Source organism: Sycon ciliatum, chromosome 5 (genome assembly GCF_964019385.1).
Source record: "Sycon ciliatum chromosome 5, ocSycCili1.1, whole genome shotgun sequence".
Classification (NCBI taxonomy): Eukaryota; Metazoa; Porifera; class Calcarea; order Leucosolenida; family Sycettidae; genus Sycon; species Sycon ciliatum.
In genome coordinates, this window is record NC_088647.1 from 26,324,606 (window position 1) to 26,389,159 (window position 64,554).

General features: G+C 45.4%; 1 protein-coding gene across 1 annotated transcript; it reads right to left on the minus strand.

Moving 5' to 3' along the window:
• Positions 1 to 4,406: 4,406 nt before the first annotated feature.
• Positions 4,407 to 60,637, minus strand: LOC135816697 (sushi, von Willebrand factor type A, EGF and pentraxin domain-containing protein 1-like; the record flags this gene model as incomplete). Its single annotated transcript, XM_065329824.1, is given in 20 exon segments — positions 4,407 to 4,541; positions 8,229 to 8,504; positions 10,134 to 10,310; positions 10,927 to 11,103; positions 12,834 to 13,016; positions 14,980 to 15,162; positions 15,668 to 15,844; positions 17,502 to 17,684; positions 20,619 to 20,801; positions 22,395 to 22,577; positions 24,544 to 24,726; positions 26,684 to 26,866; positions 31,848 to 32,030; positions 32,417 to 32,599; positions 40,199 to 40,366; positions 46,760 to 46,879; positions 49,665 to 49,964; positions 54,865 to 55,035; positions 58,054 to 58,190; positions 60,400 to 60,637. Coding segments are annotated over 19 exon segments (3,460 nt in total), but the record flags the coding sequence as incomplete, so codon positions are not given.
• Between the last annotated feature and the right edge of the window lie 3,917 nt (positions 60,638 to 64,554).

The window sequence follows — 64,554 nt, forward strand, 5'->3', positions numbered from 1 at the left end:
CGGGTGGGACGCAGCCCTCACTGTACCCACACACTTCACGTACACTCTAGCACGCGGGGAGCCCCAAGTCATAAAATCTTCACTAGTTTGAGGGAAAGAGACAAACGGGAAAAGTCTGAAGAAGAAATTGACTGTCACCACCAGGACTCGAACCAGGGACCTTCGCTTGTAGCCAGCGATGCTTTAACCACTGAGCTATGGTGTAGTCGTCATCCCAGCAGAGGCCGTTCAACATTTTCTTCAGACTTCGTAACTCACACTTCCTGTGAATCCACACAGGCGGGTGGGACGCAGCCCTCACTGTAACCCACACACTTCACGTACAAACTAGCACGTGGGGAGCCCCAAGTCATAATAATAATAATAATAATAATATTGACTGGTAATAATAATAATAAATGGTTTGCTCCCCACACCGGAGCTCGCGCTATTCCGCCGACTTTACTTGACACTTGACTGACTCACGACTGCCATTCAGAGCACACGAGAAGTCCATCGAACCTTCGACTCGGCAAACCTGCAAGAAAGCACCACTCCCTGCTCAATACACAGTGTTTCGGGGAATTCACCCCTCATCAGTTGAGCTTGAGTAGGCTGAGGAAGATTGTGCCTGAAGAGCACCACTTATATAGTGCTCTCCAGGCACAAACATCACCAGGGATACAAACTTACAGAGACGCTCCGTTTCAAGCGCGACAAACACCTCGTGAACACCAGTGTGGGGAGCAAACCATTTCTTACAAATCATCGCCGAAGTCGCAACCACTACTTCGTAATAATAATAATAATAATAATAATAATAATAATAATAATAATAATAATAATAATAATAATAATAATAATAACTAGTGTGAGTCAGTCAAGTGTCAAGTAAAGTCGGCGGAATAGCGCGAGCTCCGGTGTGGGGAGCAAACCTTTCTTAGTGAAAATAATAATAATAATATTTTTTTTAGAATTGCGATCAACAGAACGAGCTGAACCGACATTTCACAAAGGCTTTTATTGTATTCAAAAAACGAGTGGATACGAAGGCAGTGAAGAACATGGAAGAATAATAATAATAATAGTTCGAGTCCTGGTGGTGACAGTCAATTATTTCTTCAGACCTTTCCCGTTTGTCTCTTTCCCTCAAACCATTTAATATATTATGACTTGGGGCTCCCCGCGTGCTAGTTTGTACGTGAAGTGTGTGCGTTACAGTGAGGGCTGCGTCCCACCCGCCTGTGTGGATTCACAGGAAGTGTGAGTTACGAAGTCTGAAGAAAATGTTGAACGGCCTCTGCTGGGATGACGACTACACCATAGCTCAGTGGTTAGAGCATCGCTGGCTACAAGCGAGGGTCCCTGGTTCGAGTCCTGGTGGTGACAGTCAATTTTTTCTTCAGACCTTTCCCGTTTGTCTCTTTCCCTCAAACCAGTTAATATTTTATGACTTGGGGCTCCCTGCGTGCTAGTTTGTACGTGAAGTGTGTGCGTTACAGTGAGGGCTGCGTCCCACCCGCCTGTGTAGATTCACAGGAAGTGTGAGTTACGAAGTCTGAAGAAAACTTTGAACGGTCTCTGCTTGGATGACGACTACACCATAGCTCAGTGGTTAGAGCATCGCTGGCTACAAGCGAAGGTCCCTGGTTCGAGTCCTGGTGGTGACAGTCGATTTTTTCTTCAGACTTTTCCCGTTTGTCTCTTTCCCTCAAAACCAGTTAATAATAATAATAATAATAATAATAATAATTTGAAAGTAGGACGGAGGCAGAAAATATTACAAAAAATGTATTATCTACGCATGCATCTACGCAAGAGTCACCACCAGCCAATTAGGACATGTGTCAAAGTATTGAACGTTTTCGTTCCCTTCTTGTCAAAATACTACAGGGAATGATGGAAATAAGCTAAAAGACTACAACTATAAGGAAAAGAAGTTCAGAAATATATCACTCCAATTACAGGTCTACTCTCTATATAACGTAATCTCTGGGACCACGCAAACATTATGTTATATCGAGAGTTATGTTATGTAGAAAACCGTGTGTAAAATACAAGATGCACCTCAAAATGAAGGGTATTGCAAGGCGGGTTCAACCGTGCAAACATATACACTGTACCACCATCGACATCAGATACCATCAATGCCGCAGAATATATGCACATAGGACTAAACTGGCTAGCTACGACTACAGCTTGATTGTACCGCGCACGTGAATCTACGTTGTATCGAGAGTGTACACGTCGGGGACTGCGCCGTAGGGTGCGTTATGCCGAGGTTTACGTTATGTAGGACTAAACTGCCTAGCTACAGCTAGCTACCGCTTGATCATACCGTGCACGTGAATTTATGTTGTATCGAGAGTGTGCACGTCGGGGACCGCCGTAGCGTGTGTTATGTCGAGGTTTATGTTATGTAGGATTATGTTGTGTAGAACAAATTTTGTATGGGAGTGATGCTGTTTCGGCGCGGGATTTGATTTTTTTATGTACTAACGAGGTTTATGTACAAGTGAGAGTTGTTATATCGAGAGCAGACCTGTATGTGTAGAAGTGACACGAAAAAATAGATGTGAAGAATCAAGAAAACAGCATGCAAATCCAATAAGTGACAAAAACGTAGTGACAAGAAAAAGAGAGAAATATCAAGAGATCTATTTCGCACCTTCACGACGAACAGTGCCAAACAACTGCAAAGACAACACATTCTCCTTCTGAACACAAAGCTCAGGGTCTAACTTACGTATGTACAAAGCTTCCAACACGGCAAGATGTAACAAAGACCTACCACGCGACAAAACAGAGAATACATCATCGGAATACCACGCACGACAACTAGCACTGCCCGACAGGAGCCAACCCAAACAACAGTCAACAAGAAGAAGAGACCGATACGGAAACCACCGAAACTGACATCTGGACAATCGAGCCCCGGACGAGTCACCAGAAGTCAATTGAGGAGACGAATTGATGACGAATCAAAAGAACCAGTACTGGAAGTGACAACAACGGTTAATGTGAAGAAACGAGGTTGACCACGGAAGCAGGACAGACTGGACGTGGAGCAGCACACTGATCTCGACCGAGGCAATCGGAATTGCAGGGACGCAGGGCGTAATGGGGGAGATTCGCAAGCGGCAATATCGGAGGTGACAACGGCCAAGTCGTCGGGTCAGGGAAACGGTACCTCGGCAATCAAGTGTCACCTGTCGGGCAGTGCTAGTTGTCGTGAGTGGTATTCCGATGATGTATTCTCTGTTTTGTCGCGTGGTAGGTCTTTGTTACATCTTGCCGTGTTGGAAGCTTTGTACATACGTAAGTTAGACCCTGAGCTTTGTGTTCAGAAGGAGAATGTGTTGTCTTTGCAGTTGTTTGGCACTGTTCGTCGTGAAGGTGCGAAATAGATCTCTTGATATTTCTCTCTTTTTCTTGTCACTACATTTTTGTCACTTATTGGATTTGCATGCTGTTTTCTTGATTCTTCACATGTATTTTTCGTGTCACTTCTACACATAATTGGAGTGATATATTTCTGAACTTCTTTTCCTTATAGTTGTAGTCTTTTAGCTTTAGCTTATTTCCATCATTCCCTGTAGTATTTTGACAAGAAGGGAACGAAAACGTTCAATACTTTGACACATGTCCTAATTGGCTGGTGGTGACTCTTGCGTAGATGCATGCGTAGATAATACATTTTTTGTAATAATTAGGGGTGAAAGGGGTGATCCGGGTAACCCGGGTACCAGTCTGTTTAGCTGCTGATCCGTTAGCAAACGAGTACCCGTTAGTCGTGTAGGATTGTAGGGTACAGTATTATAAGCTTGCTTGTAGTTGTACAGTTCAGTGCACAGTTTTGAGTGTGTTTTTCCTCGTTCAATCCTGCTACATATCACGGTATCCATTGTAGCTACAACAACTTTGACTGTTTGCATGTAGCGCAGTAATTGTGCACGCTGTGCTTGTCGCGGTGTAGTGTACTTGCATGACTTCGCATATCCTCCTGGCGTGAAATCCGGAAGGCTACTGTGGCTAAATTGTTGTTCGAAAATCTCTCTCCTATCAGAATGCCTGTAAAAGAAATGTTGCGCTTACGATCCCAAGCAAATGCAACGTTTTTGGAAAAAGTATGGCGGATAAAGGGTACCCGATAACCCGCCCGTTACGCCAGATACCCGTTTGTTACCTTAAAGGGTAACCGTTTCACCCCTAGTAATAATAATAATAATAATACTCTGAAGAAAAAGTTGAACGGTCTCTGCTTGGATGACGACTACACCATAGCTCAGTGGTTAGAGCATCGCTGGCTACAAGCGAGGGTCCCTGGTTCGAGTCCTGGTGGTGACAGTCAATTTTTTCTTCAGACTTTTCCCGTTTGTCTCTTTCCCTCAAAACCAGTTAATAATAATACTAATAAAACAACTTACGCGTGCACCGTTGGACTTGGTTACCATCCAAGCACACCGGCTGAGCGGAGTTGTAATCATATCCCACGTCACACTGCACAGTTCCGTTGCCATATACCTGTCTTATTCGGGCATATGTGTTAGGAAGCGAACATGCTGCACAAGACACAAGTTGCAAACAGAAAACCCGAAAACCATTGAGGGCAAAAAAATAGGCAGAACACAAACTCACCAAACAGCAGGATATCACTTAGTGCTAGCTTCTCACTCTTCTCCTTGACAAACACACGCTGTCAGGAGGGATTTGTTCATGAATGACGTGTGCCAAGCAAATGCACACAATATCATTACTGTAAGAGTTGAATCTCTAACGCATCACGGAGTCGTAGCGTTTTAAAGGGAAAGAATCCATCGTTAACTCAAGAAACGTTACGAGTATGTTGTTCCTTCTCTCCTCTGCACTAGAGAAACAGAAGACAGATGGTAGTAGTAGTGGGGTGAATCGCTTCTATTCCAATCCAAGTTGGCAACAGAAACCATCAAAACGAAGGCATAAAGCAACAGCAAATGAAGGTATGCGAGAAACACACAAAATTTCCAAAAAAGAAGAAGAAAAGCAAGAGAAAAAGAGTGAATAAAGTCTCACGCAATGAAAAGCAGGAGATAGAAACCACTAAAAAGCCGCGATCAAATAGACCCCACCCTATTCAACATGGATAAAACACAGTCAGCACGTTTCCATGGCAAATCAAATCAGAGATCTCTTATCAATGGCCATGTATGGGCTGGGGGTGCTGCCGTTGATTGAGGGCGTCTCAATGGCTGACATCATCCAAACATGGTTTGCGGATGATTCTTCCGGAGCAGGCCGATTGCGGGTAGTTCGTGCGTGGTGGGACTCTCTGAGCAGCCTTGGGGAAGCTTACGGGTACCATTTGAATCCAACCAAGTCGATACTTCTTGTGAAGCCAGACAGGTATCATGAGGCGCTTGATCTCTTCGCTGACACAGGCGTTCAGGTGAGGATGGATGGCTGTCATCATCTTGGCGCAGCCCTCGGCACTGCTCCGTTCGTCGAGAAATACCTGGCTGACAGAGAGTGGATTCCTCGGGCAGGTGAACAAGGTGGGTGAGTTTGCTGAGTCGCAGCCACAGGCAGCCTACCATGCTTTGGTCAATAGGCTGCAGAGTAAATGGACGTTTCTTTGCCGGACCGTGGAGGGTGCTACAGAAGCCCTCAAGCCGTTGGAGGAGGCTATTCATCACAAGCTCCTCCCAATGGTGACTGGATACCACCCTAATGAAATGGACAGAAAAATGGTTTCCTGTCCTTGCCGCCATGGTGGCTTGGGAATTGTAGTCCCCACCACTCTAAACCACCAGTACACAACTTCGAAGACCATTACAGCGCCTCTGGTGGAACGCATCTGTTCTCAGGCTCCCCTTGGCGACTCGTTGGACTGTATTCGTTCCGCGAAGCGCAGGTTGTCGGCAGCGAACAGACGTTCTATGAAGAGCAAAGTGCCTGATTTCCTTGCGGCGGCACCGTCGGAACTCTCCTATTCTGGCCAATTGGCCTCCCAGCCGGGAGCGTCCAGTTGGCTGACTTGCCGGCCGATGAAGCGCCACGGATTCGCTCTGACCAAGGGTGAGTTCCGGGATGGCATTGCCCTTCGGTATGGCTGGCCATTGACTGGTCTTCCCAGTAGCTGTGCCTGTGGGGCCAGTTTTGATCTCTGCCACGCATTATCTTGTCCAAAGGGTGGCTTTCCAACATTGCGCCACAATGAGGTACGTGACGTCACCGCCAGCATGCTCCGGAGAGTGGCAAAAAACGTTGCGGTGGAGCCTCATCTTCAGCCGGTCACTGGGGAGCGGTTTCGCCATCGGACGGCAATATCAACTGACCAGGCACGGCTTGACATTGTGGCAGGCGGGGTGTGGGGCGGACGGTTTGAACGCTGCTTTTTTGATGTAAGGGTATTCAACCCATATGCAGCTTCGAACCGGTCGGCCCACACCCAATCTGCCTTCAACAAGCACGAAGCTGAGAGGCGACGCCATTATGCTGAACGAGTACGAGAGGTGGAGATTTCGGGTTTCACTCCACTTGTCCTGGCAACAACTGGTGGTATGGGCCGTGCTGCTACTGCATTCTATCGGCGGCTGGCTGTCTTTATGGAGGAGCGTGGATCAGTTGGGTATCATACCCATATCTCGATTATCCGGAGTCCTTTGCTTTACTGCGTGCTAACATCATGTGTCTGCGGGGGGCTCGCTCACCATTTCCCTGGCATGGGGGGATGGATGACGCCTCTCCAGATGTTCCTGTTGCCGAAGCCCGCCTTGTTGGCAACTAGCTAACACGGGTAACGGATACCGACTGATCAACAGAGACTATCTTAAAAAGGAGTTGTCATTGTGTGCAGATTGTAAAGTTTCATTTTCTATTTAATTACATTTTTTGTTTTGTTTTGCTTTGCAGTTGTTGCCGCGGTCAGGCCAGTGAAATCATGTTCTGTGATTGCCCGTATAAGAGGCTTAAAAAACAAAACGCATACAGCCGCAGAGAGGTGGCTGGTTCATAAGTGGCGATACCTCGTTGGTGCTTTGCTCTGCTTTGGCGGCGCCATGGCGCCTCTCGACGACGCAGTGAATGGTCATCTTCTGCCTCCGCTGTTGGGGCAACCTATGGTGTAGCCCAGAGACCATTCGGAACGTGTCGTGAAGATGTAAGGATACTGATGTCAGTCTGTCTAATTCGTCCTGCAATAGATGAGGGGAACATCATGCTCCATAAATTCATGCTCCATGTCTCGTGATTCAATCATTTTTATCCGCTTTCATAATTATAACCTTCTGCATGATTTTAACCATTTTATGCATACATTTTCATTCACTCTTCATCATTTTGTCGGAACTAGGTCTCCGGACCTGGTGAGAAGGCAGAAATGCCTGTTCACTTGGTGAAATAAAATAAAATAAACAAACAAACAAACATATTCGATGTGCACGATATACTAGCGCTTTCACAAGATGCCTCTTCAATTCCGTTTGAGTATATCTTGTAAAAAAATTAAGAAAAACTTGCCCTGGGATTGCACCATTCAACAGCGTGCAAGGCTGAAGAATTGACCGCCACTATTCAGCCTGGTCTACACCACACAGCTATGAAGTGGATTTCTGGTCAGTGAATCCCTACTTGTTGGTCTTTGTCTTTCATTTTGTTTCCCGCACACACATCACACCACATACTCCGACATGCACTGGCTGTTGGTAACCACCCAGGAGAATGAAAGAAATGTCAGGAGTCTGAGAAAGAGAGGAAAGACGTATGTGACCATAATCGTCGGGAATCAAACCCGCAACCTCTCGATTGGAAATCGCTGCACATACCACTGCACCATATGGGACACACACACACACACAATCCTTGCAACAGCGGATGGAGATGGAGCAAGCAGTTACACACTGCCGAGGCCTGCTTACTCTAGGTTGGTGATAACTCATGTCTTGGCACAATGCTTGTAGTTTGCGTGTTGGAGCACTTAACTGTACATGATTGATTGGTCCAGGGTATTCTCCAGCATCGGCAGTATCGGTCAGTTTAGCCTGCCGATGCTGGCCCATGCGTCATGCAACTCTAAGCAGTGACGCAGTGGCAAGGTTCACAGTAATAACCCAAGGGATATGTCACCACTCTGCCTTCAGACAGTCCAGTGTTGACAACCATCCCAACCATCACACCTACATTGGATCAATGAACTGCGATCCGTAGCAAGGCAGACTTGACAGCAGGCAAATAATACAGGATTATAATTATAATAAAGAATTACAACTCACAAGTTTCGCAGGCAACACGAATCGGTCTGGTGCCAGCGTGGGTCTGTCGATCGCTTGCATATGGATTGACATCGTCTGGCCGCCTGAAAAGCCAGACAACTTGACTGGTTAATTTCTCTATACACGTGTTTTTGAATGTGAGGTGACTGGCTATATCTCTTCCCGCAGTCCGTCTGCAGAGGCTCTCCCCGACGTTGTAGGACAAAGGAATGCTATAAAGCTGCAGTATTGACTTTGTAGCACCACAATAGTGGTACTCCGTAAATTGACCATCGGCTGTAGTTGAGTAACACACACACACACACACACACACACACACACACACACACACACACACACACACCACACACGCAAGCATGCACACACACACGCAAGCACGCACACACACACACGTACACACACACGCACACACACACACACACACACACACACACACGCACACGCAAGCACGCACACACACACACACACACACGCACACGCACACACACGCAAGCACGTACACACACACACACGTACACACACACACGTACACACACACGTACACACACACACACACACACACACACACAAGCACGCACACACACGCACACACACACACGCGCACACACACACACACACACACACGCACACACACACACGTACACACACACACACACACAATAGTGAATGTAAACAAGCAAAACAGCCAACCCAAGCAAGCGTAATGCCCGAAACAAAGGAGTTTTTGGTGCGGCCTTTAATATTCGTCTTTCATGTTTTGAGCTCTTCCCCAGTTTCGTATTGCATTCATTTTGTGAATTTCGCTGCTTGTGGCTGACGAGTGCATTCAAAGTTTTCATTTCCAATCTACTCATTTTTTCGTATTGGAATTGTCAAATTTGCCTAATGCATGGCACCGCCCACTGAGTTTGTTACACTGTATCTCCATTCATAATACTTGAATAACTTACGCACACACAGAGACCCACACAGATTCATACAGATTCATAAAAAAACACGCACAGACGCACGACCACATGACCAGCAATAGAATCCCAAGCCTATCAAGGCTAACGAGGCAGTTCGAAGGTTCTAGAAGCTGCTCTGCATCTGTTCTATGTGAACAGAAGTAAACATGTCGTATATCAAAATTTGCTTTCGCAAAGTCTGAAAGTCACTCGCACTACTATGTAAAAGCCCACATATAGGCTCCGGGCGTATAGAATAGCAGCCTTGATTTCCTGGGCGTATACAAGGGCACGGGCGTTATTTTGGAACCGGGCGTATACTTGGAATAGGGATAGCAGTAAGTATTGAGTATCAGTACCTGTACGTGTACTGGTGTTTCCGGCATACCTGGGCGTATACATGGGCATGGGCGCTATTTTGAAACAAAAGTGTCGACTTCCCCTGACTAGGCGTGTACACGGAATGTGGGCGGCATTTCGAGTGGGCGTAACGTTATACAGGGGCTTTCACGGTAGATGTAGATGTAGAGTGTGCAACGTTGGATTCACCCGTTCCACCCTATGCATCCTCTGTTGGATTCACCCGTTCCACCCTATGCATGCTACGTTGGATTCACCCGTTCCACCCTATGCATGCTACATTGGATTCACCCGTTCCACCCTATGCATAGGTACTGCATAATCTCCACACACCTCTATCCGCTTGTGCACTTTCATTTCTCTCGGGTTTCTTTTCCTTTTCCTTTTTTTTTCTTTTTTTCACGTGGACAATCAACCATCACATGTAGCAGAGCTCAATAGAGACAGAAGCGGAAGGGTTAGCACTGCATTGCTGCCCTGTACGCGAATTGTTCTATCAGGATAATTACTGATAGCACACTTGTGGCGCTCAGTTTTGACATTTGAACTTCGGACTGTCTGTGTTTTCATCTGAGACACGAATACATGAATAACTTACGCACGCACAGACCCGCACTTGACGTCCAGCTCCCGTCATCTTGACAACTGATCTGTGCTGGTAGTGACAAGCTCTTCATCCAGTTTGAGTTACACGTCACCATGACAACCGCCCCGGCTATTGTGCTCGAAGACGAGAGGACTGTACCGCCCTCTACACTAGCCATACCGCAATCTCCTGAACAACAAAATTAATAGCAACAAACAAAGAAACAAACAAACAATGAGAGGACGGAAAAAGTGTATTTCTTGCATTTATTCAACGAATAACAACAAATAGAAGAAAGGAGAAAACAGAACGGGTAGGTCAAACATATTGTAGCCCCTTGTGGTCTTGTCTGGTCCGGGAAAGAAAGAATCTACCAATACTAAAAGCGATCATGCTGATAAACAAGCATAGCAAAGGGTTCTAAGTTAGCTCTCTCACCACACGTTTCATACTCTGATCCATTGCGTGGGGATGCAACTACAATAGATGGTTGGATATGACAGTAGTGCTGCGAATGGCAAACGGCAAATGGCCTTCAACGTCTGTTCTCACAACACCACGTGCGACTCTGACTCGCGCTGCTGTCTGGTGCTCACGAGGTGTTTGTCGCGCTGGAAACGGAGCGTCCCTGAAAGTTGGTATCCATGGTGATGTATTGGCTCGGGGAGCGTGACTACAGAATGCAGTGCCTACTCAAGCTCAACTGATAAGGGGGGGGGGGGATTCCCCGAAACACTGTGTATTGAGCGGGGAATGGTGCTTTCTTGCAGTACATTGAGTGTGGGTGAGTGAAGCATTGACTTACGCACACACAGGCCTACACTTGATGTCCAAAGACCATTATCTTGGCAAGTGATCATGGAGGGCGCAGCAGAACTCTTTGCCCAATTCGTATCGCAAGACACTGTTGCAGCAGTCCCGGCTATGGTCTTTGATGATACTGGAATTGTGCCACCGGTTATGTTTGGCTGTCCACAATCACCTGAGCAGGACAAAAATAGGAAGAAATTCAAAAGATTTAAAAATAGAGACTTAGGTTACGTTTGGTTGGTCACATTCCCAAATGGGAATCACTTGGAATCACTCGGAATCATTCTCGCCCGTTTGGTTGGTCAAAAAAGTGCGTTAGGTTGGTCACATTCCACATGATTCCAGAATGGGAATCGCTGAAAATGATTCTTTTTGGAGAATGATCATTCCACCTCACATGCTGGAATGAGCATTCTCATTCCGGAATCAAAAATGGTAATGGCTGCCATGAGCCAAACAATGTAGCAACAGGTTTTAGTGCCTCAAATCATGCACTCAGAAATACCATGACTCTCTCAAGGAAACTAGAGTCGGGTAAAAGAAAAGACAGCCGCCGTTCCACAACGACATCATGGAATTGTTATGTTAAGTGATTCCTAATTGATTCTGGCGCGTTAGTTTGGTCAGGTGATTCTTGTCGATTCCCATTCCAGAATGGTTGTCATTTACATTCTGAAAATGCCCAACCAAACGCAACCTTAGTCGGAGGCAAACTTATTAACACACGAAGAGACGAAGCTAGTTGAAAATCTGATGAGGCCTTTCGTACCATTACTCTTCAAAATCAGTACATGGTGATAATGTGACGAAGCACAACGATGTCAATTTATACAGCATATTGAAGGGAAGATTGTGATGAAAAATACCGTATTATCTCTAATATAAGCACAATCTCCAATAATAGCACGTCTCCAATAATAGAACACCTTGGGGCGGCATTCAAAAAATAGAGTGCTCAGTCTCCATTATAAGGACACTGTGTAAATTCATTATCTGTACCGGCAAAAGAAAACCTGATATGTGTGTGTCTGACATGAATTTGGCATGGCAACATGCCTCTGAAATGAGGTTGAAATAATAATGGAACAGTCTCCAATTAAGGAACGTCTCCATTAATAGCACGGGACGGAGGTACATTGAAAAAATAAAGGACCGTGCTTATATTAGAGATAATACGGTACGCAGGCTGGATGATGGTGCAAGATCTACAACTGGCTTCGTTGGTGGTCATACTGTGCAATCTTAGCTCTCCCACAACCACTGTACTAATAGTAAGTCTGGAAAAAATTCTTCTGGAAAGTGGTTTTCTCCAGAACGCTGCAGTATAGCAATGAAAAGAATTGACTCTGACTAAAGCAAAGTGCCTTTTCCATTTCGAAGGAAACTGCCAACGAAACAAAACGCTTCATTACCAGCTTTTATTTTATTTTTTTTTATTTTTTTACTACGAAGTCCACTATGCTCGGACATGAAAGCTACGATGAAAAAAACGACCTAGGGATGATCTAGTGACGTGGCTTGATGCAGGCGGTGGCGTGCGCAATGATAAACTGTACAAGCAGAAAATCTCGTCGGTCAATAATTTTGTCCAACTCCAAAGAAAGGGAGTTCGTCCAGATGTCAATTTCGTCCGTGGATCATAACAGCATTGAAAAGCTGGACAAATCGAAATTAGTCCGGCATGTAATTTAGTCCAAAAGCTCCTGGGACGAAAAAGACGAAATTAAATCCCAGACGAATAATTCCGCTTATACAGTAGTCAAGACTTCCTGCCTGTTGCCGGGCCTGTCAAAGTACATGGCGCCCCTGTGCTCCTCGTCCCCGCTTCCTATGGCCACAGTGAAGCATTTCTCAGCTTAAACAGTACAGTGAGTGTGAACGGTGAGTGAAGTATTGACTTACGCACACACAGGCCTGCACTTGATGTCCAAGTCCCGTCATCTTGGCAAGTGATCGTGAACGGGGAGGGCGCAGAAGAACTCTTTGCCCAATTCGTATCGCAAGACACTGTTGCAGCAGTCCCGGCTATGGTCTTTGATGATACTGGAATTGTGCCACCAGTTATGCTTGGCTGTCCACAATCACCTGAGCAGGGCAAGAATAGGAAGAAATTTAAAAGATTTAAAAATAGAGACTTAGTCGGAGGGAAACATATTAGCACACGAAGAGATGAAGCCAGTTGTAAAACTGATGAGGCCTTTCGTACCATAACTCTCACATCAGTACATGGTGATAAAGGGCCGTCCAAGGTTACCAATCATATTTTCAAAACGAAATGTTTTCGTTTGTGGGTGGGTGGGTTTGATGGAGTTTCGTTTTGAAAATAATTATTGAATGCTGATGGAGAATGCCCAGTTAGGGCCTGGTCAGACTGCGGCAAATTTTGGTTGCCTGACGAAAAAAGAACAGCGTCCAGAATTTGAATCGCGATCACACTACACATGTGGGGAGAGTGAAAATTCAAACTTCATTTCGAGCGTCAAGTGGTAATCTCCACGAACGACGTCAAATTCCTTCACCTTGGGGATCGCCAACACCTTCAGTGCAATCCTTGCAACCATCCTTATGAGTTTTGTTGTTGTCTGTGGCCAATTAGCTCCTCGATATCAAGATGAAAAAATCAGTGATTATCAGCGTCAATGGCGTATCAGCGTCAAATCCTGTTTGGAGCGGAAAAGCGTGGTCCGTTCTTGCTTTTTTTTTGGAGCGTCAACTCTCGCTTTTGCCGCTCTGGCGGCAAGTTACTATGGAGATTCGGATTATAATCCTAGGATTATTTCGATTTTGCCGCAGTCTGACCAGGCCCTAACTTCTGGGTGTCGAAAATTGACATCAATATTTTACTGGAATTCGTTTTACCTGCAGAAAAGGTGAGTGGGTGGGCGGGGCCTGAAAAAAACTAAAACTTTTCGTTTTGTAAAAACAATCGGTAACCGCGGACGGCCCCTAATGTGACAAAGCACGACGATGTCAATTTATACAGCATATTGAAGGGAAGATTGTGATGAAACATACCGTATTATCTCTAATATAAGCACAATCTCCAATAATAGCACGTCTCCAATAATAGAACACCTTGGGGCGGCATTCAAAAAATAAAGTGCTCAGTCTCCATTATAAGGACACTGTGTAAATTCATTATCTGTACCGGCAAAAAAAACCTAATATGTGTGCGTCTGACATGAATTTGGCATGGCAACATGCCTCTGAAATGAGGTTGAAATAATAATGGAACAGTCTCCAATAAAGGAACGTCTCCATTAATAGCACGGGACGGAGGTAAATTGAAAAAATAAAGGACCATGCTTATATTAGAGATAATACGGTACGCAGGCTGGATGATGGTGCAAGATCTACAACTGGCTTCGTTGGTGGTCATACTGTGCAATCTTAGCTCTCCCACAACCACTGTACTAATAGTAAGTCTGGAAAAATTTCTTCTGGAAAGTGGTTTTCTGCAGAATGCTGCAGTATAGCAATGAAAAGAATTGACTCTGACTAAAGCAAAGTGCCTTTTCCATTTCGAAGGAAACTGCCAACGAAACAAAACGCTTCATTACCAGCTTTTATTTTATTTTTTTATTTTTTTTCTACGAAGTCCACTATGCTCGGGCATGAAAGCTACGATGAAAAAAACGACCAAGGGATGATCTAGTGACGTGGCTTGATGCAGGCGGTGGCGTGCGCAATGATAAACTGTACAAGCAGAAAATCTCGTCGGTCAATAATTTTGTCCAACTCCAAAGAAAGGGAGTTCGTCCAGATGTCAATTTCGTCCGTGGATCATAAGAGCATTGAAAAGCTGGACAAATCGAAATTAGTCCGGCATGTAATTTAGTCCAAAAGCTCCTGGGACGAAAAAGACGAAATTAAATCGCAGACGAATAATTCCGCTTATACAGTAGTCAAGACTTCCTGCCTGTTGCCGGGCCTGTCAAAGTACATGGCGCCCCTGTGCTCCTCGTCCCCGCTTCCTATGGCCACAGTGAAGCATTTCTCAGCTTAAACAGTACATTGAGTGTGAACGGTGAGTGAAGTATTGACTTACGCACACACAGGCCTGCACTTGATGTCCAAGTCCCGTCATCTTGGCAAGTGATCGTGGACGGGGAGGGCGCAGAAGAACTCTTTGCCCATTTACTAATACATCCCACAGTGCCGACATCACCAGCTAGGGTACTCGTGGTTGATACAATGGTGCCGAAGACTGGGGTTGGAAGTCCACAATCACCTGAACAGGGCAAGAGTGGAAAGAAAGTCTCATGGCTACACACTGTAGCCATTACACACACAAATAATTCGAAGCAACGAAGTGGTTACGGCTACTTCAAGTATCAGGGAGGTTTAGTCCCCGTAACGGATACGGGACCGTGGGTGATACACGTAAAGTTCATGCAACGGACCCACGTTCGCAATGGTTTTTTTTTTAATCACATGGAACCAACAAAAGCATGAAGCGAACGGCCCAAACTTGGTCAAAGACGAAGCTCTGAAGGTCATTGAATATTTCGATGTCGTCCAATTTGGTCCAAAAGCTCCTGGGACGAAAAAGACGAAATTAAATCCCAGACGAATAATTCCGCTTATACAGTAGTCAAGACTTCCTGCCTGTTGCCGGGCCTGTCACAGACATAGCGCCCCTGTGCTCCTCGTCCCCGCTTCCTATGGCCACAGTGAAGCATTTCTCAGCTTAAACAGTACAGTGAGTGTGAACGGTGAGTGAAGCATTGACTTACGCACACACAGGCCTGCACTTGATGTCCAAGTCCCGTCATCTTGGCAAGTGATCATCGAGGGCGCAGCAGAACTCTTTGCCCAATTCGTATCGCAAGACACTGTTGCAGCAGTCCCGGCTATGGTCTTTGATGATACTGGAATTGTGCCACCAGTTATGCTTGGCTGTCCACAATCACCTGAGCAGGGCAAGAATAGGAAGAAATTCAAAAGATTTAAAAATAGAGACTTATTCGGAGGGAAACATATTAGCACACGAAGAGATGACGCCAGTTGTAAAACTGATGAGGCCTTTCGTACCATTACTTCTCACATCAGTACATGGTGATAATGTGACAGAGCACGACGATGTCAATTTATACAGCATATTGAAGGGAAGATTGTGATGAAACATACCGTATTATCTCTAATATAAGCACAATCTATAATATTAGCACGTCTCCAATAATAGAACACCTTGGGGCGGCATTCAAAAAATAAAGTGCTCAGTCTCCATTAAAAGGACACTGCGTAAATTCATTATCTGTACCGGCAAAAGAAAACCTGATATGTGTGTGTCTGACATGAATTTGGCATGGCAACATGCCTCTGAAATGAGGTTGAAATAATAATGGAACAGTCTCCAATAAAGGAACGTCTCCATTAATACCACGGGACAGAGGTACATTGAAAAAATAAAGGACCATGCTTATATTAGAGATAATACGGTACACAGGCTGGATGATGGTGCAAGATCTACAACTGGCTTCGTTGGTGGTCATACTGTGCAATCTTAGCTCTCCCACAACCACTGTACTAATAGTAAGTCTGGAAAAATTTCTTCTGGAAAGTGGTTTTCTCCAGAACGCTGCAGTATAGCAATGAAAAGAATTGACTCTGAGGCTGTGTTTACATGAGAAATTTCAACCTGGGTCGAGTTCAGCCCGGGTTGAAAGTCTGTACGATAGACAAAAGAGGTGAGCGTTTACATGAAGACAGTTGACCCGGGTCAAATACTGATATGCCGCCAAAAGTCCACTTCTACAGTCCTGTATGGTCACGTGAATCCGTTCGCGCGAAATTTGCATCTGCAGTGCCGTTCAAACCTGACGAGAGATACGCACAGAAGTACGTTTGTACGATTTTCTTGACCCGGGTTGATTTCAACCCGGGGCGAAATTTCAACCCGGGTCAAGCGCAATGCGTCATGTAAACGCGCCATTCATTTTGTGCATATGGCGGGTTGAAATCTGACCCGGGTCGAACTCAACCCGGGTTGAAACGCTTCTTGTAAACACAGGCTGACTAAAGCAAAGTGCCTTTTCCATTTCGAAGGAAACTGCCAACGAAACAAAACGCTTCATTACCAGCTTTTATTTTATTTTTTTTTATTTTTTTACTACGAAGTCCACTATGCTCGGACATGAAAGCTACGATGAAAAAAACGACCTAGGGATGATCTAGTGACGTGGCTTGATGCAGGCGGTGGCGTGCGCAATGATAAACTGTACAAGCAGAAAATCTCGTCGGTCAATAATTTTGTCCAACTCCAAAGAAAGGGAGTTCGTCCAGATGTCAATTTCGTCCGTGGATCATAAGAGCATTGAAAAGCTGGACAAATCGAAATTAGTCCGGCATGTAATTTAGTCCAAAAGCTCCTGGGACGAAAAAGACGAAATTAAATCGCAGACGAATAATTCCGCTTATACAGTAGTCAAGACTTCCTGCCTGTTGCCGGGCCTGTCAAAGTACATGGCGCCCCTGTGCTCCTCGTCCCCGCTTCCTATGGCCACAGTGAAGCATTTCTCAGCTTAAACAGTACATTGAGTGTGAACGGTGAGTGAAGTATTGACTTACGCACACACAGGCCTGCACTTGATGTCCAAGTCCCGTCATCTTGGCAAGTGATCGTGGACGGGGAGGGCGCAGAAGGACTCTTTGCCCATTTACTAATACATCCCACAGTGCCGACAGCACCAGCTAGGGTACTCGTGGTTAATGCAATGGTGCCGGAGACTGGGGTTGGAAGTCCACAATCACCTGAACAGGGCAAGAGTGGAAAGAAAGTCTCATGGCTACACACAGTAGCCATTACACACACAAATAATTCGAATCAACGAAGTGGTTACGGCTACTTCAAGTATCAGGGAGGTTTAGTCCCCGTAACGGATACGGGACCGTGGGTGATACACGTAAAGTTCATGCAACGGACCCACGTTCGCAATGGTTTTTTTTTTAATCACATGGAACCAACAAAAGCATGAAGCGAACGGCCCAAACTTGGTCAAAGACGAAGCTCTGAAGGTCATTGAATATTTCGATGTCGTCCAATTTGGTCCAAAAGCTCCTGGGACGAAAAAGACGAAATTAAATCCCAGACGAATAATTCCGCTTATACAGTAGTCAAGACTTCCTGCCTGTTGCCGGGCCTGTCACAGACATGGCGCCCCTGTGCTCCTCGTCCCCGCTTCCTATGGCCACAGTGAAGCATTTCTCAGCTTAAACAGTACAGTGAGTGTGAACGGTGAGTGAAGCATTGACTTACGCACACACAGGCCTGCACTTGATGTCCAAGTCCCGTCATCTTGGCAAGTGATCATCGAGGGCGCAGCAGAACTCTTTGCCCAATTCGTATCGCAAGACACTGTTGCAGCAGTCCCGGCTATGGTCTTTGATGATACTGGAATTGTGCCACCAGTTATGCTTGGCTGTCCACAATCACCTGAGCAGGACAAGAATAGGAAGAAATTCAAAAGATTTAAAAATAGAGACTTAGGCGGAGGGAAACATATTAGCACACGAAGAGATGACGCCAGTTGTAAAACTGATGAGGCCTTTTGTACCATTACTTCACATCAGTACATGGTGATAATGTGACAAAGCACGACAATGTCAATTTATACAGCATATTGAAGGGAAGCAGATTGCACAGCATCCAGAAGCGACAGATTAATGCATTGTAAGTCTTTCTTGACAACGTCAATCCATCTCAGACGTGGTCGTCCTCGGGGTCGTCGTATGTCTGTTGTGTTGATTGACATTAGGAGGGCTTGGAAAGAAGACGATTCTTCGCCTTCCCTCACTACATGGCCGAACCACAGCAGTCTCCGTTGCCTGCAGACTTGTCGCTTCTGGATGCTGTGCAATCTGCTTCTGATAGAGCTGCTTGGCTCGAAATTGTTAACAGAGGCGTTGACCTCATGCAATGAGTGAGATGCGAACTGTCGTTATTATTATTATTATTATTATTATTATTCAAAGGATCAGTCGGGGAAGTGAACTGCCTGAAAAGAGAAAAAAACGCCAGACCCACCAGGACTCGAACCTGGGACCCTGCTTGTCATGAGCAATGCTCTAACCACTGAGCTATGGGACCAGGCTGAACCTAGAAGGCGCTGACAAGTTTTTCACTCCAAAGGCAGCTCACAACACGTGCCACACATACTGATGGCACTTGGGTCTTTTTTCCCTCCCCCAGGGGACCAACCACGGTCAGTTTCTGGAAACTACCAGAGGTGAAAGAAAGTGATTAAATTTGGAAAGGATTGGGAGAACTTCAAATTCAAAGGATCAGTCGGGGAAGTGAACTGCCTGAAAAGAGAAAAAAAACGCCAGACCCACCAGGACTCGAACCTGGGACCCTGCTTGTCATGAGCAATGCTCTAACCACTGAGCTATGGGACCAGGCTGAACCTAGAAGGCGCTGACAAGTTTTTCACTCCAAAGGCAGCTCACAACACGTGCCACACATACTGATGGCACTTGGGTCTTTTTGACAAGCAGGGTCCCAGGTTCGAGTCCTGGTGGGTCTGGCGTTTTTTTTCTCTTTTCAGGCAGTTCACTTCCCCGACTGATCCTTTGAAATTGAAGTTCTCCCAATCCTTTCCAAATTATTATTATTATTATTATTATTGAAGGGAAGATTGTGATGAAACATACCGTATTATCTCTAATATAAGCACAATCTCCAATAATAGCACGTCTCCAATAATAGAACACCTTGGGGCGGCATTCAAAAAATAAAGTGCTCAGTCTCCATTATAAGGACACTGTGTAAATTCATTATCTGTACCGGCAAAAAAAACCTGATATGTGTGCGTCTGACATGAATTTGGCATGGCAACATGCCTCTGAAATGAGGTTGAAATAATAATGGAACAGTCTCCAATAAAGGAACGTCTCCATTAATAGCACGGGACGGAGGTACATTGAAAAAATAAAGGACCGTGCTTATATTAGAGATAATACGGTACGCAGGCTGGATGATGGTGCAAGATCTACAACTGGCTTCGTTGGTGGTCATACTGTGCAATCTTAGCTCTCCCACAACCACTGTACTAATAGTAAGTCTGGAAAAATTTCTTCTGGAAAGTGGTTTTCTCCAGAACGCTGCAGTATAGCAATGAAAAGAATTGACTCTGACTAAAGCAAAGTGCCTTTTCCATTTCGAAGGAAACTGCCAACGAAACAAAACGCTTCACTACCAGCTTTTATTTTATTTATTTTTTATTTTTTACTACGAAGTCCACTATGCTCGGGCATGAAAGCTACGATGAAAAAAACGACCAAGGGATGATCTAGTGACGTGGCTTGATGCAGGCGGTGGCGTGCGCAATGATAAACTGTACAAGCAGAAAATCTCGTCGGTCAATAATTTTGTCCAACTCCAAAGAAAGGGAGTTCGTCCAGATGTCAATTTCGTCCGTGGATCATAAGAGCATTGAAAAGCTAGACAAATCGAAATTAGTCCGGCATGTAATTTAGTCCAAAAGCTCCTGGGACGAAAAAGACGAAATTAAATCCCAGACGAATAATTCCGCTTATACAGTAGTCAAGACTTCCTGCCTGTTGCCGGGCCTGTCAAAGTACATGGCGCCCCTGTGCTCCTCGTCCCCGCTTCCTATGGCCACAGTGAAGCATTTCTCAGCTTAAACAGTACAGTGAGTGTGAACGGTGAGTGAAGTATTGACTTACGCACACACAGGCCTGCACTTGACGTCCAAGTCCCGTCATCTTGGCAAGTGATCGTGGACGGGGAGGGCGCAGAAGAACTCTTTGCCCAATTCGTATCGCAAGACACTGTTGCAGCAGTCCCGGCTATGGTCTTTGATGATACTGGAATTGTGCCACCAGTTATGCTTGGCTGTCCACAATCACCTGAGCAGGACAAGAATAGGAAGAAATTCAAAAGATTTAAAAATAGAGACTTAGGCGGAGGGAAACATATTAGCACACGAAGAGATGACGCCAGTTGTAAAACTGATGAGGCCTTTTGTACCATTACTTCACTTCAGTACATGGTGATAATGTGACAAAGCACGACAATGTCAATTTATACAGCATATTGAAGGGAAGCAGATTGCACAGCATCCAGAAGCGACAGATTAATGCATTGTAAGTCTTTCTTGACAACGTCAATCCATCTCAGACGTGGTCGTCCTCGTGGTCGTCGTATGTCTGTTGTGTTGATTGACATTAGGAGGGCTTGGAAAGAGGACGATTCTTCGCCTTCCTTCACTACATGGCCGAACCACAGCAGTCTCCGTTGCCTGCAGACTTGTCGCTTCTGGATGCTGTGCAATCTGCTTCTGATAGAGCTGCTTGGCTCGAAATTGTTAACAGATGCGTTGACCTCATGCAATGAGTGAGATGCGAACTGTCGTTATTATTATTATTATGTTTTATTATTGAAGGGAAGATTGTGATGAAACATACCGTATTATCTCTAATATAAGCACAATCTCCAATAATAGCACGTCTCCAATAATAGAACACCTTGGGGCGGAATTCAAAAATAAAGTGCTCAGTCTCCATTATAAGGACACTGTGTAAATTCATTATCTGTACCGGCAAAAGAAAACCTGATATGTGTGTGTCTGACATGAATTTGGCATGGCAACATGCCTCTGAAATGAGGTTGAAATAATAATGGAACAGTCTCGAATAAAGGAACGTCTCCATTAATAGCACGGGACGGAGGTACATTGAAAAAATAAAGGACCGTGCTTATATTAGAGATGATACGGTACACAGGCTGGATGATGGTGCAAGATCTACAACTGGCTTCGTTGGTGGTCATACTGTGCAATCTTAGCTCTCCCACAACCACTGTACTAATAGTAAGTCTGGAAAAATTTCTTCTGGAAAGTGGTTTTCTCCAGAACGCTGCAGTATAGCAATGAAAAGAATTGACTCTGACTAAAGCAAAGTGCCTTTTCCATTTCGAAGGAAACTGCCAACGAAACAAAACGCTTCATTACCAGCTTTTATTTCATTTATTTTTATTTTTTTACTACTAAGTCCACTATGCTCGGGCATGAAAGCTACGATGAAAAAAACGACCAAGGGATGATCTAGTGACGTGGCTTGATGCAGGCGGTGGCGTGCGCAATGATAAACTGTACAAGCAGAAAATCTCGTCGGTCAATAATTTTGTCCAACTCCAAAGAAAGGGAGTTCGTCCAGATGTCAATTTCGTCCGTGGATCATAACAGCATTGAAAAGCTGGACAAATCGAAATTAGTCCGGCATGTAATTTAGTCCAAAAGCTCCTGGGACGAAAAAGACGAAATTAAATCCCAGACGAATAATTCCGCTTATACAGTAGTCAAGACTTCCTGCCTGTTGCCGGGCCTGTCAAAGTACATGGCGCCCCTGTGCTCCTCGTCCCCGCTTCCTATGGCCACAGTGAAGCATTTCTCAGCTTAAACAGTACAGTGAGTGTGAACGGTGAGTGAAGTATTGACTTACGCACACACAGGCCTGCACTTGATGTCCAAGTCCCGTCATCTTGGCAAGTGATCGTGAACGGGGAGGGCGCAGAAGAACTCTTTGCCCAATTCGTATCGCAAGACACTGTTGCAGCAGTCCCGGCTATGGTCTTTGATGATACTGGAATTGTGCCACCAGTTATGCTTGGCTGTCCACAATCACCTGAGCAGGGCAAGAATAGGAAGAAATTTAAAAGATTTAAAAATAGAGACTTAGTCGGAGGGAAACATATTAGCACACGAAGAGATGAAGCCAGTTGTAAAACTGATGAGGCCTTTCGTACCATAACTCTCACATCAGTACATGGTGATAAAGGGCCGTCCAAGGTTACCAATCATATTTTCAAAACGAAATGTTTTCGTTTGTGGGTGGGTGGGTTTGATGGAGTTTCGTTTTGAAAATAATTATTGAATGCTGATGGAGAATGCCCAGTTAGGGCCTGGTCAGACTGCGGCAAATTTTGGTTGCCTGACGAAAAAAGAACAGCGTCCAGAATTTGAATCGCGATCACACTACACATGTGGGGAGAGTGAAAATTCAAACTTCATTTCGAGCGTCAAGTGGTAATCTCCACGAACGACGTCAAATTCCTTCACCTTGGGGATCGCCAACACCTTCAGTGCAATCCTTGCAACCATCCTTATGAGTTTTGTTGTTGTCTGTGGCCAATTAGCTCCTCGATATCAAGATGAAAAAATCAGTGATTATCAGCGTCAATGGCGTATCAGCGTCAAATCCTGTTTGGAGCGGAAAAGCGTGGTCCGTTCTTGCTTTTTTTTTTGGAGCGTCAACTCTCGCTTTTGCCGCTCTGGCGGCAAGTTACTATGGAGATTCGGATTATAATCCTAGGATTATTTCGATTTTGCCGCAGTCTGACCAGGCCCTAACTTCTGGGTGTCGAAAATTGACATCAATATTTTACTGGAATTCGTTTTACCTGCAGAAAAGGTGAGTGGGTGGGCGGGGGCTGAAAAAAACTAAAACTTTTCGTTTTGTAAAAACAATCGGTAACCGCGGACGGCCCCTAATGTGACAAAGCACGACGATGTCAATTTATACAGCATATTGAAGGGAAGATTGTGATGAAACATACCGTATTATCTCTAATATAAGCACAATCTCCAATAATAGCACGTCTCCAATAATAGAACACCTTGGGGCGGCATTCAAAAAATAAAGTGCTCAGTCTCCATTATAAGGACACTGTGTAAATTCATTATCTGTACCGGCAAAAAAAACCTAATATGTGTGCGTCTGACATGAATTTGGCATGGCAACATGCCTCTGAAATGAGGTTGAAATAATAATGGAACAGTCTCCAATAAAGGAACGTCTCCATTAATAGCACGGGACGGAGGTACATTGAAAAAATAAAGGACCGTGCTTATATTAGAGATAATACGGTACGCAGGCTGGATGATGGTGCAAGATCTACAACTGGCTTCGTTGGTGGTCATACTGTGCAATCTTAGCTCTCCCACAACCACTGTACTAATAGTAAGTCTGGAAAAATTTCTTCTGGAAAGTGGTTTTCTGCAGAATGCTGCAGTATAGCAATGAAAAGAATTGACTCTGACTAAAGCAAAGTGCCTTTTCCATTTCGAAGGAAACTGCCAACGAAACAAAACGCTTCATTACCAGCTTTTATTTTATATATTTTTTATTTTTTACTACTAAGTCCACTATGCTCGGACATGAAAGCTACGATGAAAAAAACGACCAAGGGATGATCTAGTGACGTGGCTTGATGCAGGCGGTGGCGTGCGCAATGATAAACTGTACAAGCAGAAAATCTCGTCGGTCAATAATTTTGTCCAACTCCAAAGAAAGGGAGTTCGTCCAGATGTCAATTTCGTCCGTGGATCATAACAGCATTGAAAAGCTGGACAAATCGAAATTAGTCCGGCATGTAATTTAGTCCAAAAGCTCCTGGGACGAAAAAGACGAAATTAAATCCCAGACGAATAATTCCGCTTATACAGTAGTCAAGACTTCCTGCCTGTTGCCGGGCCTGTCAAAGTACATGGCGCCCCTGTGCTCCTCGTCCCCGCTTCCTATGGCCACAGTGAAGCATTTCTCAGCTTAAACAGTACAGTGAGTGTGAACGGTGAGTGAAGTATTGACTTACGCACACACAGGCCTGCACTTGACGTCCAAGTCCCGTCATCTTGGCAAGTGATCGTGGACGGGGAGGGCGCAGAAGAACTCTTTGCCCAATTCGTATCGCAAGACACTGTTGCAGCAGTCCCGGCTATGGTCTTTGATGATACTGGAATTGTGCCACCAGTTATGCTTGGCTGTCCACAATCACCTGAGCAGGACAAGAATAGGAAGAAATTCAAAAGATTTAAAAATAGAGACTTAGTCGGAGGGAAACATATTAGCACACGAAGAGATGACGCCAGTTGTAAAACTGATGAGGCCTTTCGTACCATTACTCTCACATCAGTACATGGTGATAAAGGGCCGTCCAAGGTTACCAATCATATTTTTAAAACGAAATGTTTTCGTTTGTGGGTGGGTGGGTTTGATGGAGTTTCGTTTTGAAAATAATTATTGAATGCTGATGGAGAATGCCCAGTTAGGGCCTGGTCAGACTGCGGCAAATTTTGGTTGCCTGACGAAAAAAGAACAGCGTCCAGAATTTGAATCGCGATCACACTACACATGTGGGGAGAGTGAAAATTCAAACTTCATTTCGAGCGTCAAGTGGTAATCTCCACGAACGACGTCAAATTCCTTCACCTTGGGGATCAGCAACACCTTCAGTGCAATCCTTGCAACCATCCTTATGAGTTTTGTTGTTGTCTGTGGCCAATTAGCTCCTCGATATCGAGATGAAAAAATCAGTGATTATCAGCGTCAATGGCGTATCAGGGTCAAATCCTGTTTGGAGCGGAAAAGCGTGGTCCGTTCTTGCTTTTTTTTTGGAGCGTCAACTCTCGCTTTTGCCGCTCTGGCGGCAAGTTACTATGGAGATTCGGATTATAATCCTAGGATTATTTCGATTTTGCCGCAGTCTGACCAGGCCCTAACTTCTGGGTGTCGAAAATTGACATCAATATTTTCCTGGAATTCGTTTTACCTGCAAAAAAGGTGAGTGGGTGGGCGGGGGCTGAAAAAAACTAAAACCTTTCGTTTTGTAAAAACAATCGGTAACCCCGGACGGCCCCTAATGTGACAAAGCACGACGATGTCAATTTATACAGCATATTGAAGGGAAGATTGTGATGAAACATATCTCTAATATAAGCACAATCTCCAATAATAGCACGTCTCTAATAATAGAACACCTTGGGGCGGCATTCAAAAAATAAAGTGCTCAGTCTCCATTATAAGGACACTGTGTAAATTCATTATCTGTACCGGCAAAAAAACCCTGATATGTGTGCGTCTGACATGAATTTGGCATGGCAACATGCCTCTGAAATGAGGTTGAAATAATAATGGAACAGTCTCCAATAAAGGAACGTCTCCATTAATAGCACGGGACGGAGGTACATTGAAAAAATAAAGGACCGTGCTTATATTAGAGATCATACGGTACGCAGGCTGGATGATGGTGCAAGATCTACAACTGGCTTCGTTGGTGGTCATACTGTGCAATCTTAGCTCTCCCACAACCACTGTCCTAAAAGTAAGTCTGGAAAAATTTCTTCTGGAAAGTGGTTTTCTGCAGAACGCTGCAGTGTAGCAATGAAAAGAATTGACTCTGACTAAAGCAAAGTGCCTTTTCCATTTCGAAGGAAACTGCCAACGAAACAAAACGCTTCATTACCAGCTTTCATTTTATTTATTTTTATTTTTTTACTACGAAGTCCACTATGCTCGGACATGAAAGCTACGATGAAAAAAACGACCAAGGGATGATCTAGTGACGTGGCTTGATGCAGGCGGTGGCGTGCGCAATGATAAACTGTACAAGCAGAAAATCTCGTCGGTCAATAATTTTGTCCAACTCCAAAGAAAGGGAGCTCGTCCAGATGTCAATTTCGTCCGTGGATCATAAGAGCATTGAAAAGCTGGACAAATCGAAATTAGTCCGGCATGTAATTTAGTCCAAAAGCTCCTGGGACGAAAAAGACGAAGTTAAATCCCAGACGAATAATTCCGCTTATACAGTAGTCAAGACTTCCTGCCTGTTGCCGGGCCTGTCAAAGTACATGGCGCCCCTGTGCTCCTCGTCCCCGCTTCCTATGGCCACAGTGAAGCATTTCTCAGCTTAAACGGTACAGTGAGTGTGAACGGTGAGTGAAGCATTGACTTACGCACACACAGGCCTGCACTTGATGTCCAAGTCCCGTCACCTTGGCAAGTGATCGTGGACGGGGAGGGCGCAGAAGAACTCTTTGCCCATTTACTAATACATCCCACAGTGCCGACAGCACCAGCTAGGGTACTCGTGGTTGATACAATGGTGCCGGAGACTTGGGTTGGAAGTCCACAATCACCTGAACAGGGCAAGAGTGGAAAGAAAGTCTCATGGCTACACACAGTAGCCATTACACACACAGATAATTCGAAGCAACGAAGTGGTTACGGCTACTTCAAGTATCAGGGAGGTTTAGTCCCCCGTAACGGATACGGGACCATGGGTGATACACGTAAAGTTCATGCAACGGACCCACGTTCGCAATGGGTTTTTTTTAATCACATGGAACCAACAAAAGCATGAAGCGAACGGCCCAAACTTGGTCAAAGACGAAGCTCTGAAGGTCATTGAATATTTCGATTTCGTGCTTCGGAAACTTCTTCAGCTGAGCACCCTCACAGCTTGTACAATGCGCTCCATTCTGATTTTCAGGCACGTTCTGGCGGAACGTGGGTGAGCCTCCATACACGGTATGCCGTGAATCAGAAAACGTCTGTACGTGGGTCACTGAGTATCACGTGGTACACACACGTAAAGTACACGCGGATTACGTGGGACTAAACCTCCCTAATTGTTATTAATAATGTTCCTTCTGACAGTTGTTTTGCCTGCTAAAGGCTCGTCAGAGGTGATGCTGAATAGGATACTATAAAACAGGTCATTTTAGGTGCATCAAAATTTCAGTGCCAGGGACCTGCCTGGTTTCAGGTGTTATGTAGAATTAAGTGACTAGCTTTCCCTTCACAGACAGTGCATACTCTAGTGCCATTTAGGTGGAATTTAAATTTAGGTGCCTGGTTTCTCTACTGAAATCACCGAGATTAAAGTTACACCGCAAATCACGTGTGCTACAGTATTGCAATTGAGCATGAGCTGCTTGTCAAGCAATTGGTGGTGTTAGTGGACATCATAGTGTAACTTGTAGCTCCTTGGTCATTTCTTTACTGCAATTGACATGGCAAATAATATTTACACGGTACTATTATGGGCGCAAGAAACCAGGCAACGTGTAGTCATTTACACTTTGCCCCTACTGTCATTAACACCTTTTAGATTTGCGCCATAATAATAGCTATGAAAGGTATGAATGCCGCAGACATCACCACGCAACATGACAAGTTGTTGCCAAGTGGTTGACAAGGTGTTCAAAGTTTGAGATTGTGTGTTTCCAGAATCGATTTTCAAGCTCCGATCATCAGTGGAAATACGGAACTCAAGTGATCAAGGGAAAAACAAAGGTTAAAAATCCAAAGAAGTGTGACACATGACGCGTAAGTATTACAAAACGTGAGGGCTAAGATAAAGAGCAAGTGTGACAAATGGGCATGAACAGTGCAGAAACAACTCATGAACACGGGGTGCAAACTCACGAAAATAACCTAAGTGCAACATGTTCTTTTTCCTTACACAAATCGGGGGGGGGGGGGTGCCGTGCCCGATATGTTCAGCAGTTGAAGGTCCTTGAAGCTGTTTGTATTCGTACGCATAAGCCCGATTCGTGTAAGCGAAAAGAACATGTTGTAGCACTAAAGTTATTTTCGTGAGTTTGCACAAAGGTTAAAAATGCAAAGAAGTGTGACACATGACGCGTAATTATTACAAAAAGTGAGGGCTAAGATAAAGAGTAAGTGTGACAAATGGGCATGAACAGTGCAGAAACAACTCATGATTTTTAACCTTTACTTTCCCTTGATCACTTTAGTTCCGTATTTCCACTGATGATCGGAGCTTGAAAATCGATTCTGGAAACACACAATCTCAAACTTTGAACAAATTGTCATGTTGCGTGGTGATGTCTGCGGCATTCATACTTTTCATAGCTATTATTCCCGTAGCTATGCAGAAGACATTACTTGAGTAACGTCTGGCGCTAGCCAGGGTCCACACGGCTTTAATTTGGTATTTGTGTGTTTGTTTGTTTGTGTGTTTGTGTCACGCCTGGCGCTATCCCGTATCTGTCCCGTACCGTACCGTACCAGCAAAGACAGCTGGCCACAACATTTTTGTTTTTTTGTGCCATCGGCATGCCTGGCGCTATCCTGTACCTGTCCCGTACCATCAAGAGCACGGTACCATCAAAAGAATGAGTATATATGCGAAGTGTATCGGGGGAATGCATTCAGGCCGATAGTGCAGTAACATTTTGTGTGGATTTGTGTGCGAGGCCGAGATCCCACTAGCAGGCTGGCTGGGCCGCCTGTCGACCAGCCCGGGAATCGCATGTAGGCCGATAGCATTATAATTATAACGTATATAGATGTATAGCAGGGAGTCGTATTATGTAAACGACTCCCTGCTGTTTAGAGAGATTTTCTGGAAAGAAATACGAAGTAGGGAGACGAGGAAATGCAATTAGAATGGACGTTAGTTGCCGAATAGGTGACAGGATGCGTTAGCAAAAACATACTTTGGACGAGAGATCCCGTCGTCTCCAAAATAATCCTGAACGGGCGAGTCAGCGCCGGTCACAAGAAACGTCAGAAGAGAGATCCCGTTGACTTCAGAATGTCCTTGATCGGCAGAGTCAGCGCCGGTCACAGGAAACGTCGGAAGAGAGATCCCGTCGACTCCAGAACATTCGTGATCGGCAAAGTCAGCGCCGGTCACAGGAAACGGCAGGACAGACATCCCGTCGACTCCAGAACGCCAGTGATCGGCAGAGTCAGCGCCAGTCACTAGGGGTGTGCGGATAATGCTCGAAAGGTGGCAGATTCTGCTCGAAAAGCAGTGAAATTGGCAGAACCATACCAACCTTATGGCGGGCAATTCCTCGAATTCTGCTCCATTTCTTTATCCACATACGAAACATGCATGAAACTTACCAGAAAAAGTACCGAATTCCGCCAATTTTTCTCCCGGCATTATCCGCATATGCCTAACGGCCACAGGAAACGTCAGGACAGACATCCCGTCGACTCCAGAACGCCCGTGATCGGCAGAAACGAGACAGGTACGGGATAGCGCCGGGCATGCCGATGGCACAAACAAACAAAAATATTGTGGCCATCTGTTGGTGGCCAGCTGTCTTCGATGGTACGCCGGTACGGTACGGTACGGGACAAATACGGGATAGCGCCAGGTGTGACACAAAAAAAAAAAAAAAAAAAAAAAAAAAAAACACCAAATATTCATCCCATAGCTATGCAACAGACGTTACTTCAGTATCGTTTGGCGCTAGCCAGGGTCCACACAGCTTTGACACGTCACATGCATGATGAGCAAGCAAAAAAGCATAGCGTAGAGCCCTGAGCTTCCAAGATCTCTTGTTGAACTTTTATCTCCACGTAGATTATTTAAATAATAATAAATAAATAATAATAACTACAAGTAAGTACCCAGATGGTGAGCCAAGGAAAACATTTAAAAATGAAAACAAGGAAAACGGTGGGACACAAGTTTTGCGTTAGAGTCCACTTAATACACCAGGTAATATCCATGAACCTTCCAAGTTGGAAGGCCGTTGGTTAGCACTACCGAGCAGTGTTCAAGCTCATTTCCTTGCCGTGGAATGTCTCAGTACTCCCTGTCAGTCTGGTGCTACCTTGTGTCACGTCTGACTGTTCAAAACCTGGTGTAGTTGGTGGACTCTAACGCACAATGTGTGCCCCGCCGTTTTCCTTGTTTCCATTTCACTACACGTAAACAAGAAGAATAAATATGAATACGTGAACGCCCTCACGTGAATGGCCGCAGCTCGACAGCACAGCCCATGCAGCACAGCATAGCATGGACGCACCACGACGACTGTCCCCGCGGAGTCCCCTCAGGCGTTCTCTCGAGCAACAGACCTTTTTCCTTTTTTTCTACAAAATCCACATATCTCCAGACACTGGGGTGAACAATGGAGTGTGGTGGTGGGGCCCATTAACCTTTATCATCCCGACCCATCAAGGAATTGCCTTATCATTACGAAATTTTCCACACAAGTGTATATTGGTTTTGTGATGTACGTGTCAAAATATGTTTTAATTCGGACCAAGGATAGCTGGGTTAGAGGTATGTTCCCATATGGGAACAACGGGAGCACGGGCGCATAAAAATACCTAATTTGGACGATACTATTGCGAGTGATGAGATTCACCCAAATGACTATGGAAACCAAATTAATTGGTGAGAGACACATTTTCCAGTGTTGGACGACGTCCCTTGTGCCAAAGTAGCCAAAAGCAATTGATAAAGAAGACGCAGGTCAAAATTAATTATTCAACGATTGTGTATCAAATCAAACGACGTCACTTTTATGAAATCATGCCCTAGTGTACACTGAGTGATCGAAAACTGGAGAACGAAGGATAAAGCTAAAATCCCTCAGTTACAACTAATCATTAGTCGTATGCAATCATGATGTACTCGAACTGCTCAATGTTTTGCCATATCGTATACAAGCTAAGTATACGGCATACTCATGCTCCTCCCAACCTATTATCATTCTCCCGAGTCGTCACCAAAGACCTTCGCCATGCTGCTCACGATACTGGCGTCCCCTCCCTTCCCTTATGAACGCACTCTCCCACCATAGGACCGTTCGCAGGGTACAGTTTGTACAAACGGTACTGTAGGTAAAAATTGGCTTGTGAGCAACACTGGCTCACACTCAATCACTGCTTTTCACAAAATCATTTCAGAAAAAAATCAATTCAAAATTCGGTCATAAAATAACCATCATCAGGAATGAAATGGTACCGTAGTTGGAGGGTTTATTTTTCTATTTTTTTCTATTTTTACTATGTTCACAGAGTGCGATGGTAAGGGAAGGGAGCGGCGTCAGTATCACAAGGAGCATGGCGAAGGCCTCTGCTGTTATGAACCACTTTCAGAGACTGTCAGCAACTGCCAGCATACTATTTACAGGCAGACAATTAGCCGGTCAATAATTTCGTCCAACTCCAAAGAAAGGGAGTTCGTCCAGTTGACAATTTAGTCCAGGCCTAAGATTGTGTTGAAAAGCTAGACAAATCGACGTTAGTCCGGCATAGTCTGAAACCTCCTTGGACAAAAAAGACTAAATTTCTGCTTATCCAGTACATTGAGTGTGAACGGTGAGTGAAGCATTGACTTACGCACACACAGGCCTGCACTTGACGTCCAAGTCCCATCATCTTGGCAAGTGATTGTGGAGGGGGAGGACGCAGAAGAATTCGGTGCCCAATTCGTAGCACATGACACTGTTGCGACAGTCCCGGCTATGGTCTTTGATGAGGCTGGAATGGTGACACCCGCCACGCCTGGCTGTCCACAATCACCTGAACAGGGCAAGAATGGAAAGAATTTCAAAGATACAATGGTATACACGTATGGTGAGTTTAATTTTGTTCATAGCTATAATTATTATGATACTCTAATTTCAGAAATTTTCGGTGCTCAATATTTTCGGTATGAGGGCAACAGGCTAGGTTAGGTGAACAGAAATTTTCGGTACAGAGAAGCAGTTCCCTATTGGATATGTGTGTTAGTGTTTGTTCGGTGTATTGAAATTTAGGTGTGAAACAGACGCACCGAAAGTACCGAAAATAAAAGTACACCGAAAATTTGTGAAATTACGGTACCCATTCAAGGTAGGGCTTTCAGAGACTGGCAACGACTGCCAGCATACTTTGAGTGTGCTACAGACAGTGGAGCATTGACTTACGCACACACAGGCCTGCACTTGACGTCCAACTACCATTATCTTGGCAAGTGATTGTGGAGGGGGAGGACGCAGAAGAACTCATTGCCCAATTCGTAGCACATGACACTGTTGCCATAGTCCCGGCTATGGTCTTTGATGATACTGGAATGGTACCACCGGTTATGTTTGGCTGTCCACAATCACCTGAGCAGGGTTAGAATAGAAAGAATTTCAAAGATACAATGATACAGGTGGAATCCTGATACTTAAAACCTCAGAATGCCAGGAAGAAACTTCTAATTATCCGGACATTCTAAATACAGGTAGACTGCCTCTAATTCGAATACGGTATAATTCAAACATTCCGTGTAATTCGAACTTTTTCGTCGTACCGATCTTCTGCAAGTCACTTCAAGTCAAAATCGAATGCATAATTTGAAGTACGAAAAGTGCGCTGGTTGGATAATTCGAACCCAGTCTTCGTACAGAAGAGCTGTTTACAGTACATTGGCTATGTCCTTTGAACGCTCATTTCGAAGTGAGATTGAGTTGCTATCCTTGTAATTCGAAGTTCATTCTTTTCTCCTTCTCTAGCCAAGAGTAGCTCAAAAATCGATCGATGGTCCGCTGCAGGATCGACTATAGCGTTCAAGAAACCCACCTTCTCTTGAAATTTGATTCAAGCACGTGCGAGGCAAATCGCAAAGGTTTGATTGAAGACGACTTCTTCCAGGTGGCTGACTCTCTTCGCGAATCTCGATGGCCTTTCTTGCCGCGCCAGCTCGTGCGCAGAGATGTTGGCGCACAACAACACTATTGTCGTAAATATTGTCTATGCCCTTGCTCCACTTCCGTTTTTCAGAACGACGTGCTGCTGTCCAACGGCCTTTCATGACGCGGATTAGGCAGCGCAGTTCTTTTCCGTTGAAATTGTTTCAGGAAAGCTGCAGTGACTGACAACTTCTTCACTAGAAGATGAAGATAATGTCAAAAATTAATGATTTTGTGTCGATCCAGTGTTTTGATGATCCGTTGTAGATCTCTACATGACCGCGTACCGGTACGACCACCTATGTTTCGTTGATGAAAATAAAATGTGTAAAAAATATTCAGCATGCGATTTCAAGCATTTTGACATACATATCAGTGCATGGGGCTGCATTTGGATAATTAGAAGTTCCGGATAATTCAAAGTTAGGGCCTGGCAATTTGAGGTTCGAATTAAAGGGAGTCTACCTGTGTCTAAACATGAACCCATCACACAGTATGTATGTCAATATGCTCTCATGGTCAGGCAGAGTTGCGCAGTATGAACCTTAGCAATCCGGGGTTACCGATTGTTTTTACAAAATGAAATGTTTTAGGATTTTTCAGCCCCCACCCACCCACCTTTTCTGCAGGTAAAGCGAATCCCAATAAAATATTGATGTCAATTTTCGACACCCAGAAGAAACTGGGCATTCCCATCTGCATTCAATATTTATTTTTAAAACGAAACTCCATCAAAGCCACCTACCCCTGATGATAACTTTTCGTTTTGTAAATATTATTGGTAACATTGGACGGCCCTTTAGACACAGATTTCGCGGACACTGAACTGACCGGCACAGCCTGCTCATGCAAACTGAACTGACCAGTACAGTGTACAGTGAACTTCGAATTACACTTTGCCAGCTTCGAATTATCAGCACAAATCCTACACATTTTCTATGTGAGTGGAATCCATGGGACTTCTAATTTTTCGAACATGTCCAGTTTCAGGTTCGAATTATCAGAAATTAATATGTGGGAATGGCTAGGCCATCTAGCTAGGATGGACGGCGCTAGAACTCCGCGCCAGTTCCTGTTTGGTACGCTCCTTCCGCCGAGGCCGGCATGCGGTCCTCGGAAACGGTGGCGAATGCATAGGTTTCAGTGAGAATAATTGCCAACACAAAATTCCATATTTGGTCAATAGAAGCCAGTAAAACGAGTACAAAATATACGCATTTTTGATGAATTTTCGCATAACACGGGTTGAACGTACCAGAGCATGTAGCTCATTTACACTAGAATGGCCAGGTGGATATGATGGTAAGAACTAGGTTTGACATAATTACGGTTTTGATGATGACCAAATATGGTCATGTTTGCTGAGGACAGCTGAGGGGCGTCAGGAACTATTCAATGTGCATGCGAATAGCTAGGCAACAGGTTCTTGCCGAACAGACAAAGGCAGAGACATGCACATAATTATTATTAACACTCATACAAACCTATCTAGCCATGCAATTCTCGCATTCACATTCACCCGTACATTCATGTACACCATTGGACACATGCATGAAAGCGCACCCGAGCGCGCGCGCGCGCACCCACACACACACACACACACACACACACACACAAATTATAGAATGAAGCTCACACAAATTATTGAATGCAGCTCACACAAAATTATTGAATGCAGCTCACACAAATTATTGAATGCAGCTCACACAAATTATTGAATGCAGCTCACACAAAGTAGCTGAGCGCTGCAATACCACTACAGTGAACTAGCAGGTACAGTAAGTATGGTTTATAAAGTGACCGGATATAATGATATACCGGTTATAGTGATAGAACACGTCAAAGTCAAAATCAAATCAGAAAAAAATACAGCTAAAATATCACTATATACACTATTATCGGCTATACCGATATATCGCTTATTGTGATGGACTTCAGGAAGCAAACCATATCAAATGTACAGGAAAATATCGCATATAATGATCAAGAGTGATCTTTCTGCATGCTCTTGTCCGTTTCTGGCTGTGTTGCCTCTCACGATGATGTTGCCAACTCACGTAGATAGATCTTCACAGCCACTCATGTCTATTTCTGGCTCTACGCAACTCGTTGGACACCGAGTAGATCTGACGTGAGCACGGATCCAGCTCAGGCTTTTTTTGGAGAACACGCTGAAGAAGCAGCCATGCCACATGATGTATCGAAGTTCTAGTACATGTACAGTCTGTACTCGTACTGCACTGCCATGCACTGCTCTGTGTCATGCACCGGTACACAGTCCGCGGAGCATGCATGCACTTTCAGCATGCTTTTTCCAGCGTGTACGCATCATTTCATGTGCAGTCATGTGCCATGTGTCGGTCAAACATGCAAATCGGCTATAGTGATGCACCGGATATAGTGATACATTTTTCGAACATCAAAGGGGCACGTTATATCCGATATTCACTGTAGCTAGCAACTAGATAAAGCCTGCCAGAATCCTCAAGCGGTGCCCAGACCTGCCCACCCCTGACACGAGCGAGAACAGCTCTATTGCCCCCGGTGAGACTCCTCGAAACACGGAATGCAATAGCCAAGATTCCCGAGGCAATCAGCGCACATGGTGCGGACATCCTTCCGGTTACCCTTGCCGTAGCAGGCAACACACTGTTTCTGCAGATTAGCCTTTTTCTCGGTTGCCGGGATGTAGCGCAGGAAGTGGCTGTCCATGCGCTTCGTGCCTGTGGCTCCACCAGTTGCTGCAGCAGCTGCTTCCGCGCGAGCTACCATCTCCGCCTTGTCTTCGGCGATGAGGGCTTTCAGGGCGCGCTTCACAAAGTCGAAGTGCGTCATGCGGTTTGACTTCCGTTTGGCTCGATCAGATGCACGGCGAGCTTCTTGTACCACTTCAGGGACTTGCGTGCAGCGGTGTAGAACGACAGCATCTCATCATTTTTGTCAACTCCACCCATCTTCTTGTTGTAGCCCTGTACAAGACAAATCTTGCAAACTGGGCGGCGCTGCCGATCTCGCTTGCCAGTTGGCTCTACGTTTGCCTTGTGCATCGTGGACAGAAAATGCACCTCCTTTGTGTCCTGCAACTTTATGAACATCATGCCGCCACCACCGCTCCGGTGGTGGCAATGCGGTTCTTGCGAATGGTACCGCATACTCCCGTTACGTTGCCCTTGAGATAGGTGGCTATCGGGATACTCGTGTACCAGTTGTCCGCATACAGCTTATACCCCTTCCCGAGAAGCGGCTCAATGAGCTTGTGCACTACCGCACCGAACACGCCGAGCTCCTTGACCTTCTCAGGGCAGAAGGTTTCGTTGTCCTTCCCGACGTAGACAATCAGATTGAAAAGGTAACAGCTGTCCTCGCAGAGCGCATAGATTTTCATCCCGCAGCGTGCTCTCACTTCGACGGAATATACTGGCGAAATGATATCCTTCCCTTGAACGCCACCAGTTCCTCGTCAATTGAAATGTACTCGTTGGGAGTGTAAACTCTCATAAAGCGCTCCTGAAGCCACGTCAGAAGAGGCCGTATCTTGGAGAGCTTATCGTTGGGATCTTCTTCAGCGTTGTCCATGAAGTGCAGAAAGTTCATGATAGAGATGAAGCGCTCGCGCGACATCGTACGGCTGTAGAACAGCGTGGCGATGATGGGATCCGTGCTCCAATAGTGGCCAAGCTCGGGCTTAGGAACAAGGCCCATGTTCAAGAACAAGCCCAGGAACACTTTCATTTCGGCTACGGTAACGGGTGTCCACGAGCGGGCGAGGCTGCGCCGGGCCAGTGTTTCAGCGTTAGCGTCGATGTATGCTCTTGGTAACCGGTTTGTCTCCGTCACTAGCATCTCCCATCTCCAATTGTGCAGTGAAGAACAGCTTGACATAGTCCAGTGGAGTTGGATCGTCCGGGAGAGGCATCTTGATACCTGGCTGGCCAGTAAATGGCGGCACATTGGGTTCCACATTCAGATACCTGCAGTTACAAAATATCCATGACAAATCCCATGATGTTCCCAGTGTCGCTCACAAATGCTAATACATGTAATTATAACAATTTGCATTGTCCAAATCTGCCCGCAGATTGAGTTGTAAATGTGTATGAATACTAAAAATATGATTCAAATTTGGGATCTCACAACGATAAGCATTTGCAACACAATGCACATTTACATGCACTGTGAAAGAGGAACAATGTCCGTGCATGATCATTGAGCGATCAGCTGAGGAACAAAAATTTTAGTACAAATATTTGAAAATGTGAAGTTATGAGTACTATTTTTAGATCCATACGCACACTTCTTTTAACCCTTTACCGTTTGTACGTACAAATTTCGACCGCTCGCGGTCGATGACTTCTATGCGCACAGCGCTGGACTGGTTCACCGCAGAGAGCTGGGATTTTCCCTACTGGTAGCCAAGATGTATACGCGCAGAGGGTGCCGACAATTTTTTTGTGTGATGCAATATAAAAAATCGCGAAAATCGCGACTTGAAAAATGCGCTTGGGGAAAAGTGCGTACCCTGCGACTTTTGGTACTGCCTGCAGATTATTTCGACTTTGCTTGAGCTGGCCTTACGACTGTCTGCCCTGCTGTGCAAGCCATGGACGCGGAGCAAGCTCTTTCGCTTCTGGAGACCCTTCCTGACGACTCTGTCGCTGCCTCATCCAGCGAAGATGAGTTTGTGGAGCCAGACAATCCTGTTGAAAATATTTATTCTGACAACGACCGCGACGATGACATGGCGAGTGAAAGCAGCGCCAGTAAGAGTGCCATGGATGTCACAGACGACGACAGTGTCGCTGAGATGAGTGCCACTAATGGTGGAAGGGGAAGTGGCAGAGAGAGAGGATTCGGCCTTGGAATAGGCCGTCGTCACGGTAGAGGTCGTGGTGTACAGGTACTATGTATAGCCAGCGGTGCAATCTGCACTAGTCGATATTTGCAATACTTGGGACAATGCTGACACCGCTGTGACTGGTAACACTCCTGCATTCCACCCAGAGAACGAACCTGGTATCCACTTACCTGAGAGAGCCACTCCAGTGCAAGGATCTGATTTATTGCATATTGCAACAGTTTGCCCGATCGGCAATACATCCAAATAATTATTAGTGCTAAATAGTGAAATCTGTGTTCGTTTTCTGGACTTGAAAGTTGTTGCATCGCATTCCTGAGGGTTTTTACTTTCAGAATCACCCCATTTTGTACATAATAAAAGTGAAAAATAAAAAAGTTACGGCATGAACAGTGACGGTCGGTTTTTGCTGTACAAATACCTAAAACGGTAAAGGGTTAATCTTGTTTTTATTTTTTTCTTAACACCTACCGGTACTTTTACCCATTCTACTTCCCCATAGCTAGGTCTAGTTTTGCTTTACATTTCTGTTTCTTTTTCCTGGTGCGTGCTTGTGGCATTGAAGCCGAGACCTTTGGTCGGTGGAGCCCCTTGTACCTCACCATCACTGCTGCCCAGTGCAGCCCCTGCTCAGTAGCTGTTTGTTTTTGTCCACATAATTATTTATTTTACGAGTTGGGTTTGTGAATAAAAGTAAAAATAAAAATAAAAATAAAAACACCTACCTTCACTTCCATCGTCGCCCTCAGCTAGTGCTTCGACTGCTTCCACGTGGGTTATAGCAGATGTCCCCTCGCTCTCACTGCCACTGTCGCTGCTGGCGCTACCTATATCGTCATCCGCAGCATCTCCTACGACATCGTCGTCGTCCAATTCATTTTCACTATCGCCTGGCGACGCTGCGCGATTTTCAGGCAGATCTCCATTTTCCTCCGACAGAACGATGTCGTCTTCAGACAATGTCAGCTCGACATCACTGTCAGGGTCGAGTACCACAAGGTCGAGGACATGATCGAGATCGTCTGCACTATATTGACGCCGCGCCATGACAGCAAATTGTCAAAATTTCCATTAGTCAAATAATTGTTCACGCGACATCTATGTACGCGTGCATAGCGGCACATGCGTCCGTTAGTACTATCGTAGAACTGTTGACGTTCATCCATCACGTCACTGGTCCACGTAAGGATAAGATCCGTCGACCACGGATGTCTCGAGAGAACTTTCATTTTCACTGTGCGCATCACGTATGTATAAGTGATCCGTGGGTCAGTTACATGTATCATCACGTATATATACGTGATGCGTGCTGAAAGGGTTAAGTTTGGGTTTGGTTGGGCATTTTCAGAATGTCATCGACAACCATTCTGGAATGGGGATTGGTAAGAATCACCTGACCAAACAAACGGGCCCGGAATCAACTAGTAAGCACTTGACATAACAATTCCATCATGCCGCTGTGGAACAGCGGCTCTCTTCTCTTTTACCCGACTCTAGTTTCCTTGAGAGAGTCAAGGTACTTCTGAGTGCATGATTTAAGGTACTTGAACCTGTAGCTACATTGGTTGGCTCGTGGTAACCATTATCATGTTTGATTCCGGAATGAGAATGCTCATTCCAGCATGTGAGGTGGAATGATCATTCTCCAAAAAGGATCATTCTCAGCCATTCCCATTCTGCAAAGGGACCAATCGAACGGAATTTTTGACAAAACAAACGGGCCAGAATGATTCCCAGTGATTCCCGTTGTGGATTGTGACCAGCCAAACGCAATCTAAGTGTGTGTCCCTGACACATTCTTCCTCACAACACTCTTCAGGTACAATCTTCCTCTGCCTACAGAAGCTCAACTGATGAGGGGTGAATTCCCCGAACCACTGTGTATTGAGCAGGGAGTGGTGTTTTCTTGCAAGAAACACATGAGAACGAGTTGTGTGGCAACTATCCACGATTCTCTTTTTGAATTTTATGACTGGCTTTTTAATTTTAAAATCAGTTTCGGGATTTGAAAAGATCGTTTAGCAACGCGAAAGTTCGATACCTCCGTTCTTCTTTGAAAACGACCAGTTCGGCGCAACTCTACAAAACAGGATTTCTATACTTTTCAGCAAAAGCTACAGGTTGGTTTTACCTGATTACAGCTAGCTGTACTTGGAAAGAAAGTAATTTGCACTTACGATAACATGTCGGCACTGAGCTCAATGTACCATCACCGTTGCACGTAGCTGATGAATTCCCCACCAGAAAGTATGTATGGTTGCATGTAAACTGAACAGCAGCACCATATTGAACGAGTGAAGCATTACTCATACCAAATTGTATGGCTGGCACGCTGCAATTGAGAACTGGACACAAGGTCAACAGGGAAGAAGAACAAGAAAAGAAATTATCACTATTCCAATCTTGGCCTCAGAAAATTTTCGACAAGTCTGGTGAGGATCCTCTGCAAACATGAAACAATCTATACTTCAATGAAAACATTCACAGTTTGCGTGAGACTGGGCTGGAGGCCCGAGTTTTCTGCATCCGTAGGAGCTCCGCTACCCTCCATGGGTAAGGTGGGTGAGGGCAACAAAGAAGAAGAAAAAGAAGGAAGGAAGTTCTCCCTATTTTGACTGTTCTAGTTAGTCCTGCTTGGAAACAGAAGGATTCTTCCAGCAGTGATGCGACACGCGGTTAATAGGGAACTTGTGGCCAGGTACGAGGGAAACATGGATGCAGTGAATGGGATTTCGGTCTTTGATCACTTGGTGGTGGGTCTGATCTACATGGTGGTGATGTTGCTGCGGATGCGGAAAATTCCGCTTCCAGCCCAGTTTCACGCAAACCGTGAAATATATAATAGTGAGGGTAATCACCCAGCCTGAAACCTTCCAGTACTCCTAAAAGTGGGTATTTGGAAATTGATAATTTTTTAACAAGAGAGATTGGAAGTTCCAACTCGGAGCACAAGACTGATCTCAAGGTGCCTCAAAGAGGTGGTGCACACACACACACACACACACACACACACACACGCACACACGCACACACACACACACGCACACCTCAGACTTCAGGCATGCCCATCGCGGAAGCAATGATAGCGAACAGGTATGTTAGACCTAGCAACTTGTGCTGGGATTACACCATTCAACAGCTTGCAAGGCTGATACCCAGACACACCCACACATACACACACACAAGCACAAGCACACACACACACACACACACACACACACACACACACACACACAGAAAATAGGCAGCATGACTACTAGCTAGATTCAAGTTGTTTGATACGTTCGGACAAGTGTTGAAGCGTCCTGCCAACATACCGACTACCGCACTGTCGGCATTCAAAATGATAAATTAGGTGACTCAAATGATGGGTCGGCAGGACGTCCTTCAACACCGTGAACGAACGTATCAAACAACACGTCCCATTGTCCTTGTTGTCAAAAGCGGCCAGGGCAGGCAGGCCAAAGCGTGGGAGGCCACGAAAACACCCGTTGCCTACTACTACGCCTGTCAGTATTACAACACAACCAGAAACGGATACAACACCGGACTCAACAGTAGCGCAACACATGAATCTGGTGTCACTCTTGACAACAACACGGCATGGGAGACCACCGGACGATCGTTCGTTAACAAACCCGACGGCGGTAACGGAAAGATCACCAGGAGAACGAAATGAAAATGGAGGAAAAACGAATCTGAGGAGAAGCCAGAGACTAGCGGAGACACGACTGAGAAAAATGGAGAAGGCGGAACCAGTAGTGGCAGGTGAAAGTACGGACGCGGCAGTGAACACGTCAAGGAGAAAGAAGCGATGGCATGAGGAGATGGAGATGGAGGATGATGATGGGGATGAACAGGATGGTCAGGGGGAAAGCAAGGGGAGCAGGAACAGGAAGTGGAGGATGGGGGTGATACGGACGAGGAGGAGATCGACATCGACAAGAGCAAGTCTGCCATCTACAAGCATTTGGTGTCCAGTCCGGACTGTCGTAAGTTGTTTGACGATTCCTGGTTTAGTGTTATTTGTCGCGCGCGTTTCTTTAAGCAGTTGCAGGTGTTGGAATGCTGTATATATTCGCACACGTGACCCTGTTCTATGCAAGCAAAAAGAAAATGTTGTAGCACTCACACTTTTTAAATAGTACGCACTCACCAGTTTTTGTTCACACGCACTCACAGCTGCCACATTCATCTACTGCTACCATTCTCAGATACACTGCAAAGGTTCACACTACACGCGTTATGCATAACCGCTAGCTGTGCTGCATTCTCACGCTTCTTTTCATATTACTCTAGCTATATAACAGGTTGTTTTAGTGATTCTTACTATGTGACGATGTTCCACTGATGATGGTCACACGAAAACGTTCTGGAATTGTTTCATTTTAATTGTTTATACATGGTTATGAGTGCACAATTGATATTTTTCATTGCTATTTTACGGCTGTTGTCTCCTCGTCGGTTATTTAAATAAAAAATTAAATAATAAAAGGTAAATGAAGCCCAATATCATCAGCAGAGCCGAACCAAGGAACATGACCCGTGCCACAGTCAGGAGTTCATCCGTAGAAGTCGGTAGCCATCAGCCAGTGTTGGTGCGTGAGGTACTTATGGACATCTTCTTTGAACGTGTGGAGCCGCTTTAAGCTGAGTGGAGCCCTTACAATTTCGCTTGGCAAGCTGTTCCATACTGAGACTACAGAAAACGGGAAGGAGTGAGAAGCATAGGCAGGTGCTCTCCTGTCCAGGACTTGCTGCAGCTGCACATGGTGCTGCTGGCCAGGAGGGGGTTGACTCTGGGTGCGCCGAGCTTCTACATGGTTGGCTGGAGGGGGGGGGGGGGATCATGGCGGTGAGCTGGGGTGGTCCTGGGATACACTGGAGCTTGTACAGGTATACCAGCCCAGATACAATCCGGCGGTGGCACAGGCTTTGGAGAAGGGCACCAGGGCCAATAATGGCCATTGCACGTTTCTGTACACGGTCGAGTCGGGCGAGGTGGCTGGATGCAGCTCCCATCCACACAAGGGGAGCATACTCGAGGATGGGTCGCACAAATCCCTTGTACGCACAAAGCCGGCCATGGTAATCTAACACCCGACAAGCCCGACGGAGAACACCCAGTCTCTGGCAGCCACGTGTCGCAATTGAGTGCAAGTGATCCCGGAATGACAGCTTGGCGTCAAATGTCACTCCAAGAAGCTTGATGGTGTTGGCTTCCGGAACCACGATACCTCCAAACTTGATGTCAGGGACAGCAGGGTGTGTGGCTTTCGTAGTCATCAGCAGCTGTTGCGATTTAGAGGGCTCGAATCTGATGCGCCAGCGTTCTCCCCACTCTTCAAGACGCTTGAGGCTGGATTGCAAGGCGGCAGTCATGTCATGCATATTGTCCTGCGTGCGGATGAGGCTGTAGAGGGTTGTGTCGTCTGCAAAGGAACTTAGTCGCATCTCGGGAGACAGGCACTGATCCAGGTCAGACACATACAAGAGGAAAAGTGTCGGGCCAAGGATACTGCCTTGGGGCGCACCTGCTGTTATGGGCGCCGGAGAGGATGAGTCGCCGTGGACCAGGACTGATAGTTTGCGGTTCAGGAGGTAATCCTGCAGCCAGTGCAGCAGGCAGCCACCAATGCCAACGTTCTTGGCTTTGAAAATCAGTTCAGAGTGTGATACCCGATCAAATGCTCCTGCTATGTCCACCGCCACCATGTGAGCGTACCCTCCATCGCTGACAGTCTTAACCCACTCAGTGTGCAAAGCAGTGAGGATGTCGCACGTGCCTCTCCCTTGCCGAAAGCCATATTGACTGTCGGGCAGAATATTGAAACGCTCCAGATAATTCACGAGCTGCTTGTTTACTATGCTCTCCATTACTTTTGACAGGATGGATAGTAGTGAGACTGGCCGGTAATTCTTGGGATCCGAGCGGGGGCTCTTCTTGAAGACTGGAACCACATGGGCCAGCTTCCATTTGGTAGGTTGAACACCATGGCGAAAGCAGAGTGAGAACAGTTTGGTGACTGGTTCTGCAAGCTCACTGGAACACTGAGCTAGGACTCTTGCTGGAATATTGTCAGGTCCTGTTGCCTTCGATGTATTCAGCTTGGCTAGACGGCGGCGTACATCAGCAAGCCGGAAATGGATGCGGTCAAGACCATGGCGGTCCAAATGCTGCATTTCTGGCAGATCGTCTGGAGAGATGTCATCATCTGCAAGGCTACACTTCCGGGAGTAGTACCTGGCGAGGCAATTGGCCTTGGCTTGGCGAGTTGGATAATCTGTGCCGTTGGTGTCCTTCAGCAGAGGTATCTCAGAGGCACGTTCCATCCCAGCAGCTCTCTTCATGTTGGACCACCATTGCTTGTCGTTAAGTGAGCCTGAGCTGAGCTTAGCTTTGACACGAGCATCATGTGATGATTGGGCACGCAGCAAAATACTAGTAGCAGCTGTTCGGGCCACTAGGTCGATGAATGAAGCTCGCAAATCTCCATCATCGGGGTGCTGACGCCACCGTTTCCATGCACGAGCTCAAGACCTCAATTAGCAAACACTAAACACCGGCAGATAGTAGAACACCTCTTCTAGCGCTGAGGACATATCCCCCATCATCTTTTTTGGGTTTTCTTGAAATAAACAATTTTGAATTTTTCCACTCGACCATTCTGAAATACGTCCAAACTCATACCTGCGCAGGAAAGCTCTCCCCTCCGCGACTTCTAGTCAGCAATTTCTACTCCAACACCACTCCCAACGCTGCAGAACAAAGTGTATTGTTGACTCTGACAAGGAAAAGCAGCGGTGATCACTTGTCACTCCAAACGACAAGATTCTCCTTGCGCCACCAACATTTTTCGGTGCAACAGTTGATGCAAAAGTGACTGAATTTTTGCGTGTAGTTTTTGGATTTTACTGCAAGAGGAATGACATGCTCTCTTAATAGAAAACCAAAAATGCTGCTATTCTGCTTTGCATGGACAAATGTTCCGACCTTCCTATTGACAAAATCATACATTCGTCCCCTCTTAATAACGAAAAATAACTGGTCGTTTAATACATTAGATTTTGTATGGCTTCCCTGCTTGGTCCACCATCAACACCCAAATTGAGAAATTAGAAATTCCTCATCGCCGTATACTGCCCATAATATTTCATACTGATGGTTACGTCTCAAATCCAGACTTGCATGCTGCTGCGTACACTACCGCTTTGCAACGCTACCTTGATCCTCCCAAGTCCGGACATTGTCTCCTAGGCTACTGCCCGTACGACCCTGTTAAAGATCTCGGAGCTCTCCCTTCTCATCAAACTCCCAATCCATCTGTCTTTATATCTCTCTAACTCTCCTCCATTCTCACTCTAAATCTTTCATCAAAACTGCACGGCAATGAGCCTCTACTTTTGCCTCAGCATCATGATCCTGATACTGCTATCTTTGTACTTGTTTGTGTTGTGAAACTACAAGTTCTCGAGAGTGAAAGGCCTTCTCGCTTGTGACATTGTGTTCGTTCCAATGCAGTTGTATCCCGACTCTGCCGTACCGTTGATGTTTACGACGTAGTATACGCTACATGCGCTATGTGCGGTTTGCTGAGTGCGCTGTAGTTGTATGTTGTATGTGTATGCTTTTCTCATATACGCTGTCATTTTCACGCTATAACTACCTGGTGGTTTTAGTGTTAGTTATTCAGTTGTTCATTCATTCATTGTTCATTGTTGTTAGTCGATGGAAGTGAAATATACTGTTGAGAATACATAGTTGTCCTCGTGCCGTGTGGGGTCGTTCGTTCCTGACACTTTAGAGAACCAGAGGGTTCACTCAGCAAACCGCACATAGCGCATGTAGCGTATACTACGTCGTAAACATCAACGGTACGGCGGAGTCGGGATACAACTGCATTGGAACGAACACAATGTCACAAGCGAGAAGGCCTTTCACTCTCGAGAACTTGTGGTTTCACAACAGTTTGCTTACTTGTTTGCACTCATATCTTGGAATAACAAGTTTCCCGGTTTCCTCCCCTCCCTCCTCTCTTTCCTAACCTTAGAGTTCTTGCTCTCCTGCTCCCCGCGCCCTTCCACTCCCCATTTTGTTTCCTTTGGTGCACATGTGCAGCTGTGATGCCGAGACCCTTGGTCGGCTGAGCTTCACAGGTCCCACCCACTCCGTCCTGCTGGATATGCGCCATTGTATCGAGTTCTCCTCCTCATTTTAGTTCATCATACAGTGAGTGTTCAATAGAAAAAATAAAATAAAAAGTGCACCCTGGCTCATTTCATTTTTCTTGGCCTGCAACCTGCTTACTCGCAGTCGCTTAATTGGTTCAAGTCATGTGATATCACCCGAAGCCACGTTCGTCTACCCCAAGCTAGACCTACCCTATTCGTAAATTCCCCTTTCTTTTCCACCTACTCCACATGGCTTCAACTGCCTCCCAGTGTTACGCAAGCTCCGGATAAGGCAAAATTCTGCACCCTCGTCAGACAGCACTTCAGTATCTTCCAGTAAACTAAAACACAGTCACCTCTTCCGCTGCATAGCTCGCTGGGCATCCCATTGCTTTGTAACTTGCTAATCCCTACCCCTTTCGTGTACGTGCTTTTCATTTCTTTTTTCTCTTCCTCCGTGGTTGGCCTCACCCTCTCCTCAATCCACTACGCTGTCTTGGGTGCGGAAAAAACAAACAAAAAAACACTAGTGTGTTATCAAAGAAGCGTTAGATCGTCAGACTTACGATCACATGAGAGGACTTGTGTTATTCCTTTGCACCCTGGTGTACTATGGTGGTACGCATATCCACGGTCACAAACGACGTCACAGTCCTCAGTGATGGTAGCGATATGGTCTCCGACAGCTGAATTCAAATTGATGAAAGGAACACGATGTGCAACAAAATCTTCTTTATCAACTCTGACAGTGACATTTATATTTATTCTCGTAGCTATGCAGAAGACGTTACTTCAGTAACGTCTGGCGCCAGCCAGGGTCCACACAGCTTAAATTTGGTGTTTGTTTGTTTGTGTGTTTGTGTCACACCTGGCGCTACCCCGTATCTGTCCCGTACCGTACCGTACCATCAAACACAGCTGGCCACATACAGCTGGCCGCAATATTCAAATAGGGCTTTCAAACGCAAGATCATAACGTGAAGCAACTTGGAAGAATGAGTATGAATGCGAAGTGTATGGGGGAATGCATGCAAGGCGATGGTGCGGGTTAGAACCCCAGGTTATGTCTAAAAACTAGTGGTGAAACGAATGTCAAAACCTACTAGCCGAATATTCTTTGGCTTAACGAACGAATGAACGAATATTCTTTTGGTAGCAGAGATGACATCACATGCCCTCCTCTCAGTCATTTGATGGATATTGTCATTATTATTAGGTATGACAAACGGTAGTGCCACATAAAATGTACTGCCGCATAAGGTTACTTCGAAATTCATACATGTTATGTGCACCATTGGCAGTCCAGTATGGACATACATGTGAATGCATGCAGTACAAAGTCACCGGCAGACTGTACGCACTGCACTGTACCGTGTTCGGCGTGCATGTATGTACAGGCACTGCATTCGAAGTGACGTAACGAATACTCGAATGTGACTTAACGAATATTCGAATGTGACAAACCGAACGAATGTTCGAATATTCGAATATTCGTTTCACCACAAATTTATAAGAATTTATAACATCCCTATGCTTCTTTTCTCTAGCTCATCAAGGCAAAAAAGCATAGCGTAGGGCCCTGAGCTTCCAAGCTCTCTCGTTTTATTTCATTTCAAAGGATCAGTCGGGGAATTGAAGTTCTCCCAATCCTTTCGAAACTATTTATTTTTATTCTTATTTACAACGCGGATGGCGAGCCAATTAAATTATGGTGAAATAGGAGAAGGACAACATGTTACGAGTTATGACTAATTGTCCACCAACGTAACCAGATCTTATTCCTTCAGCGAGTGCGACAAATAGGCACAAAACTGACAAGGAGTACTGAGACATTCGGCGACCTGACACCTAGCTCCAACACTTCTCCAAAGCGCAAACCAAAAACCTTTCAACTTGGAAGGCTCAGGTTCAGAAAGGTCCAAGAGGGGAAAGAAAAGCGCAACGAAGAAGAGCACGAGCTACGCATCACGGCAACAAAGAATGCCGAAAATTTCTGGAAGATGACGAAACTAGTAAGACAATCTCGGTACTCCTTGTCAGTTTTGTGCCATTGCAACATTTTTGTCCTTCTCCTTTTCACTATTCCTATTTTACTAGGGAATTCCCATCAGGCGTCATCGCCTTTATACAGGCAGCGATAAGAAAGTCTTGATGGATTATCGAAATCCAGCAGATGAATTAGACATTTCACGTAGAGTGGTGATCGGCGTGCCAGATTTCAGAGCTTAGTAACGATATCATGACCCATGCCTTAGTGTTACCACAGCCTTCCGTTTTAATAATATTTCGTGATGAAAGTGAGCTCTGTTTGTTTGCCAAACCGTGGTGCACTAGCAGCGTTGCTTCTTCCCGCTTTTAGAGATACGTTCACTAAAAGAGCATTGCGAGAGTTGGCAATGTCGGAGGGCCGGCTGTAAGGTTTTGGAGATGATGGTGGGCAGGACAGTGCCCTTGTATTTTCCTCGTTTTTTTCTTTTCTTTTTCTCGTTTTTTGCGCTTTTTTCATTGATTTTGATGTCAAAAGGGGATTAGGCACTCTTGATCTTTCCTCTACAAAATGATACCGTTTACACATACAATTGTTTTCGATTTTTGGGTTTTGTGTTCTAATGATTCACCGTGCCACTGTCAATAATATTCTGTTTGCCCGTAAAAGGGGCCTTTTCTCTTAAAAGTGGGCTGTGAGCAACACTCGTTCATACTCAATCGCTGAAGTTTAGAAATCATTTTGTGAAATACTGTCCAGTATTCGATATAATATGTCAAAATCCAATTTGAAATTGGATTTTGACATATCGATTATCTACGGGATTTGCTATGACTAATAGGCAAGTTTGCGTGGTATCCAGAGGCTCAGATTGACCGTTTTGATTTCTTTGCATCGTTTCAAAAGTGATTGGACAGAGGCAAGGGCAGATAAATCCACTGTTGTGAAAACACGAGTTCTCGAGAGTGAAAGGCCTTCTCGCGTGTGTTCGTTTCAATGCAGTTGTATCCCGACTCCGCCGTACCGCTGATGTTTACGACGTGGTATACGCTACAGGCGCTATGTGCGGTTTTGCTGTGTGCGCTGTTGTTGTATGTGGCATGTGTATGCTTTTCTCATATACGCTGTCATTTTCACGCTAGAACTACCTGGTGGTTTTAGTGTTAGTTATTCATTCATTGTTCATTGTTAATTTAGTCGATCGAAGTGAAATATACTGTTGAGAATAAATAGTTGTCCTCGTGCCGTGTGGGGTCGTTCGTTCCTGACACTTTAGAGAACCAGAGGGTTCATAACAGCCACAACAGGTGATATGAACTAGTAGCATGTGTTCTTGCAGACAGGGTCTCTGTTGGCAGGACCTGGTATGGTAACTTTGGTTTCCTTCGTGAGCAACCCTACTGAGTCCAGGAGTACATTATAAGTCTGGGTTGGAAAGTGGCACAATAAATTTGCTGCAAACCCGAAGGCAATTGGGCACTTACGAAATTCACATATAACATGTAACGGTTTGTGTGCAAAAAAGCCAAAATTGGCAGTAGACCAGTGTACTTGACTTCCATTTTTATCTGTATAACTGCTGTTAATCCAGGACACAGTTTTTAGCTTCATGTCCATTACATCCGTACAGTTTGCTTGAAAGGACTCCACGCTCAATATCTTGCCATTGTGCAAATCACAGCCTTTCAGAGCGGTTGTATAGTTGACTTTTCCCCAACGAAATGCATCCCGGAGAACAGTGTGGGTACGTGGACAAAAGCTGTAGCTGTCTAGTTCGGGATATTCTGCAGGTTTGTACACGGAACACACTTAACCATATATAAAGTGGAAATTGTTTAAGAACAATATGTTTACTTACTGTAAGACCGGAAAGTCTAACGAGTCTCAAAGTCTAACGTTTTAACGATCAGTTATTTTTCGTTATTCGAAAAATACGTTATCGCTAGATGTCTGCGTAAATATGCGCATACAGATGGGTGGCAAAGTAGCCAGCGTTAAACTTTCTGCACGTAATCATGCCAAAATTACAAAAAAACGTTAAATTTGTTGGTCTTTAAAATTTCCGGTCTTACAGTACTTGCACTTAATCAACGCCAAAACTTGTCACGTGAGTCTCCCCGGGAGAGGGGGGAGACACTCAAAAGCGGTCTTGGAAAGATGATTCAAGTGGCTATTGAACCGCCCAACGGCCGAAAAACCTTGAAAATCCAAAACTCGAGGGTGGACTTGAATATCATCCCACTTATGGGCTCACCACACGTCAGTGGTGTGGTGAGGACAAGTTGCAGAAAACAGCATCAGGATATTTGTCCCGGGATCCAACTGCAGTTACCCCTGCCCCCTGGAAAGGTAACACTTGCTACTAATGTGTGTGTGGCTAAATCAGAATGGATCTGATAATTTAAAAGCTTCACTAGCACCATTGTTTCCACAAGAGTTACTGTAGCCAGAAGCAGTCCATGGTTATCAGGTATTGAAAGTATGAAGCCTCAAACCAACAAAGCTGGCAGGTAAAACATTACACCTTCAAACAGAAGAGGTCATTGGCAACAGACCCAAGCGAACTAGCAGGGGAATATGCACCCATGGGTACACACATTTGCATTTCTGACCATCAAATGGTTGTTCTTTGGTCGACCTTAATACGCTCACGCTGCTATCTGGCGTTCACAAAGCGTTTGTCGCACCGGAGCCGGAGCGTCTCTTTAAGGTAAGGTTTGGTTGGGCATTTTCAGAATGTCATCGACAACCATTCTGGAATGGGGATTGGTAAGAATCACCTGACCAAACAAACGGGCCAGAATCAACTAGGAAGCACTTGACATAACAATTCCATCATGTCGCTGTGGAACAGCGGCTCTCTTCTCTTTTACCCGACTCTAGTTTCCTTGAGAGAGTCAAGGTACTTCTGAGGAGTGCCCGGAAGAACTCTTTGCCCAGTTTCTAGCACAGCCCACTGTGGCAACAGCACCAGCTAGGGTACTCCGTGTTGCTATACTGGTGCCGGAGACTATGGCTGGCGATCCACAATCGCCTGAGCAGGGCAAGAGTGGAAAGAATTTCAAAGAAACGATGATATGCACATACAAGTTTGAAGAAGATGACGGAACTATTCCAGCTAGTCTATATAAAGGCTTGGTGGTTTTTCAAGTAGAAAATCCTTTTCCTTGACAAGTTGTATCTACAGGGAGATGAGAAGAGCTTTCAAGTGGATTTGTAACCACTGTATGGCACAATTTTCTTCAAAGTAATGAGTTTTTCATTTGATCCGACGAGACCACGCGACGCTTGCAGACGACAGCGCGAACAGTTCACCAGCCACACTCCACGAAAGCAAGTACCGTAAAGTACCGCCAGAGCGCCCCGTCTCACGAGAGCGCCCCACCTTGATTTTACAGCCAGAGAAAGGAAAATCGTATGGCAGAGTGCAATGAAGTGTGTACGATGTGAGAATCTTAGTGTACTAAGGTCACACTTGGCAGGTTTTTGTGTGGAGCTTGTGTCCTCTTGAAGGTACGGATTGACTGCAAAACGTGCAATATGTGTACAAGGTTCATGTCGTATGACCTACAGACAGCAGACCACCTCCATAATACGACCACGAAAGGATGAGATGGTGGGGCGCTCTGGCGCTACTTTACGGTATTGTTACTCCTGACAAGGCTTGTTCCGTTCCATAACAATACGGGGAACTCATCAGAGGAGAAGCAGTTGTTGAATGAAGAGGTTAAGCTGAATAATGCTATTTTACAAAGAAGATACTGGCGCAAGGTGTGAACACTCAACTAACTCACATATGTGCCAAATCAACACAAAAGAAATAGTGCAGAATGGAGGTGTTATGAACCCTACCAGACATAACTATCACAAGTGCTAAGTCAATCACAATGAGAGGGAAACACGAATAGGTTACGCTAGTTTACACGTCACACTTGAGTGGTGACAAAGATAGGTGAAAAGTAGACGCCAAGTGAAAGCCAACAAATCATCACGGTCAGAAGGTCAGATCTGAAGGTTGCCAACTACATGAGACAAATACTTCACGAACCTCGAAAATTGACAATTCAGCCGACGGTAGGTGAAATGAAGGCTGCTGGGGTGTGACATGATCGAGAACTGCGGGCTGCTGAAGCGACAGATCCATAGTTCCATACACATCTTCACCGCAGGGTTGGCTATATTCCGAGCAGCAGATCATAACCTTCTTTCTGATCAAGAGTCGTGCGGTCTCGTCGGGTCAAATGAAAAATCTACCACTACTATTTGATGGACCTACTGAAGATGGCAACACAGAATTATGATTTCTCCTGGACCAAGAAACCTGCCATTGATCAGAAAGAAGGATGTGATCTGCTGCTCAGAATATAGCATTTGACGCCAATTTTGTTTTGCAAGGTTCAGTGTGACAGTGTTTACAGGCGGCAGCAGTACAGGCCAAATATTTGGTGCAGTTGAAATGTGTTTAGCCCTGGGAGGCCGAAATTTGAATGGGCCAAAAATCTGTAGACAAACAGTAAATCCATTTCATCACTTTTCGGATAATGGCCAAAAAATGATTCATTCTATGTGCTGTTGGTATCTAGATCCAAGTTTTGGCTCCAGTTTTGAAATCGTTCTACAGTCCATTCATTAAAAAAATAGGCTCTGGTGAGCTGCCGTTATTGGCGATTATATCAAAAACAAACAAATCCTCATCTTGCAATATCTGTGTTTTCATCAAAGACATGCGTACATGATTAACTTACGCACGCACAGACCCACACTTGACGTCCAGCTCCCGTCGTCTTGACAACTGATCTGTGCTGGTAGTGGTGGGGTGCGTTTTATGTCCCCGTGACGACGTCGAGACCTCAGGTCGGCTGAAGGCAAAAAAGCCTCACCATCACTATGCTCCCACTACGCAATTTGTTTGTCTTTGCCTGTGAGCTGTCATCATTGTAAAAAATATTTTTTTAACATGAGAAATCCAGGGTGTGCAGTGTAGTGTCCGACCAAATTTGCTCGGCCAACAGTGATACTTTGCGGCAAAATATTCCCCACGCGTCATAGATATTCTGCTTGGCAATGCCGTGCTCGCTCGGCATTTTGCCCAGATTTTGCTCCAAGAGAAAGCTTTCATTGAGGCCAAGAGTTTAAGAGGGTTCACGGAGGTTATGAACTCTTGTAGGGGCTGTGTACCACTATTAGTACTAGTTTACCCCGGTAGATATTGTGCTGGTGTCCAACATACCACCCGATTTTTTGATCGAGGACGACGATGAGCAGACTCCTGCTCCTGCTCCATCGCCAAGCGAGCGGCAGGTGGAGTTTATGGCTTGGTTTCGCAGCGCCAAGATGTCAGAGATATCGAGGAAAAGAAGTTCTCCTTCCAACCTCTCTCCGGGGAAATCCGGCGAAGCGCTCCAGTCCTGGTCGGACTGACCAGACCGACCATAGTAGATCAAGATTTGTGCGTAGTGTTTCGCCAAAGAAGAGGACTGAAGAGTTTCCTGAGCAGTGTTTGGTAGTCGATGCCGGAGAAATTGTTCTGCTCTGCCTGCAGAGAAGAGCTAGGCACCGAGAAAACCTCTATCTCCTCACATGTGCGGTCAGAAAAGCACCAAAAAGCGAAGCACAAGCTAGCAACAAAGGCCACGGGTGTTGAAACAATACCTCAGCATCTGAAGTCATATGCCAAGCAATTTCATCCTGTTGGGGAAATTTTGGCTCACTGTGCACGCGTGGTCTTTAGGGGAAATCCCCTAGCCTGCACAAAGTCACGAACAAAAAATTTGAATCCGTTGCCAAAAAGCGAAATTTGCGCATTCTGGCGGTTCAATTTGTCGCCGCTCAGTCATACCTTGTCGTACAGCGAAGAACTTTACATCCCTGGACAGCTGAGCTCAAGACCTTTCCAGCAGTGTCTCAACTCTAGACATCCGAGATATTTTGACGGAGTTATGACAGTTCGTACACTCGTCTACATGTACAGCCTTCGATACACATCATGTACTGTACAGTGTAGGCGGAACGCGTAAACACATTCATGGCCAATCTAAAAAATAAAATAAAAAATTCGACAGTTTTCGATTTTTCGATTCGATTTTTTTTATGGCCAATCTGCTCGTACTAAAAACGCTTTAGGGGTCGTCCATAAATATCGAACTTTTTTCACAAAACGAATCAATTTCGTTATGGGGTGGGAGGGGGTTGACCAATTTCGTTTCAAGAAAACATTGATCCATGTACATGGCCGTTGTATATGCATGTATGTCAACATTTTTTACGTTCTGAAGGGGAGGGAGGGAGGGGTTGGGTCTAAACTAAAATAATCCGTTTGGTGAAAAAAGTTCGATACTTACGGACAGCCCCTTAACGCGTCCATGGCATGAAAAGGGTTAATAAAATAGAAGTGCATATTTTGGGCAAGAGTGTGTTGCTCCCTACATGGGAGCTCGTGGGTTTCCTGCCGACTTGAATTCTCACTTGACTGACTCACGACTGCCATCCAGAGCACACGAGAAGTCCATCGAACCGTCCACTCGGCAATCCTGCAAGAAAGCACCACTCACTCTCTGCTCAATACCCAGTGTTGCGGGGGAATTCACCCCATCATCAGTTGAGCTGGAGCAGGCTATATATTTTGCGTATTTTTTGCATAATTATATTGGTGAGGCTAAAACATGTGCATACAGAACTACTCACGGACACATGGGCTTGTACTCCAGGTGCCATTGTCTTGGCATGTGATTGACGCGGGCAGTGATGGATTCATTGCGTAACCTGTACTACAAGTCACCATGGCGATGGCCCCGGCTGTGGTCTTGGGAAGTTGTGGGACACTGCCACCCTGAACAGTCGGTATGCCACAATCCCCTGAACAAATCAAGACACGATAGAAAGCTTTATCTCGGAGTGTTGGAGCTAGGTGTCAGGTCGTCGAATGTGTCAGTACTCCTTGTCAGTTTGTGTCTTTTTTCGTCGCATTCGCTGACTGTATACGATCTGGTTATGTTGGTGGCCAGTTAGTCATAACTCGTAACATTTCGTCCTTTCTTTTTATCCATGATAGAAAGCGATGATATTAGTTTAATGCCAGCTATACCGGTGAACATTCTCAGGTAGCTTTTCAAACCAACTAATCCTCCCACAAATTTGAGCGTTGTGAGTTTGACTTGCACATGTGCTCTCTCTCTCTCTCTCTCTCTCTCTCTCTCTCTCTCTCTCTCTCTCTCTCTCTCTCTCTCTCTCTCTCTCTCTCTCTCTCTCTCTCTCTGATACACTTCCTCTGTCCCACTTTCTCTATCTTACACACTATCTATAATCTCAATCTCTCAATCTCTCTACCTCTCACTATCTACCTCTATGTATCTCTACTCAATTTGCGGACAGAACTGTCTCGTCCATTGTGGACTCATCAGCGCAGCACAGAGAAAAAGCTGCTGAACCTGATAGCAATGAAAATTTCCAAAATTAAAAAAGAGAGGACCATGAGTTTACAAGTTATCCATTTTTTCCAACACTAACGACTATAAGCAGGATACTGGTGAGTCCAAAAGTGCAATAATTAGCACAAAACTGACTGATGTGATACGGACATTCAACGACCTGATGCTTAGCTGCATCTCCGATAACATGAGCCTCCCAAGTTGGGTGGTCGTTGTTTCGCGTTCTCGAAGTGAGCCGTGGCCGTCCTGTGCCGTGATCCTTCATCCTTCGTCATCATCTTGTCATAGCTAACATTCTTGGTTCGCTGTGATGTTTAGCTTGTTTTCGTCTAGAGTGCGCTCACCTTCCCCTTTCTTACGTTACTTCATAACTTAGAACATTCCAAGTTAGAAGGCTGCTGGTTTGCGCATTCCAAGACGTGATGCAGCTAAGCATCAGGTCATTGAATGTCAGTATCACATCAGTCAGTTTTGTGCTAATTGTTGCACGCTCTGACTCACCAGTATCCTGCTTATAATCGTTGTTGGACAAAACGGATAACTTGTAAACTTATGGTCTTCTCTTTTTCTATTTTTAATCCTTGGCTCTCCATCCGAGTTGGAATTTTCCAAAGCCAGATTTAAACCAGCCTGCTCGAACGTACCTTGCCAGAGTACTCAAACTGACAAGTCAGTGAGCTATTCATATCTCTTTCTATCTCTATCCATCTCTATGTACAGACAACTTCGCTAATAATGACTGCAGATATAACGACAATTCGCGAATAAAGACAGAATTTTCATGCCCAGAGCAAAGTCCCATCCCACTGTACTACATGTACTGTGGAATGGGTAATTTTAGCGACGTAAAAACCCCAGCGAATTTAGCGATCGACTCATTTTCGCTAAAGTTTCAAATCGCTAATCCGTTGAGACATTAGTAGTGCACTGGTGATCCGTGAGTAAAATCGCTGCAAATCGCTAAAATAAAACGTCGCTAACCAGTTGACAATGGGAAAACGCGAAAATTAATAGTCGCTAAAATTACCCGTTCTACAGTAATGAGACTTCGGGTATAACAACACTTTGTGAATAACGACACTTTTCTGATGCCCCGCCGAGTGTCGTTATAAGCGAAGTGGACTGTATCTCACTCTATCGATCACGTACTCTATCTCACTCTCAATCAATCTCACAACTCTCCCTCCATCTCATGCAGACTCTCCCGATGTCCCGAACACTCTTTCTCCATCTCACACACACTCTCTCCATCTCACGAACACTCCCCCTCCAACTCTCACACACACACTCTCTCTCTCTCTCAATCACACACACACACACACACACACACACACACACACACGTGCACACACACACACACACACACACACACACACACACATACATACGCACATAAGTATACATACACTTACACACATACACACACACATTCTCTCTCTCTCTCTCTCTCTCTCTCTCTCTCTCCCTCTCTCTCAATCTCACACACTCTCTCCCTCCTGCTGGCCGATGATTTATCCTCAGTCTGAGCCTTTTTTTACAAGATACGTACGCAGTGTGGAGAGGTGGACGGTTCAACTTACATATGCATGCTGAGGCATTGTTACCGTCCGTGCAAGCCGGCTGAACGCATGAGGGCAAGGTCAAGGCAAGGTCAAGGTGTGTGTGTGTGTGTGTTTGTGTGTGTGTGTGTGTGTGTGTGTGTGTGTGTGTGTGTGTGTGTGTGTGTGTGTGTGTGTGTGTGTGTGTGTGTGTCCAGTGCATGCCGGAGTATGTGGTGTGATGTGTTTGCGGGAAAAAAATGAAAAGACCAAAAATAGGGATTCACTGGCCAGAAAAAGTCACTTCAGATAGCTGTATGGTGTAGACCAGGCTGAATAGTGACGGTCAATTCTTCAGCCTTGCAAGCTGTTGAATGGTGCAATCCCAGCACAAGTTGCTATGGCTTCTGCCGTAGCATTGCTATCATCGCCTCCGGCGATGGGCGTCAAAGGTCAAGGTCAAGGTGTGTGTGTGTGTGTATGTGTGTGCGTGTGTGTGCATTGTATTGTTGTACCTTTCCATCGCCATCATAATATTGGGCAAGTCTGCCCGTTTGCGATGTTAAATAAAAACAAACAAACAAACAACAACAACATATGTGTATGGGCGTGCGTGCACATGTGCATGTGCATGTGTGTGGGGTGTGGGGGTGTGCGTGTGTGTGTGTGGGGGGGGGGGGGGGGGGGTGTGCGTGTGTGTGTGTGTGTGTGCACCTGCATGTGTCTGTGTGTGTGTGTGTGTGTATATGTATGCGGATGCTCGCGTGTATGCTCTGCTTGTCCATGCATGCAAGAACGTGCTGCACAAGGATGATGCAGCCCCCCCCCCCCCTCCCCCCACACGCACACACACACACACACACACACACACACACACACACACTCGTATTTCAACAATGGACTCTTACCGGGCGTCTGCGTGGCACCTGGCGTAGGGCTCAAGAAGACAACAACGACTAGAAGAAGCAGAACGTGATGATTGTGTTGCTGGCCAAGATGTTGGGGTAAGCCTAGCGACATTTTGAACACTTAAACCATTAGACCCCTGAGCAAGGAACACACCAGATGGAGACGATTAAATTACGCGAACATTTTATGGACATTCTGAACACATAAACCATTAGACCACCCCCGAGCAAGGAAAATACCAGAGGAGACGATTAAATTTAAATTATGGGGTCGTCCATAAATGTCAATATCAGATTTATATTCTTTTAGAGAAGGTCCGTTTTGGGGGAGGGGGTTTGGTCTCCGTTCGTCTCGTCTTTGTTAACCCATTGAACGCTGATGACGTCTATAGACGTCATTGAAAATGCCCCCCATGCGCGGGATGACGTCTATAGACGTCATGGGATATATAGTGATTTCTGGCACTGTCTGGTGTGTAAAAGCACTGTTAGTCAGTTGGTTGGTGATCCTGCCTCTTGTACGATAGGTCGTTGGTACGAATCCAGCTTGAAAACACTACGCGTCTTTTTTTTCTTCTCTTTTCAGCGATCTTTCAGCTGCAATTTCACGCATTTGGCGTATTTCACGCAATTTGAGCAAACTTGCGTCCCCTATTGTGAGGCGCTATTCTTTTTGGGGACTGTATCGATTCTGTCACCCTGTAGTTGATAGTCTTGGCAATCATTTCCAAAATATTTGAGAACCCCAGTTGCCAGAACCCTGGAGTTTTAGAACTTGCTATTGGCCCTGTTTTTAGCATTTTATATGCAGAGTACCATAGGCAAGGCCCAGTAGCGCTGAATGGGTTAAAAAAAAATGATCGAGTTGCTGCAGTTTTTGACTGTGTATAGACTAGGTACCGTGGCAAACAGTTACTCTCAACCCCCTCATAGCCATTATATATGTCCTTTTCCTCTCCATATGTCCTTTTGCTTTCTTTATTATTTCAATATTGGCTCAAAATCCGAGTTTCATATCTTTTCTTTCTCTACCTCTCGAATTGCTTGTTGGTTAGCCCGTTTCTTTCTCTCCTCCTTGTTTTGATGTGTTTGTGTGACTTCCTCTTCTCTCAGGCTGACTCCATTATGCGTGTTCTCAAATACTGTATAAGCAGAAATATTCGTCTGGAATTTAATTTCGTCTTTTTCCGTCCAAGGAGCGTTTGGACTAAATTAAATGTCGGACGAATGTCGATTTGTCCAGCTTTTCAATACACTCTTATGATCCATGGACGAACTTTACAGCCGGACGAACTCCCTTTCTTTGGAGCTGGACGAAATTATTGACCGGTGAAATGTTCTGCCTGTACACTAGAAGCTCTAACTTAGTTGAAGCATTTACCAAAGTGCGCGGCATCTTGCACCTGCATGTGATTGCAGGTGAGTCACGTTATCTTTCACACAGCCTTGCTTGCCTTCCTGCCGTCATATTTTCTTTTCTCACTCGCTTGACTATTAGGGAGTTTGGCACATTCTCCCTCCAGGACTTTTCACGCTCACCAGACCTCAAACCTTCACGGATTCTGTCCTATGCCACTGTCTAAATACCATACTAGCTGTTCATCACTGGGATCAGTTGTCTGAAGATTGCCATCTGGCATGAAGCTATTAGTTACGTGGTACTCTATGACTCGTGTGTAGCTCCGAATCACATACATTTTAATGGGGAAAGGCCATAGATATGGATGTGATGTCATTATTTCCACAGAAAGTGACAAAAGAGTAGTAATATTTCCACTGAAGCTCGCCCAAAGCTGCAAAGGGTGCCCGGTAGACCGAAGTGCCCATAACTTCCGGGTCCAGATAACCGAGGTATGAACGTACTAGTATTATCATTATCATACTGATATCACTACCGAGGCAGCCACAGAGAGAGCGTCAGAGAAGAGACAGACGGACGGACAGAAACAGATGGACAGACAGAAACAGACAGACAGACAGATAGACAGACAGACAGACAGACATCTAGACAGACAGACGGATATAAAGACAGACATACAGACAAACATACAGGCAGACAAACAGACATACATACAGACATACAAACAGACATACAGACAATGCAACGGATGATGGCCAGACCACACAACAAAAGCAAGACTACAATGCCATGTAGACTGATTGATTGATTGATACTGATGCAGTTCGTGAATCCCAAGGTTGGACCTGTGCTGCTATTTCGTCCTTTGGATATCAGGCTTTTTGCCGAGACAGACAGATAGACAGACAAACACACAGACACACAGGCAGGCAGGCAGACAGGCAGACATACAGAGAAGGAGCGAGAGAGGTATATTTCTGATTTACCTTGACACAGGGAGGAGTAGTGCTGCCGCGAGCCCACGGCAGCTATCCACATGAACTTCAATCTCCAGTAAACGTCTCCGGTGCTGGTGCTACGAATCAGCTGTTTTGTTGAACTGGCTAATCACACAGGCTATTCCGTATTCATGCAATGCTTATTCAAAAGTCTTTATGTATTGGAGCTGAAAGAATAAAACAAACTTGTGTTGCTGTTCCCTACTCTGGCCTCCGGCTCCGAGGAAAAAAATTCTCAGCTTTCCTTGGCCTAGCCTCTTGCTCGAAATGCAGTGTATAGTACGGGTACGCGTATACTATCTGCACTGTTGTTTGGTTGCTTCCCTTGCTTTGCGCGCGTGGCGTGGGGGATGTGTGATGTTCGTACGGGAATACAGGAACAGAGCACCACAAGCACGCGTGATCCGTGACCTGCTGAAAAGGTGAAAGTTGTCGCCCGCTTCATGCACGGATTCCGTTAGAAATCACCAGATTCTCATCAATAACCAAGGTCTCGCACTGGCCCAACAACACCCTTTGAAATCTGTATCCTACCGTTACATTGGGCCTAGAAAATTTTCAGGAAATTGTTCTCTGCCACTAGGTAGTGAACAACAGAAAAGCCGAGCGTGAGCCGTATTTGGGCTTCGTCACCTTTTGCGCAAAATGTGGCGCAGCAAGGCCATATATAGGCCATACACGTAGTAGCAAGAGTGCATAAACACTGTTTATGGACTCTTGATAGTAGACATAAGTCCCATACACACTATGCGTACGAACCCACCACGTGCACAAGGAAATAATTAATTCGAAAACAGGCGCCGACAAACACACAATCTCCAGTGAGTGAACTACACACGGAGATAACCTCGGCACTCGTCCGCAAGATTCTGCTGCACCCGGACTCCCAGGATGGAAATGTGCCATGGACCTGGTAGATCTACGGTCCACCAAGACTCAAGAGCTAGAGGGACGTGGCAAGTCCTATCCGCAGATCAACGGCCCACACAGCCAAGGATTTCATCCTGACATGTCGACACAGAACACGAACTGTTCTGATTATTTAAAAAAGAGAAAAAACACTTGAGAACGAGTTATGCAGCAACTATCCACGACTGTAACGAGATGATAAACGGTCAGAAAGTGCGATAATCACACACAACTGACAGGCTACTGAGACATTCAGCGACCCGAGACCTACTGTAACTCCAACACATCTCCAGTGCGCAAACCAACAGCCTTCCAGCTTGGAAGGTTCATGGTTACGTAGGACCGATGAGGGGAAGGTGAGCGCAGCGAAAATGTGCACAAGCTAAGTCCCGCGGCAACAAAGAATGTCGACTGTTACAGGACGATGATGAGACCAGTTAACAACATGACAAATAAAAGCGGTCTGACAATTCGAAGCAGCAACTCGTTCTCATGTGTTTCTTCTCTTTTTTACATTTCTATTACTGGCTCAGTATCCGAGTTTAGTTCTGAATATAATTATTGACCTTTGATAAATACCCACACTCATTAGTGACCACACCATCAACGGTATCAAATTCAAATAAATTTGCTTTGACTCAATAAATACCACTGCACTTTTCCATGTAGCACTCCACTTTTCCCTAAAAAGGAGTATTTTATAAACAGTATGTATTGGCCTTAGTGGTATTATTTTTATAAACAGTATGTATTGGCTTTTGACCCAATAAATACTGTTTATAAAATACTACTAAGGGCAATAAATACTGTTTATAAAATACTCCTTTTTAGGGAAAGTGAAGGTCAACATATGTATAATAAATGTAGTAGCCTCAGGATTTATTGCAATTACATACCAGTTATAAAAACCTCGGCGGACCTCGGTTTTTGTACGTACGTAATTGCAATAAATCCTTTAGGCCTTCGGCTCTACATTTACTTATTATTATTAAAGGGGAAGTTAAGGCAAAAATCAAAATTTCACCAGTTGTAGTCTTCGGGGTGCTGAGTCGAATGGTCTTGGTCCGAGAAAGCTGAGACGCTCCCTTCCTTCTTGAATCCCAATCGAACTCGCGCACTTCCACCGAAACTGGGTGACTGCGCCCTACTAGATGGGGATTTGTATGCAAAATGTCACTAAAAGCGCCGTTTCGTTCTTATAAAAGCAAGGATGACCGCGATTGGCCCATATGTTGTAGTCTTTTGGACGCTGAGTCGACTGGTTTTGGTCCGAAAAGGCTGCGATGCAGCGTTCCTCCTTTATTCCCAATCGAACATGGTTGAAAAAGTGGTCACGTGCTCCTGGTTGCCCAAATCACCTGGTCACCACGCCAGCAGGCGACAACTTTCACACCAAGGTTCAACTCGAGTTCAACTCGAGCAAGAGTCCATAACCTGATAACCCCCCAGAGTGTGCAACTCGTGATCTTTCTCAGCACAAATCAGTGCCGCAGCCAAATCCAAACTTCATACGTCATGTAGTGAGTAGCGGATATGCACATGGCCCCATCCGCCCATGCTTGACTATGGACCGGATGACGCAATGTTTGGATTTCGTTGCGCCAGACCCCAACCTGGAGTTGCACACTCTGGGGGGTTATGGACTCTTGACTCGAGTGACAGGAGTGCACCCAAAAAAGGTCAAACAGGCTAGTAAGTTGTACCCTCTAGGCACGGTGACCAGCTGACTGGTGTACGCAGGAGCACGTGACCACATGTTCAACCATGTTCGATTGGGAATAAAGGAGGAACGCTGCATCGCAGCCTTTTCGGACCAAAACCAGTCGACTCAGCGTCCAAAAGACTACAACATATGGGCCAATCGCGGTCATCCGTGCTTTTATAAGAACGAAACGGCGCTTTTAGTGACATTTTGCATACAAATCCCCATCTAGTAGGGCGCAGTCACCCAGTTTCGGTGGAAGTGCGCGAGTTCGATTGGGATTCAAGTAGGAAGGGAGCGTCTCAGCTTTCTCGGACCAAGACCATTCGACTCAGCACCCCGAAGACTACAACTGGTGAAATTTTAATTTTTGCCTTAACTTCCCCTTTAAGGCCTTCGGCTCTACATTTACTTATTATTATTAAAGGGGAAGTTAAGGCAAAAATCAAAATTTCACCAGTTGTAGTCTTCGGGGTGCTGAGTCGAATGGTCTTGGTCCGAGAAAGCTGAGACGCTCCCTTCCTACTTGAATCCCAATCGAACTCGCGCACTTCCACCGAAACTGGGTGACTGCGCCCTACGAGATGGGGATTTGTATGCAAAATGTCCCTAAAAGCGCCATTTCGTTCTTATAAAAGCACGGATGACCGCGATTGGCCCATATGTTGTAGTCTTTTGGACGCTGAGTCGACTGGTTTTGGTCCGAAAAGGCTGCGATGCAGCGTTCCTCCTTTATTCCCAATCGAACATGGTTGAAGAAGCGGTCACGTGCTCCTGGGTGCCAAAATCACCTGGTCACCACGCCAGCAGGCGACAACTTTCACACCAAGGTTCAACTCGAGTGACAGGACTGCACCCAAAAAAGGTCAAAACAGGCTGTAAGTTGTACCAAGAGTACATTATGTACTCTTGGTTGTACCCTGCAGGCACGGTGACCAGGTGACTGGTGTACGCAGGAGCACGTGACCGCTTGTTCAACCATGTTCGATTGGGAATTAGGGGCGAACGCTGCATCGCAGCCTTTTCGGACCAAAACCAGTCGACTCAGCGACCAAAAGACTACAACATATGGGCCAATCGCGGTCATCCGTGCTTTTATAAGAACGAAATGGCGCTTTTAGTGACATTTTGCATACAAATCCCCATCTAGTAGGGCGCAGTCACCCAGTTTCGGTGGAAGTGCGCGAGTTCGATTGGGATTCAAGCAGGAAGGGAGCGTCTCAGCTTTCTCGGACCAAGACCATTCGACTCAGCACCCCAAAGACTACAACTGGTGAAATTTTGATTTTTGCCTTAACTTCCCCTTTTAATGTTGACAAAACCGTGGTCATGAGGATCTTGCCGAAGAATGCTCCTGACGTACAAAGACCCGTTCTTGTTGAGCTGGGCGGCACTACCTTAAGGGAAGTGAGTGTAATTCGCTGCCTTGGTATCCTTATCGATAACAAGCTCTCATTTGCTCCACACGTAGATCACCTCACCAGCAAGGTGTCACGCAAGATAGGCGCGTTGCGACGCACCTTCCGCCAAAT